Source organism: Pan paniscus, chromosome 4, assembly GCF_029289425.2.
Source record: "Pan paniscus chromosome 4, NHGRI_mPanPan1-v2.0_pri, whole genome shotgun sequence".
Taxonomy (NCBI): domain Eukaryota; kingdom Metazoa; phylum Chordata; class Mammalia; order Primates; family Hominidae; genus Pan; species Pan paniscus.
The window spans coordinates 51,794,498-51,866,586 of NC_073253.2; the positions used below are offsets into that span (position 1 = coordinate 51,794,498).

At 40.4% G+C, this 72,089-nt stretch overlaps 1 pseudogene; it reads right to left on the reverse strand.

The window, feature by feature from the left end:
- Positions 1 to 10,593: 10,593 nt before the first annotated feature.
- LOC134730474 (uncharacterized) lies at positions 10,594 to 35,372 on the reverse strand (annotated as a pseudogene).
- Between the last annotated feature and the right edge of the window lie 36,717 nt (positions 35,373 to 72,089).

Sequence of the window (72,089 nt, forward strand, 5' to 3'; positions counted from 1 at the left end):
TGGTGTGAATGATTCCTCTGAAGGTCCTGGCTGTTTCTGCTCTCAGTCATGCTTGGGGAAAAAGGTGGGTCTTGAATTTGGGGAAGAAAACTGCCATTTTTCACCATCTGGACCAGAGGATTTAGGATCTCATGACTATGGGATAAAGTGGTCAAGCGAGTCTGATCAATGGTAGTGGAAAGAAAAGTACAAGATGAATCGATCATGTTGTTACATGGAGTTATTTGAGAGCAAGGTAGGGACTCTAAAATTGGCTGTAGGGTTTGTGAACTCTAAGAGGGCCAACAGCAGAGGAAGAGTAACTCATTTTTAGCACTGAGTTCTCTAAATGCCAAACTTTCTCTTTATCTTTGGCTAACGCCACTGACTTAACTGTGTTTTTATGAAAATCAGGGAGCAATCAGAGTCCATGTTTGGATGAAATCTGCACAGCGTGAGCAGCCCACAGGAGTAAGTTCCAAGATGGGAGCATTAGGCATAGAGGTCTGGTATGCCAGGATTAGGAAGCCAGAGTGGGTAAAAGGGTCACGTTAGCAGATTGATTAGCAGAACATGTAGTAGACTGCTCCAGAGTCCCAGAAATCACTTGGGTTGGAGAAAACCTACAGAAAGTTTTGACTTCCTTTCCTTGTGGGGATTTGGGAGCCTAAAGGTGCTATGGCTAGGATATGCAAAGAAATATGACCTTATTTTGTGACTTAGCTGGTGAAGTGGGACATTTAAGCTACAAATATAATGAATATTAGAAGAGTACTTTACAGCCTGTGGTGACATACATTAGCCCTGACTTTTCTCCTCTCATAATAGAAATTACACTTACCAAAAGAGATAGAAAAGCACTTTGCAAGAAAAGTTAAATAATGTTATTCATCATTGTTAATGATAAACAGTAACCACAACAATAACAACGACAGCAAGCTTACCCCGACAATAACAAACACTGCAAACTTATTTGTTCTTGATATTTTCTGGACACCCACATCTCTTATTTTAATCTTTGTTTTGCTTTTAAAATTATCCAACTCATTTTAGTGTCAACTTTAGTTGCTGCATTCATCAACTTGGAAAGCCCGTTGCCTTGGACAGAAGTGTCATTCGATGTTTGATATATTCAGCTCTGCATCAGTAATCTATTTGCAAAATTGTCCAATTTGAAAGTGACACATTTGATTCAGTTGACTTTCCTTTCTCTAGCACAGTAGAATTTGAAGGAATTCAACAGGTGCTGGATACTAGTCACCAAGGAGAAAGGACAATAAAGCGATGTGTAAAGTACTCAAGAGAAAATTGTTGTGCACCATTAGTAGTTGAACTGAATGAAGAGCCCTGTGATGTTGAACTTCCCCAAACAAAAGGCAATGACATCGGGAGGGCAATAGAATCTTTTTAAGTTTTTGAAATCTTTTTAGTTGACTTAGGTTTTTAAATATTTTAATGTTATTTATTCCAATTATAAGTAGTGCCTAGTTATTGTAGAAAAATTTAAAGTATAGCTATATAAAATATAGAAAAACAAACAAACAAAATAAACAAATTACCCACAATTCTGTCACCAGAGAGAATGATTATTCATAGTTTGGTATAATTTCTTCCATTCATTTTGCAGTGTATACAAATTATCATTGTTATTATTTTAATTAAAAGGAATTAATTTGAACATACAATGGAAATCCTTATCTTAAGAAGCTAGGTTGAGCCTCCACTGTAAGTTTGTGATTTAACTTTTGCTGGACACTCATTGAATCTCTGCAGTGTAAAGCATTAGTAAACATAAAGGAGACCCATTCCTAGCCTTAAAGAGCTTATTGTGATCCAAGGAAGGTGTCAAGGAAAATAAATGTTCAACTTAAAGCAAGGAGTACTTATTGAGAAATTATGATGTGACCAGTCCTGTGTCAAATAACAGAGCTGTGGATGCAAAGGAGTACCTGGATTCTGTCTTCAAGGCCCTTACAGTGCCATGGAAGACAAGGGACATGACTTACACACAATACAGTAAGAAGGAAACCACAGTCACAGATAATTAATATTTTAGGAAGTCAGAGGAGGGAACAATTATGAGTTGAGGCCATAAGGAGCACTTGACTGAAGCGGTGGTTTTCAAGGTGGGTCCTTTAGGGTGGAAGGGATCTGGAAGGCAAGCAGTGAGTGAGATGACAGAGCACCTCAGCCAAAGGCCCCTGGACCCTAAAACTTAAAGTATATATATAAAAAAAAAGTTGCTGAGGACCAGGACCATGGAAGGTGAACAGGGGATAGCACAGGTGTGGGGAGATTAGGGTGGAACAGAAAGTTCATCCAGAGGAGTCCAAGGCCAGCACTTCTTCTGTATTGTGCATTCCTAGGTTACAAAGGATTAAGTTTCTCTTTTAAACCTGGATGCCAGCAGTTTTAATGAGTGAGCCTTTGTTTGTAACACGGTCTTATTTTCTAAAAGGAGTAAGAGTGATTTTCACCCATGGACTTATTGAAATCCACAATCTATGACAAGGATCACTGTAACCTAGTCACACAATTTAATTTTGAACTTGCAGTGGTTTTTTTGCCTTCAAAATGTTTTTTATTTATATATTTTAAAATTTATTTTTTAAATGGACAAATAAAACTATATATTTTTGGTGTATAGCAGGATGGTTACACATTGTAGAATGGCTACTTTGAGCTAATTAACATTTTTTGTGATGAGAACAGTTAATATCTACTCTCAGTGATTTTCAAGTATGCAATGTATTATTATAAACTATAGTCACCATGTCATACAATAGATCTCTTGAGTTTTTTCTTCTTGTCTAGCTGAAATTTTGTGTCTTTTGACCAAGATCTCACAACTCATCCCCCACACCAAACCCCTGGACCAGGTAAACACCATTCTACTCAGCTTTTATGAGTTTGACTTTTCAAAATGTGTGTATAAGTGAGATCTCTTTTCTTAAGTTATTCCAGTAAAGGGAACACCTAGTAGTAATGTTCAGAAACTTTCTTTTTTTTGGTGATCCATGAGAGTCAGTGTAAACATGTAATCAGAACACATTACTGGAAGTCTTAGAGAGCAGTGATTAAGAGAATAGATGTCAAATTCTGCCACTGTCCAGCTGTGTGACCTTGGGTAAGTTACTTGATGTCTTTGAGCTTCAGTTTTCTCATCTGCACCATAGTCAAAATGATTCCCATGGCACAGAGTTATTGTAAGGATTAAATGAGATACGTATGTAATATAATTTCTGGCATAAGAAATGTGCTTAGACAATCATAGCAGCTACTGTTATAGGCAGAGAATAAGTGAGGTGACTTCCTCATAGCTTGCTATTGGATTACTTAAGAGCCAGAACTGGCTGGAAAGTGTGGCAATTTGAATTTGCTGCAAACTCTACCAGAGCAGTGTTTAAAATCGTGGTTGGGCTGATATCAACAGAAGAATGATGCTAAGCTCTTAATGAGTAAGCATTAAGTACTTGAACATAAACACCCTGAATCCATAACCTATTAGACAGTCAAGGAAGCTCAGCCTCCCTCAGAGCATTTTTGTTATCTTTTAACTTGAGAAGATTTTATTTCTAAACTTTAGTCTTAAAATAAGAAGACAATTTGAGGTTACACTCTAATGAGATTTTACAGCATTTATTATGTTGCAGATGAAGGTAAGACAGAAGATGTATCTACTGGGTACTAGATGAGCTATTTGGAAATTTAGAAGCTCAACCAATGTTATTGCCCGGATGAAAGACTATTGCACCAATGCAGAGGTGGACTGCAGAATCTGGAATATTTTCTTGACTCCATGCCTTTGTACATGCTCTTCTCTGCCTGGATACAACCTATATCACTACCACTTTCTGCTAAAAAATCCGGCCAACCCCTGTTTATCCTTCAAGTGGGTTTCTCTGGTCCCTCAAACCTTGGTTTAGGAGCCTCTCCTATGTATCTTCACAACATTTTATTCTTTAGTTCATGCTACCCTTTCCTAATTTGTGGAGGCTAAACAGAAGGAATGTGGCGGAACAGTATAAACTGTTTATACATTTATACCATAAACATTGGAATAAAAGTGCTGTTAGCTAAAAAAAGATTCTCCTCTCCCAAAGTCCCAGGTGCCTCTCAGTTTTTAGTAAAATGTAACTTCTGCAGCTCAAAAATAGATAAGATCAAAATGTTCCAGGCAGTTTCATCAAGCCTGATGCCCACTTTTTCAGAAGTCGGCCTTTGAGTCCAACGGCAGTGCAGGTTCCAGATGGTCTGTATAATCAGACTAAGTCGGGCATGTCATATAACAAAACCTAAAAAGTGTATCTGAAAATGTGTTTTATGTACCTTACCTAGAAACTCTTTGGTCAGACGAAGGCTGATGATTTGGATTTCTCTTACTCTACTGATGATTAAATGACACTCACTTACTGCCTCCTGCAATGAGAGTAGCAGGTAGTTCCGTGGTGCTCTGGAATGAAATTGCTTGTTTGTGTATCTGCCTTCCCTATGGGTATGTGAGTTCCTTGAAAGCAAGGGCCACACCTTGCTGTCTCATAGCCTCTGAACCCAGTACAGCACCTATCACATGGTAGATGCTCACAAACATTTGTTGAATAAAAGAATGAAGAATTCATCAGTTAGGGTCTGGATGATACTTTAAACCTGAGCCCAAGTTAGGGGACATCGAGAGCTGGCTTCCTTATCTTTAAGGTTAGGGAAGGCTCAGCCTTTAGGACATTATCGTTGCTCAATCCCCTTCAGGGAGCAGGGGGTGTCTGCTTGTCCTGCCCAGAAGAGTGGGCCAAAAATCACCTTCTAATGTTGCAGAGAAACAAAAGAAAACTTTCTGTATCAGAACTACATTTTGGATTTGAGATCTTCTGAAACTCTATATAAAATGGCTTTTTTCCCCACACCCCCAGAGAAAAAGTGCTTAATTTTACTCAGATTCTCAAGGTTGTCTCTGATTCCTCAGAGAAGAAGGATCATTGCTCCAGAGCCTTTTTAAATATGGGCCAGCCTTTCTTAAGATGAGAGACCCTTTTGACACTGTCACCAGGTAAAAAGCACTGAAGATGCCCCACCATGGGAATGTTTCCTTTCCCTTTAGGCATCGGTGCCATTTCTGTGCCTGATGATGTTGCCTTTGCCAGAGAGGACTCTAGAGGGTATAAATCAACTTTTTCCCTCCATTTACAATACAGATCAATGGCTTGCTTATCTGTCCTACCCCACCTATGCCCTACTATCAACTTGCCTATCTAAAAGTAGAATGTAAAATCCTGCTTTTACACATAGAAGCTTTGTACTTTCACAGCCTGCCTAGTCTTTCTAAGGCTTGTTTTCTTCATATCTAAATATAATGTTCCTCACCTCTTGGTATAATGTTCTTGGCTTAGAATGTTGCTCATGCATTCATTTATTCACTCAGCACATATTTATGGAAGGCCTATTATGCACTGGGTACTGGGCTAATGGTGAATAGGACAGACGGATCTCTATTCTCACAGAACAAATATCCTAGGGGAAGGAGTCAATGAGCAAATAGAAAAACAGAATACAGTATCAGATGCTGATGAGTGGTACGTAGAGAATTCAATAGAAATGATGTCATTGAAAGTGACTGGGGACTAGATAAGACTGGGTCATCATGGAGTGCTCCTTTGCAGTAACATTTCAGATGTGAAGATCAGGGCAGAGGAGGTAGTTAGTGCCACAGCCAGGGTGGTGATGAATTCCATGTGTCTGAGGAATGCCAGTGTGGGTGGGCAGATATGGCTTTGAAAGTCATGGTAAGTAGGTTTGGAATGGGTTTTAAGTACAGTGAGAGGCCTTTAAAAGCATTTTAAGCAGGAGACGGATATGCTGTAAAATACTTTATAAAAGATCATTGCAGATTCGTGTTGTGTGGGCATGAATTGTAGAGTGAAGAATGAGGGCCAGGCATGAGGTGGCTCATGCCTGTAATCTTAGTACTTTGGAATGCTGAGGTGGGTGGATTGCTTGAGCCCAGGAGTTTTAGATCAGCCTGGGCAACATGGTAAGACCCCATTTCTACAAACAATACAAAAATTAGCCGGGTGTGGTGGCTTGTGCCTGTATTCCCAGCTACTCTGAAGGCTAAGGTGGGAGGATCACCTGGGCCTGGGGAAGTCAAGGCTGTAGTAAGCCGTGACTGAACCACTGCAGTTCAGCCTGGGCAACAGCATGAGACCCTGTCTCAAAAAAAAAAAAAAAAAAAAAAAAAAGAGCAAAGAATGAAAGCAAGGGAACTAATTAGGAAGTTACTCCAGTAGTCGGAGCTATAGACAGTGGTGGCTTGGACTGAGGTGTGCGGATGAAGAGAAGTGGCTGATTGCAGATATATATGCAAACTACTTGGTCCCAGGCCTGACACATGATAAATATTCAATAAACTCTAGCTGCTATCATCATCATCATTACTACTATTGGCTGATAAAATGAAACTGGACCAAGTAATAGACCAACATAGCAGTGGTTTTAAGAATATTACTGAGTTCAGAGCAAATTTGGTAGGATGAGCCAACTATTATCTGTACATAGATATTTAATTACTGTTACTTTTCAAGCACTGTTTTAAATGTTGAGTTTTCAACACTTTTCTCTTTGCATCTTGAGAAGAAATCTATCATTTACTTGTTTCAGGATACACTGTTTAGTCATTTTGTAGTGAAAGATCCTGATTATCTTAAATGACAGACACGAAACAGTGAATTCTAAGTTGTGTGGAAGATGTAATATATTGCACTGCTCTGGAATTTATTATGAGCAAGGAGTAGGAAAAAATTAGGGAGTTAACATCTAGGAAGAAAGCAAAACTGAAAAATGACACAGATAGATGAATATATTTATGGATACATGTCATATAGTTTGATGCCAGAAAAGCCAAATGAAGAAGTAATGTTCTGAAAACAACTCACAATTACTAAACCACTAAGCTCTGAGTCAGAGCAATATGAAGACTAGTGACAGTCATACATATATTGTTGCTATGGAGGTTTTTAAAGTTGAGAGAGAAAGAGAGACTGCACTATCCTTTTTCTTTTATTGCCCCCTTTTCAGAAGTCTTTGGCTCTATACTTGAACAAATGCGTATATCTTTTCAATCTACCTTTATGAAGCAAGCTTGTATTTACAAGCTAAAGCTAAATTATTCTAAGACATAGAAGTCTTAAGTGAAAGACAGACATCCTTGCAATCCCTTTAGTCATGGTGATCTCTTCAACTGTTAGAATTTACCGGAGAAAACTAGGCTTTTCAGCTAAGTGGTCCCATCACTGTAGAGTAATCCCTGTAATGAGTAAAAATATAGCAACACTTTCTAAGAAAACACTAGGTTCTAAATGATAATATTCTACTAGGCCAGAGCGAGTTTGTTTTCAAAATGTGGACACTAATATTTTGCCAGCAATGTGGCTTCTAGATATACTGATGCAGTTATTCAAGTTTACTGAGTGCTCACAGTGGGACAATAATTTTGGCAGTGAATTTTTGCTATTTTCAAAATTTTTCTCTTTGCTCTCTCCTTTCTTCTATTTTTGAAAATTCTGACAATAAAAATGAAAGGGTCTGCCTATGGTTAGCTTAAAGATACATCTTTTAATAAAACAAAATCATCTAAAATTCTAGTAAAAAATAGCATTTCCCAAAGTACATTCTGTGGATCACCGGTTCTTCAAGGCACTACTTGAAAGAAATTTCAGACATCCTGACTGTTGTATTCCCCTCTCATATCTGCTTGAGCCCTACTTAAAGCCCATTAATTCTACCACCATGTCTTCAAGATCATGGATGGCCACAATCTCATTAAGACACTATCAGAAAATTAGCAGAACAAGCCATGGTACCTACAGCTCCAAGCTGGTCCCCAGGCTATGGTTGATATTTATCATCTTGCTCCTCCACCCATTTTAGATTTCCTCTACCCTTGGCCATCACTTTTGCTGCTTTAGATTGCTTGTGTGATATAGTAACCGAGACACTTATCCCTGCAGGTCTCACTCCCTGCTTACCATGCCCTTGTGAGGCCATGATTGCTGCAATTTCTGGTTCACCATTATCATTAGCAATGGAAACACCAAGAGACACCTCAGTGAATTTCCTGAGTTCCAGGCATGCTCCTCCCTGCCCCTATTAGGGAGCAGCAACCCTAGTTCCTCCTGATGATCAAGGAAGATTTCCCCCACCAGCATGAGTCCTTCTTTTGGCTGCTGGTCCTCAAGCATGAAGCCCAGAGTGATCAGGTGGCAGTTTTGGTTTTCAGTTCACTGGAATCCTTATCAGGTTCCCCAGTGCGAGGGTAGCCCCACTGGCAGCCAGGACCTCTAGTCCAGTAGAACCTAAGTTGTAGGACTGGGAAGCACAAATATTAAGTGAATTAAGTGAATTACTGTGAGCAATGGTGAGAAGGGCCAATTTTACTTCCATCTCTTCATCCCTGAGCCTGTGTATATTAGGTTTCTCTAGAGGAGAACTAATAGGAGATATTAATAAACTCCCATATATATATATAAAAATATATAAATTTTACAACAAACTCCCATATATATATACATATGTGTATATATATGTATATATATGTGTGTGTATATATATATATGTATGTATATATATGAGTTTATAAAGGAGTATTGACTCACATGATCACAAGGTAAAGTCCCACAATAGGCCAGCTGAGGAGCAAGGAAGCCAGTCTGAGTCCCAAAACCTCAAAAGTAAGGAAGCTGATGGTGCAGCCTTGAGTCTGTGGTCAAAGGTTCAAGAGCCCCTGGCAAACCTCTGGTGTGGATCCACAAGTCCAAAAGCTGAAAAACCTGATGTCCGATGTTTGAGGGCAGGAAGCATCCAGCACGGGAGAAAGATGGAGGCCAGAAGACTTAACTAGTCTAGTCCTTCCATGTTCCTCTGCCTGCTTTTATTCTAGCCATGCTGGCAGCTGATTAGGTGGTGACCACCCAGATTGAGGGTGGGTCTGCCTCTCCCAGTCCACTGACTCAAATGTTAATCTCCTTTAGCAACACCCTCACAGACACACCCAGGAACAATACTTTGCATCCTTCAATCCAATCAAGTTGACACTCAATATTAACCATCACACTGTGTATTTTAGCGATGGTAGATGCAGCACCGTGTATCAGTGGTTGGTTCAGTGCATCCGAGAGAGCTCTCCAACCTAGAGGGTTTTGTCTCTGGACAGACATCTTATCCGAATGTTTTAATAGTCTGTTCAAACATTCTATCAGATCTGCTGCTTCTGGGTGAGGTGGTTTATGGTAGGATACACGGATGTTACAGTCACATACCCTTCTCACTGACACACATCCTTTGCTAGAAAATGTGTCCTTTCATCAAAGACAATGGTGTGAGGAGGTAAATCGGGAATTCTAAAAGCCCTTGATAGTGGGTAGGGAAGGCAAACACATATAGAGTAGGTTTTATTTCTGCTAAGAGCAAATCTCTTCTCCTTCCAGGGTGGAATGTCTCAAGACATTGAGGGTGGCACTAACTTCTGTAACTCACCCTAAGGTGTGGGATTGCTTCTAATTTACTATTTTCATTTGGAGGGCAATATCAGGGGCATCCTTCTGGCCTTTCCTGCCATAATTACTCTTATTCCACAAGTCATGAAGCCAATATAAGGTTCTGTAGCTGCTAAGATATCTATACTAATTATGTACTCAGGATCTGGGGAAGAGCCATGGGCTGGGTCCTTGGACTCGTGGGACGCAGTATAAAATTCACTTAGGTTAGGACTCCATTTACCACCTGACCTCTGAGAGTCCACACTTCGTTAATGTTCCCTGGTGCCACTGCCAGCTCAGACTCTATATTTATCATCCCTTTATTCATCATTCCTCAAAGTGAAATGTTTGGGTATGCCACTATATTAGTCTGGGTTCTCTAATAGAATATCTATGCATATATATGAATTTATTAAGTTTTAACTTACACGATCACAAGGTCCCACAGTAGGCTGTCTGCAAGCTTGAGGAGCAAGGAGAGCCAGTCTGAGTCTCAAAACTGAAGAACCTGGAGCCTGATGTTTGAGGGCAGGAAGCATCCAGCATGGGAGAAAGATGTAGGCTGGGAGGCTAGGCCAGTCTCACCTCTTCAAGTTTTTCTGCCTGCTTTATATTCGCTGGCAGCCGATTAGATTGTGCCCACCAGATTAAGGGTGGGTCTGCCTTCCCCAGTCCACTGACTCAAATGTTAATATCCTTTGGCAACACCCTCACAGACACAGCCAGGATCAGTATTTTGCATCCTTCAATCCAATCAAGTTGACAGTATTAACCATCACAAGTCCACCCCTTGTCAACTTGAACCCATGCATATCTCCTGAGATCACAATCTTCAAATAAAGACAATAATAAGGTCATAATTATGCCTAACATGATACAACTATCCTTCATACATCCAGAAATGCACCAATCCCCAACCTAAATACTGTTATATAAAGTTACCAATACTTAAATGCTGATGTGAAGTAAATAAATCTTACGCCACATGATAAAGGAAAATGAAATAAAATGAAGATATTTTCTTAGTGCAAAGGTATATATGCAAAAACATGTTTTTAACAAAAGAAGGAGGAAATACTCATGACAGTTACAGTCCTCGTTTCTGCAGCTGGTCACGTGGTCATAGCTGGTATTGATGACTACCTTCTTCTACTACCCATTCTGTATTCCCTTTGCCTTCAGCAAACACCTCAGCAGGTCGTGGTTTTTTTCCTGGTGGAGTGACCCAAACCTTCATTCCTGAGGGGTCTGGGCGATTTGTAGTCCTGCCTGGATTGGGCTGTTGTAGTTTCCCATTGACCTCAATCACAGGACATGGTAATATTAAGAGATGCCCCAGTGAGTCTCCTGTATTCCATGCATGCTCTTCCTTACATCTGTCATGAGTAGTAGACTGATTTCATCTTGATAGTTGGGTCAGTCACCCCAGCCAACACTGTAACACCCTTCTTAGCCTGTTGACTTAAAGGTAAGAGGAGCCCAAAGTGTTCAGGTGGCAATCTTAACTTCCAGTTTAATGGAATCATTGTTGTGTCTCCTGGGGGCAGTGTTCCTCCCTCTGGAACTAAGACCTCTAGGCCAGGAGAACGTAATGTCGTGGAAACAGGAAGCAAAATTTTGCTAGTGGATCACTAGGGTTGACGGTGAGTGATGCCACTTTTACTTCTACCCCTTGATTCCTGGACCCATGAATCCTGGCTATGGGAGAAACAGTACCATACATTGGACGCTGATTCAGAGCATACACAGCCTTCTGGAGAATTCTAGCCCAGCCCTGCAAAGTATTGTCACCTAATTGGCATTATAATCGTGACTCCAAAAGGCCATTCCACCATTCTGTCAATCCAGCTGCTTCAGGATGATGAGGAACAAGGTAACACCAGTGAATTCCATGAGCATGAGCCCACTGCCACACTTCTTTAGCCATAAAGTGAGTGCCTTGGTCAGAGGCAATGCTGTGTGGAATACCATGACGGTGGATAAGGCTTTCTGTGAGTCCATTGATGGTAGTTTCGGCAGAAGCATTGTGTGCTGGATAGGCAAACCCACATCCAGAGTAAGCGTCTATTCCAGTGAGGACAAACCTCTGCCTTTCCATGATGGAAGAGGTCCAACATAATCAACCCGCCACCAGGTAGCTGATCACCCCAAGGAATGCTGCCATATTGAGTGCTTAGTATTGGTCTCTGCTGCTGGCAAATTGGTGGCTGTAGCCAGGTCAGCCTTGGTAAGTGAAGTCCATGTTGCTGAGCCCAGGCATAACCTCCGCCCCTGCCACCATGGCCACTTTGTTCATGGGCCCATTGTACGATGACAGGGGTGGCTGGGGAAAAAGGCTGAGTGGCGTCCACAGTACGGGTCATCCTATCGACTTGATTATTAAAATCTTCCTCTGCTGAGGTCAACCATTGGTGAGCACTCACATGGGATACAAATATCTTCACAGTTTTTAGCCACTCAGAGAAGTCCAGCCACATACCTCTTCCCCAAATTTCTGTGTAACCAATTTTCCAATCATGCTTCTTCCAAGTCCCTGACCATCCAGCCAAACCATTGGCTACACCCCATGAATCAGTTTATAATCACACATCTGGCCATTTCTCCTTCCTTGCAAAGTGCACAGCCAGGTGCACTGCTTGAAATTCTGCCCACTGGGAAGATTTCCTTTCACCACTGTCCTTCAGGGATGTACTAGAAAGGGGCTGTAGTACTGCAGCCAACCACTTTCGGGTGGTGCTTGCATATCATGCAGAATCACCTGTGAACCAGGCCCTAGTCTTCTCTTCCTCTGTCAGCTGATCATAAGGAACTCCCCACAAGGCCATTGGTGCAGGCTGGGGGAGAGAAGGAAGGGTGGCAGAAGTGGAGACCTTGGGCATTTGAGCCCTTTCCTCATGTAACTTACTTGTGCCTTCAGGATCTGCTCAAGCCCGATCACGTATATACCACTTCCATTTGGTGATAGAATGCTGCTGTGCATGACCCACTTTATGGCTAGATGGGTCAGAAATCACCCAGTTCATGATAGGCAGTTCAGACTGCATGGTGACTTGATGACCCATAGTTAAATGTTCAGTTTCCACCAAAGCCCAGTAACAGGCCAAGAGCTGTCTCTCAAAAGAAGAGTAGTTATCTGCAGAAAATGGCAGGGCCTTGCTCCAAAATCCCAGAAGCCTCTGCTGTGATTCACCTATGGGGGACCCGCCAAAGGCTCCAAACAGCATCCCTATCTGCCACTGAAACCTCAAGCACCATTGGATCTGCTGGGTCATATGGCCCAAGTGGCAGGGCGGCTTGCACAGTAGCCTGGACCTGTTGCAGAGCCTTCTCCTGTTCTGGACCCCACTCAAAACAGGCAGCCTTTCAGGTCACTCAATAAATAGGCAGAGTAACATGGCCCAGTGAGGAATGTTGCCTCCAAAGTCTAAATAGGCCCACTAGGTGTTGTGCCTCTTTCTTGGTTGTAGGAGGGGTCAAATGCAGCAACATACTCTTCACCTTAGAAGGAATATCTTAACAGGCCCCACATCACTGGACCCCTAGAAATTTTACTGAGGTAGAAGGTCCCTGAATTTTAGTCAGATTTATTTCCCATCCTCTGCCACTCAAATATGTCACTAATAAGTCCAGTGTGTTTGCTACTTCTTGCTCACCAGATCCAATCAGCATAATGTCATCAATGTAATAGATCAGTGTGATATCTTACAGAAGCAAAAAGCAACCAAGGTCTCTCCGAATAAGATTATGACACAAAGCTGGAGAGCTGATATACCCCTGAGGTAGGACAGTAAAGGTGTATTGTTGGCCTTGCCAGCTGAAGGCAAATTGCTTCTGGTGGGCCTTATGGACAGGAATGGAGAAAAAGACATTTGCCAAGTCAATGCTGCATACCAGGTACCATGAGATATGTTAATTTGCTCAAGCAATGAAACTACATCTGGTACAGCAGCTGCAATTGGAGTCACCACTTGGTTAAGCTTACAGTAATCCACTGTCATCCTCCAAGATCCATTTTTCTTCTGCACAGGCCAGATGGGAGAGTTGAATGGGGATGTGGTGGGAATCACCACCTCTGAGTCTTTCAGGCCCTTGATGGGCACTAATCTCTGCAGTCCTTCCAGGGATGCGATATTGTTTTTCATTTACTATTTTTGTAGGTAGAGGCAGCCTTAATGGCTTTCATTTGACCTTTCCCACTATAGTAGCCCTCAACCAACCAGTCAGGGAGCCAATGTGGCAGTTCTGCCAGCTGCTAAGTATGTCTATGCCGATTATGCATTCTGGCACTGGGGAAATTACCACAGGATGAGACCAGAGACCTGCTGGACCCACTGTAAGTCAGACCTGAGCTAAAACTCCATCAATTACCTGACCTCCATAAGCCCCTACTTTAACTGAAGGACTACCATGACATTTTGGATTTCCTGGAATTAACATCAGCTCAGAGCCAGTGTCCAGTAGTCCCTGAAATGTCTGATCATTTCTTTCTCCAGTGCACAGTTACCTTGGTAAAAGGCTGGAGGTTTCCTTGGGGAAAGATGGGAGAAAGATTCACAGCACAAATTGTCAGTAATGTAGTAGGGTCCTTCCTCAAGGGGACCCGCTTCCCCTTTATTCAAGGGCTTCTGGGTCTGTAAACTGGCTCAAGTCTGGAAACTGATTGAGGGACTGTGGTTCTCTGGTTTTATAATTCAAATTATTCTTTTGTCCATTTGACCTATAAGTTTTCTGTTTGTATAAATTAAGTCGGAATGCAGTAGGCTGTCTATCAATTTCACTTCTAGGAACACTGTGATTAATTAGCCAATGCCACAGCTCTACACAGTGCCACAGCTCTACACGAGTCAGACTATTCTGATTGCTGCTTTGCCTCTGCTGTCCATTACAGTAGGTATGCCCACCTTGCCTTTGACTGTTGAGTGCTGCCACCTGGCCCCTGCCACCTCGCAACTCAATTATTCCCACTGTATTTAAGTTGTGTAGTTGAGTGACTGTGGTTTCCACTGTTAGATCTGACATACAGAGAAGAGCAATCACAGGGCTCTTCAAAGATGCAGGTGCTGCCCTCACAAATCTACTTCACAAGGCATTGGTCAAGGATATAGCTTCTGGACCCTCCCAGCTGGGATGAATAGGCCTAAAGTGACTAATCCACTCTACCACCCCAATCTCCCTAAGCCTTTGGATCTCTTCCTCTACATTAAACCAAGGGAGATCAGGCATTTCCAGCTTGCTCACAATGGGCCATCTTTTAATCCATGTTTCAGCTAACCAAGTAAATAAACTATTAGAACCTTTTTTAACTCCCCAAGCTGCAACATTAAAAGCAGAGTCCCTACTTAGCGGGCCCAAATAAATTCAGCCTGATCCAACTCTATATTCCTTCCACCATTATCCCATACCCTTAATATCTGTTCCCATGCCTGTTCTCCAGATTGCTGTTTATATAGAGAACTCAAACAGTTCTTTTCGAGTGTGGCAGATCCCCTCATGGGTCACACTCAACCTCACCTCTAGGGGCCCACCAGGACTTTAGTCTAGTTATAGGTCTAGAAGCAAATGAGGGTGTTGGTGGTGGCTCCTGAGGAGAATCAACATTATTTTGCCTGGCAACTACCTCAGGGGAGGTCATCATTGTTGCCTCAGGCAGCACAGGTTTATTTCCTGAAAGTTGGAAAGGCTGATGGCAGCATGGGTCGGGGAGGGGATGTTGCCACTACTGGGGATAGGGAAGCTGTTCCTTCTGGCAAAAAGGCTCATCAGAGTTGACATACTCAGTGTCCCCAGCTTCATCATGATCCTCCCACATGTCTCCATTCCAGTTGCAGGATCCCATTCTTTTCTAATCAGTGCCCTTAACAAGTAGACAGCTGGTGAGGCTGTGCATGCACCTTTTGTTGCAGGTCAGCCACTCACATAAGAGCTTGTATCTGTTTTTCCACAATTCCAGCTTTTTCTCTACAGGAGATAAGACTCTCACTCAAGGCAATCTTAGCAGATTTGAGGCTCAGTATCTGCTTCTGAAGCCAGGAGACAGAATCCCTGAGTTCATCATTTTCTTTCGTCACTTTGTCCACTGAACTTAGGAGCAACCAACCATCTTCATTATGTTCTTTGGTTCTCCACATATGGTCAAAGGTATTATGTATAGAGTCACTAAACTCCTTGCCTCTCACAAGCGGGAATCAGGAATGTCAAATGCATTTATTTTGCATAACTTCCTAGACAGTTTATGCCAACTATTAGAAGTAGAGTCCTGGGCCGGGCACAGTGGCTCACACCTGTAATCCCAGCACTTTGCGAGGCTGAGGCGGGCGGATAACGAGGTCAGGAGTTTGAGACCAGCCTGGCCAACATGGTGAAATCCTATCTCTATTAAAAATACAAAAATTAACTGGGCATGGTGGCAGGTGCCTGTTATCCCAGCTACCCGGGAGGCTGAGGCAGGAGAATTGTTTGAACCCAGGAGGCAGGGGTTACAGTGAGCCACGGTCACGCCATTACACTCCAGCCTGGGCGACAGGGCGAGACTCCATCTCAAAAACACACAAACAAACAAAAAAGTAGTAGAGTTCTTAGCATTTTTGGGTCTAATCATATTAAGCAGCCAACTCCAGAAACTCCAAAACCAATGAAAGAACTCCATCCTTAATATTCTGTTCTTCTAGAACCACTCCTGGTACCAGAATCTGTATTAGTCAGGGTTCTTTAGAGGGACAGAACTAACACCTTCCTCAATACTCTGAAAGGCAGTTTTGGCATTTCATTTTACTTACAGGTCATATCATCTCTAAGCTTTAAGGGCCAACTCAGTGGTATATTAAGATCAAAGGCATGACCGGGCATGATGGCTCACACCTGTAATCCCAGCACTTTGGGAGGCTGAGGTGGGTAGACTGCTTGAGCTCAGGAGTTGGAGACCAGCCTGGGCAACATGGCGAAACCCCACTTCTACAAAAATTTAAAAATTAGCTGGGCATGGTGATGCATGCCTGTAGTCCCAGCTACTTGGGAGACTGAGGTGGGAGGATGGCAGGAGCCCAGGGAGGTTGAGGCTGCAGGGAGCCAAGATCACACCACAGCACTCCAACCTGAGTGATAGAGCCAGACTGTTTAAAAAAAAAAAAAATCTCATTGCTCCCCACCTCTAAAAAAAAATAAAGGCATAGTAAGAGTGCTCCTGTGTCTATAACCTCTCTTTCAGTTTTATATTCAGACCCCTCTCCTTTTCTTCACTGCCCCTCCCTGAAAATCTTAAGTTCCCTTCTCACACGTGTTCCCCTGGCTCCAGGTGGTCTTGCAGTTCTCTTGATGAGCAAGCTGTTTCTTTCCACAGCTGAGACTATTTCTCTGCTGGGGCTGTGTGACCAGTTATTGGTCCAGAAGCAGTGAGGGGAGGCATGGGCTCATCTTAAGGAGGACAAACATAATTTTGCAAAGCATTCATCCCAGGCAAAGCTTTGCATATTCTCCAGGCAAGGTGCAATTGCTTTCCTCTAGCAAGGGGCAGAGACGCTTGATTTCAGGGGAATCTGGTGGGGAGGTGCCATGTTTTTCAGGTGCTCCAATGTCCCCATCCAAGGTCCCAGAGTCCCACTTCTCTCTCAGGACCCTGACATTAGCATGGAAGACCTGTCAATGCTGAACCCATATGATTAAAACCTGAACCTGATTTTAGCTTAATGAACCATCCAGTTGCAGCAGATGAACCCTTAAAGTGCTGCCATGGAGGCCTTCTGACTTTTTTCAGCAAGCCCTAAGTTAGTAATTGGCTTCTCAAATCTGTCATTATCTTTCTTTAAGGCTTCCAAGGCAGGTAACAAAACCCAGCCAACTCCACAATCCTTGTTATTACCACTGCCCCCACACCATTTAAATGTAGGGCTTCTGCATCACCAAATACTTTCCCTTCCACCTGGTTCTTATTCCAATACACAAAAGGTGAGACTTTTCATAATTGGCAGGTTACACTCTGCTACAGCTTATTTCTACCCCACTTACCACTAGCATTGGGTCCTGTGGCTATACACCTGTGAACGATCCAGTTCAAGAATTCCAGTCCTCAAACTCTGCCTCTCTGGGGCCAATTTCAGTAGCAATTTATTTCCTGTTCCCTCAGAAACAGAGCCTGAGAAAAGAACTTCAAGTTCAGGTAGTTTATTTGGGAGGTAATCCCAGAAGCAAATGTGAGCAAATAGAGTGAGGCAGAAAGGGAGGAAAAGCCAATATCAGGGTGCATTTATTGAGGTCAATGCTGTAACTAATGGGATTAGGTTCTACCAGGATCCCCAAGACACATACAGAATTCCCCCTAAAATTGCCAGTCCGCTTGCTTCTCTTTGACTGTTGGTTGCTCCTGGGGGCTTTACCTCCCTGCACATAGTGCATGCATGAAGACTAAGAAGTTCCTCTCAGAGTTGGAGAAAGGCCTGAGGCAGAAACTAAAAAGCCATGTGGCTTATTTTTGAAACGAGATTCTGTCATGAGCTCACATGAAACTGTCCACTACAACTGTGGCTGAAATTACAGATATGGGACACCAAAATCGTCTGCTACAAGAAGGTTGGAGCAGAATGTTGGGTGAAATCAGGGTGATGATTGCAGCACTGCAACCCTGTACAAGTCTTGCCTTGCCTGTGTTGACTGCCCCAGGGCTTCTTGTTCATTGAGACAATAGCTGGGTGTGGTGACATGCATCTGTAATCCCAGTGCCTTGGGAGGCCAAGGTGGGAAGATGACTTGAGCCCAGGAGTTCGAGGCTGCAGTGAGTTATACTCACACCACGGCACTCCAGCCTGGGTGACCTTGTCTCTAAAAAAAAAAGAAAAAGAAATTTAAAAAATATTGAGACAATAAATTCCTTATTCATTTAAGCCACTGTAGTGGGGTTTTCTATCTCTAAAAGTTGAAATTCTGATATATATTAGCATTATTTAAAATACTGTAGAGGATTATTTGAGAAATCCTCCTTTAGATGAAAAAATGAAAAATGATAGGGAAAAGATGGTTTTCTCTTTCTCTATAATCTAATGACTTTCTTCCATATTTTGCCCTTCCATTAAGGTTCTTGATTCTGACTGCCATCACTTTTAAGCATGAAATGTTTATAATTTACTCTGAGAGATTGTGTATTTATTATAAGGAATGGGAACCTTTGAATAGGAGATGAGTAAAGTTAGATTAGGGCTGGGCTACTTGAGGTCAATTAGAAATTTGAGGTAATTGAGAAACTTTATTATTTGCAGGCTGTGTGGTGAGAGATAAAGGTGGAAAGGAAGGGACAAGGAGGGATCTATAAGGGGCTTCCAACCCAGAAATGCTGTATGATGGTTTTCCCCATTAAGAAGGGTGGAGATTTAGCTGGGTGTGGTGGCACACACCTTGTAGTCCCAGTTACTCGGGAGGCTGAGGTGGGAGAATCACCTGAGCCTGGGGAGGTTGAGACTGCGGTGAGCTGAGGTTGTACCACTGCACTCCAGCTTGGGTGATAGAGTGAGAACACGTCTCAAAAAAAAAAAAAAGATAGTCTTAATTTAACAGGACTATCATTTTATGGATAAACAGGAAATTCAGGCATCAAACCCTTGAAGATGAGACTAAACATTACTTAGGTTTATAGAGATTTATTCAGGCCTGGTCTGAGAAATTGATGAATTGTTTTCAATTTCCAATTTTTTAGCTGTCTACGATTATCTGCAATTGCAATCGTGGACATTATTTCCATGTTAAGTTCAGGAGCACCATTTTTTTTGTTGTTGTTACCTGAAAATATACTCGTCTACATGCATGAGTCTACAGCAGGGTATTTGTACAGGGGCAGGTGTGTTTGGTTATTTTGTGTGTGTGTGTGTGTGTGAGAGAGAGAGAGAGAGAGAGAGTGAGAGAGAGAGAGAGAGAATATGAGCAAGTGTGGATACTTATTTATTGCTACCATAAGTTGTAAGATGCCAGGGAAAGAGATGGGTCAAGTTAAGGTTGAGATCGCTACTAGTCAATCAGCCTCCTTTTCCTAAAAGACCAAGTTTGAGGGTAAAAGAGGAAAAGGAGTTTGGGTCTCATGGTTGATATTCCTTTCTGGCTGATCTTTCTGGATATTTGGTGGCTTTCTGCATAATTTATCAACTTACTTGTTTTTTAATTATGATTGAATGCACATGATGTTAAACTTTTAAATTTTATGAAAAAATGTTTACATTACACATGGGTTTCTGTTCCTAACATTCAGGCTCAGACAAGTGCATTTATGTTATTTTGTATTTTTCAAGATGGCTGTTTTTACATAAAGTCATCCTAGGACATTGAAGATCTGATGAGTATACAATAAAGCATTTGTTTTGTTGCCTGGTGGAACTAATTAAATACACGGACAGACAAACAAGTGAAATCAGGATGCTCCTCTAATTCATCCAAGAAATCTCAAGAGAATGATATCTGTCTCTCTTGATATCTTAATTGCTGTAAATCACTCTGGCTCTTCAAGATCTAAATAATCCACAACAATACACACTTTTAAATGTATTGTTCCTAGGCTAGTAACTTCGAAATTTTTTTTTTCCTATTGGGGAAGGAATTCACAGTCCTATATCTAAACTTAGTATGAAGTGGATCCATTCTACAGGTATAAAAATAACATTGAGATAGCATTTGAGGTTCAGCCTGTGTAAGTCAAGATGCCTTGTGTATTGCCTCACATGTAGGCAGGTGTGTACATATTCATTTTCATATAGGAAGGGAAATGGGGGCTGATGTAAAGATATAAAAGACCATCTAGGTAGTTCCATCCTGCATTAATTTTAGGGGGTTGTGTGGGTGAAAATTGTTCTCTAAGTCAGGAAGCTCTAGGTTTCAGTGTGTAATAGTCTGTTTTCATGGTGCTATGAAGAAATACCCAAGACTGGGTAATTGATAAAGAAAAGAGGTTTAATTGACTCAGTTCTGCATGGCTGGGGAGGTCTGAGGAAACTTACAATCATGGTGGACACTACCTCTTCACAGGACAGCAGGAGAGAAAATGTGTGCTGAGCTAAGGGGGGAAGCCCCTTATAAAACCATCAGATCTCGTGAGAACTCACTCACTATCATGAGAACAGCATGCGTGAAACTGCCCCCCATGATTCAGTTGTCTCCACGTGGTCCCACCCTTGACAAGTGGAGATTATTACAATCCAAGGTGAGATTTGGGTGGGGATACAGAGCCAAACCGTATCACAGTGTGATCATATTGAGGTCTTCAGAGTAGGAGGCTATACTTATAGAGATGCTGTAGTGGAATTTCTGCGGGCTGACCTGCTTCATCTAACCTCTCTGTGCTTCACTTTCCTCATCTGTAAAATGGGGAAAATAATAGGAAACTTCCTCATGGGTGGTCATAAGGAATAAATGAATTAATACAGGTGAAGAATTTAGAATACCACCTGGCTCATAATGAGCACTCAGTAAGCGTTAGCTGCCACCGTGATTACCATCCTCACCATCCCCATCATCATCATCACCATCATCATCGTCATGTCATGGGTAGACTCCTGGATGTAAGACTAAATTAAGCTTTAATAAACATGACTCTATTAACTTGTACCCCAACAAACTGAAGGAATTCAGGTGACCAAAAGTAATTAAGATACCCAATAGCTGACTTTTATAATTGTTCGCTAATTTTTCTGTATAACTCTCCTGATAATCTTTATGAGATAAGGTATTATGGCATGAATTGTGCCCCCCTAAAAGATATACTGAAGTCCAATCACCTGTACCTCAGAATTTGATCTTATTTGGAAATAGGGTGGTTACTGATGTGGTTAGTGAAGCTAAGATCATGTTGGAGTAGGATGGGCTTTTTACAATTTTTTATATATTATATATATTTATTATACTTTAAGTTCTAGGGTACATGTGCACAGCGTGCAGGTTAGTTACATATGTATACATGTGCCATGTTGGTGTGCTGCACCCATTAACTCGTCATTTAGCATTAGGTATATCTAGTAATGCTATCCCTGCCCCCTCCCCCCACCCCATAACAGGCCCCAGTGAGTGATGTTCCCCTTCCTGTGTCCAAGTGTTCTCATTGTTCAATTCCCACCTATGAGTGAGAACATGCAGTGTTTGGTTTTTTCACCTTGCGATAGTTTGCTGAGAATGATGGTTTCCAGCTTCACCCATGTCCCTACAAAGGACATGAACTCATCATTTTTTATGGCTGCATAGTATTCCATGGTGTATATGTGCCACATTTTCTTAATCCAGTCTATCATTGTTGGACATTTGGGTTGGTTCCAAGTCTTTGCTATTGTGAATAGTGCCACAATAAACATACGTGTGCATGTGTCTTTATAGCAGCATGATTTGTAATCCTTTGGGTATATACCCAGTAATGGGATGGCTGGGTCAAATGGTATTTCTAGTTTTAGATCCTTGAGGAATCGCCATACTGTCTTCCACAATGGTTGAACTAGTTTACAGTCCCATCAACAGTGTAAAAGTGTTCCTATTTCTCCACATCCTCTCCAGCACCTGTTTCCTGACTTTTTAATGATCACCACTCTAACTGGTAAGAGGGTATCTCCTTGTGGTTTTGATTTGCATTTCTCTGATGGCCAGTGATGGTGAGCATTTTCTCATGTGTCTGTTGGCTGCATAAATGTCTTCTTTTGAAAAGTGCCTGTTCATATCCTTCACCCACTTGTTGATGGGGTTGTTTGTTTTTTTCTTGTAAATTTGTTTGAGTTTTTTGTAGAAGGATGGGCTTTTAATCCCATGTGACTGGTGTATTTTTTGGTAGAAGGAAATTTGGACACAAGAATACACAGAGGGAAGCAGATGTGGAGAAACACGAGAGAAGTCAGCCATGCGATAATGGGGGCAGATATTGGAGTGATACATCTCCATGCCAAGCAATGCCATTGGCTGCTGGCAATATCATCAACTAAAGGAGCAAGGAAGGATTCTCTCCTACAGGTTTCAGAGGCAGCACGGCCCTGTGCATATCTGGATTTCAGACTTCTAACTTCCAGAACTGTGAACCAATAAATTTCTGTTGTTGTAAGACACCCTGTTTGTGGTACTTTGTCACAGCAATCCTAGAACTAATCCAAAACGGAGTGGAAACATACCATTGAGGGGATGACAGAGCACTCAGGCTTAACCAATCAGGCTGCTGATTGATGATAGTATGATGTTCAAATGCTAAAAGCTTCCACTTTACATTTTTTTGATGGTTTTAAACCAATCTGATTTTTTTTTTCCTCTCATTTTAATCTATCTCCATGATCTGTTATTCTGGGAAAGCTTTCCTAACCTTTGTATAAGTGGTGAGCTTATGGACATACATTCTTTCCTATCAGACATTTGAACAAATCTCCTAAAATTTCCTCCTTTCCTCCCTTCCTTCCTTCTTTCCCTCTCTCCTTCCCTTCTCTGTTTCTCCCTCCCTTTCTTTCTTTCTTCCTTCCTTCCTGTCCTCCCTCCCTCCTTTCTTCCCTTCTCTCTCCTTCCCTCCCTTTCTTCCTTCCAGCAGGGCAGAGGGCCAAAGCAATAGGCAACCTTGTGTAGATTGCTCAAAGTCGTGATCACTCCTCTTCTGTGGCTTTTTATTTTATTTTATTTTGAAGCAGAGTCTCGCTCTGCCACCCAGGCTGGAGTGCAATGGTGCCATCTCGGCTCACTGCAACCTCCACCTGCTAGGTTCAAGCAATTCTCCTGTCTCAGCCTCCAGAGTAGCTAGGATTACAGGCGCCTGCCACCATGCCTAGCTAATTTTTGTATTTTTAGTAGAGACAGTGTTTCACCATGTTGGCCGGTCTGCTCTCGATCTCCTGGCCTCAAGTGATCCATGCCTCAGCCTCCCAAAGTGCTGGGATTACAGGCATGAGCCACTGCACCTGGCCTTCTATGGCTCTTTAGAAAGGTAGGGATACTCCCGGTCTTTTGTGTTGATTTCCCCACCAAGATTTTTCCCTCTTCTTCACCCAACATCAATACCATTTGATTATTTTCAGAGCAAAATCAGCCTCTTTTTGTGCTGCAGGCATCAACTAGATCCTTCCCCCACATGCCCCATATATTGATACCACTTAAATATTCCTATTTTCCAAAATCAGCTATTGGGCATCTGTCATGTTTCGGAACCAGTCTAATCTTTCCAGTGATACTCTCAGATTCAGGGTGGGCCAGCCAAGATTTGTTTTCAATACTCTTTCTGGTGACTTGGAAAATTCTTCTAGAATTACCAGTAAGTCCTACTTTCATTTTGCACGAATTACCATACAGTCAAATTTAAAATTTCATAGATGCCTAACCTGTAATAGAAGAAAAATGCAAAGTTTATAAAAGTATCTTTAACTCATTAACTAATTTTCTCTTGACTCATGTTTACTGCTCCTCAAGTTCCATAGGATGATAAGGTTTCATTTAAGTCAGCAGGGCGATTTTTTGGGGGTAGTTTTCATGACTGTTCCTAAAAACACATTCTTCAGAAAATTTGTAGTAAGCATTACATTCTTTTCATCAGTAAAAATGTGTGGTCACTTGTTCTGATTCCATTGTGCTGTTTTGCAATATCTATGAAACACAAATGTAGCTTTAAAAATACATAGTATGTTTTCTCAGAGGTCTCAAACAAGGGAATGAACAAGGGCACCTGTCTGCGTATCAAGAAGGATCCTGCTTTATATATTTTTAAAAGAGCTGTTAGAGTAGCTTTAGTTCTCTCTGCTCCCTGATTAAATCTTGATTAAAATCAGTGCTGCAGTTGTAGAATGGGAAGCAGTCTTCTCCTTCCTTTCCCTGCTGTAGGTAACATCACTTGATTGCTTGAGACAGTTAAAGGTGCTTTGGTAGTAAAAGGACAGCAAGATTAATGGGCAGTCATTTCCATAGTAACAGCAAAGCACTCTGGGAAACAGAGCCACTCGGGAGCTGGAGCTGCACATGCCAGGATTTCTGCTCCCATGGCAACAGGAGAGTGTGGGGTGGGGACTAACATGCTAGGAAACTTAGCAAAGGTCCGTTTAGTGAAGACAATGTATAATCAGAGTTGTCAATCTATTTTAAAATTCGAAGTTAAATCAAATTTGAGACCACGAGCTGATGCAAAACATTTAAAATATACTGTACATCCACTGAAAATTTCTGAAGCATAAGCACAAAATAGTTTAAGAACTATCCAATTGTGACAACTTGTTAGTTAAAAAAATCCAATTACCAAGATTTTTGTCCCAGAGTAGTTGCAGAAAATTACACAATTAGAGCAATTTTTCTCAGCTGCTCCACTACAGAAAACGAAAGTAATTATACAAAAATAGTGTAAAATACTTTTCACAACTGCAAGTTGGAGTTTTGCTTTCTTTAGAAGAAATTCTGTTTTTCACTTAGATAACCATCTCAACAAAAAGTTGAAGAGAGCTAGCAGTGAAAAAGAGAAAGCAATAGTTAAAAGAGAATCAAGAACAAAGCAAAAGGTGAGTGAAATGCTAAGAGAAGCAGAAAAGAATTCAGAAAGATCTAAGAACCCAGCATTCCAATTACAATGAGTAAAAGAAGTGTGACACAAAATCGTATTCCTTCTGCTTTTATTAATGTTGGAGTTAAAGTTTTTGAAGGTCTCTGTTGTCCTGCATGAAATTATAACATATTCAGGGAGCTCAGTGTCCACTAAGGAATAGACATTCTTTTCTATCTGGGCCTTTTGAGTCAACTCTACACAGCCAGTGAAACAGAAGTTTGGGGGGAAATTATCTGCGGATTTGGGTATTGGTTAGTTACTAATCAAGTCCATTAAGGTAAATCTGTATGTTTGTATCTAGTCTTTACTAAGTAGGGCACTTACTATCACAAATATAATATTTACTGAGTTTTCAATATGAATTTGGAAAACAGATATTAGTGATTTAACCTAGTTCCTGGCCTGGGGTGTCTATTCTCTATGCATTGTGTCCAGTAGGATCTGGATGCCAAAATATCATTTAGTCACATGGAGGATTTGGCCACAGTATCTCAGAGAAGCGTGATACTTCTTCAGTAAGCATCATCTCAACATCTATATCCTACATCTTGAAAAGAAGGTTTATTATAAGAAACATCTATGGGATTGCCTGCTGAGCACCAGCACCTGTAATTAGGGAGCTGTCCTCCTTCCCTACTATCTACATGTTGGCATTATTGTGCTGTGACCCTAATTCCCTGTCTGTAGTCAATTGATCTAAAACTGGGCACCTAAGTTGTGCTTTGCTAGTCAAAGTCATTAGTTGTAGAACTCTGGAGTTATTAGTGACCATATTTTTTTGTTATGTAGATAAAACTTCAAGAGAAAATAATAAAGATATCAGAGAAAATCAGAGACAGGAGGTAGATACTTGATTTAGATGATGTTCAGCCCCTGGTCTAGTTGTTTCTAAAGCCCAACAAAATCTGTATTTCCTGTGGCTTGATTATATATCCTCCTAGTAAATTCCTCCCTCTCTGTTTTTTGGCTCAAGCTAGCTCAAGCTGGATTTCTACCTCTCACAACTGAGTCCTAACTAATGTAACATCCTCTCCCCAAATTCCCTAAAAAACATGATAAAAGGAAGAAAATGGAACAATCACTTGGACAGAAAACACATTGTGGGAAATAAAAGCAGGAGTGAAAAGTAATTGCAAAGTTTTTCTTTCCTTGCAATTCAATGATTTGTGAGGAAGGAAAGGGGGCTTAGAAGCTACTACAACCAGGAAATGATCAAAAGAAACAAGACTAGTAAAAATGCAGTAAAAATCAGAAGTTGGTATATTCCTAAATACCTGTAGAGGGTGGCAAAAATCTGTGCTGAAATTCTAATTTACGCTATTTGCTCTATGTTGCCTATTGTAGGATGTGCTAGGTAGGCTCTTCCAGATTGCAAGGAACATATTACTGGGAAATTCAGTGCACTGAGGGTAAGGAGAGAATCTTAAATATCTCCAGAGAAGAGGAAAACAAATAGGTCATGTACAAAGTATCAGGAATCAGAATTTCTTCTGATGTCTCAGAAGCAACCCTGTTGGGATAATGCCTTCAAAATGATTTCCAATCTAGAATTCTATATCCAGCCCAACTACGAATCACATAAAAATATAGAATAAATACATTTCATATATGTAAGATCTAAAAAAATGTAATTTCCACACGTATTTTCTAAGAAAACTATTGAGGAACATGGGCCACTAAGAGAGGGGAGTAAACCAAGAAAGAAGAATACATGGGGAAAGAGAATAAGAAGGCAAAGGGATCTAGGGACTATGGGGAATCCCAGGAGGACAGCTGTGCCCTGGTTCAGAAGGACGCTGGTTTACATGAAGCAGGTACACACATCCTTTCACTGAGCATTATGTCTGTAAGAATCACCATTGATTCTGTTGGGTACAGAATCCTTTTATATTGCTGTATAGTATTCTATTGTATGGATATATCACATTTATCTGTCCATTCTACTGTTGATGAGTCCTCAGTTTGCTTCTAGTTTTTGATTCTAAAGAATACTGATGTGCTGAACAGTTCTGTGACTGTGTTGTGGTACAACTATATAATTAATCTGATGATAAGGTATCTACAAAGTATCTACAGTAAATATAATATTTAATGGTGAAGTATTGAAAGCTTTTCCTGTGAGATCAGGAATGAGATAACGATGCATAATATCATCACTTCTTTTCAATATTTTACTAGAGAGTCTAGTCAATAAAAATACCTAAAAGTAGGTGTAAAATGCATAAGGATGAGAGAGGAAATAATGAAATTGTCATTATTTGTAGATTACACAATTTGCATATAGGAAACAAAAGAGTACAGATAAACTATGGCAATTAATAAGAGAATTTACTAAAGTCAATATATAGAGGTCAGTTGTATTTATGCTGACAACAGATAATTAACTATTTTAATTAGGAATTATTTAATTTATAATAAAATAAAAATATCAAATCATTAGAAATTAGTCAAATAAAAGATATGTTAGACTGCTACAAAAAACTACAAAATATACTGAGATAAATAAGCCTAAATAAATTCAGGGTTATACTATGTTTGTGGGTTTGACAATTCAATATTGTTAGCATGTCAGTTTTTACTATATTAATTTATAGATCCAGTACAATCCCTATCAAAATTTCAGAAGGTTTGGTTGAGGAACTTGAAAAACTGATTCTAAAGTTTATAGGAAACTCAGAGTCAAGAATAGCAAAGACATACTTGACAAAGAACAAAGTTGAAGGATATATATACTACCAGATTTCAAGACGTGTTAATAAACGACAGTAATTAAGACAGTGTGGTATGATACAAGAATGGACAAATAGACCAAAAGAAGAGCACACAGAGTGCAGAATAGACCCATACATATACAGTCAGTTGATTAGGACAAAGGTGCCACTGCAATTCTGTGGGAGAAAAGAATGTGTTTATAATAAAGGATGTTGAGAAAATTAGATGTTTATATGGGAAAAAAAGAAAATTGACCCACTACCACACATTGTGCACAAAATTAATTCCAAGTCAATCATAGACTTGAAAGTGAAAGCTAAAAAATTAAGCTTTTAAAGGAAAACATAGGAGAAAATCTTCATGGTCTTAGTGGATAGTAAAATATTTCTTAGGACAATATGCAGTAACCATGAAAGAAAAAATTTGACAAATTGCTCTTCATTAAAATCAAGAAACTCTGTTCATCAAAAGGCATCACTAAGGACATAAAAATGCAAGCCACAGAATAGAAGATAATTGCAATACATATATACTGCAAAGGACTCATTTCTAGAATATCAAAAGAACTCCTAAAATAAAAGAGGAAAAGATATGTGATCTAATAGGAAAATGGAAAAAGATTGAACATTGAAAAAGATTGAACAGGTATTAAGGAGATACCTTAATGCTGAATGAGCATAAGAAAAAGGTGTTTTACATCATTACACACTAAAAAAGTGTGTAACATAATCACAAATTAAAACTATGAGACCACAACATGTTCACCAGAAGTACTAAAACAAAGCAAAACAAGCGAACAAAAAAATCAGTGACCATCCCAATTATTGATGAGGCTATAGAGCAACTAAAAATTTATTACTGTTGCTGTGGGAATGTAAACTGGTATAAATACTTGGAAACCTGTTATTAGTATCTAATATTTAATGTATGCATATCTGATAGCCCAGAAATTTCACACATAGGAATAAACTCAACAAAAGTGTGTATATATGCTAACCAAAGTATTTTGAATTAAATTAAATTAATTGAGGATTTGGTTTTTAATTCATTAAATGGATAATCCATAGATCTAACCAATGATCTTTATTGGAGTGTTGACCATACTCACTTAGCCAAATATTCCTCTCAGGAATAGACTTGTTTTTCAGCTACAAAGTATAAATTCTACTTGGGTGTTATTTTTGGCTTCCAGTGTGAGAAGGGCGGAAATATGTACCTGGGTTGTTTTGTGCCTAATGGTTATTTTACTAGACGTCTAATAGCTGGAACCTAACTCAGAATCAGCATCAAAAAAAAAAAAAAAAAAAAGAAAAAGAAAAAGAAAAAAAAAGGGCCGGGCGCGGCGGCTCATGCCTGTAATCCCAGCAGTTTGGGAGGCCGAGACAGGCGGATCACGAGGTCAGGAGATGGAGACCATGTTGGCTAACACGGTGAAGCCCCGTCTCTACTAAAAATACAAAAAAATTAGCCGGGCATAGTGGGGGGCACCTGTAGTCCCAGCTACTTGGGAGGCGGAGGCAGGAGAATGGTGTCAACCCGGGAGGCGGAGCTTGCAGTGAGCGGAGATTGCGCCACTGCACTCCAGCCTGGGCGACAGAGCGAGACTCTGTCTCAAAAAAAAAAAAAAAAAAAAAAAAAAGGTAAGGCATAGATTGATCAGAGGAAATGACCTTGGATGTAGATTAAAGGAAGTTTACCTTAAAAAAATTGCCCCCTCACTACTTTTTTTTTCTTTTTTGAGGCTGGGTTTCACTCTGGCACCAGGACTGAAATGCACCATCTGGTGCAATTATAGCTCACTGTAACCTCAAATTCTTGGACTTAAGTGATCCTCCTGCCTCGGCCTCCCGAGTAGGTGGGACTAAAGTCATGTGCCACAATCCTGGGCTAATTTATTATTATTATTTTTTGTAGAAACAGGATTTTGCTATGTTGCCGAGACTGGTTTCAAACTCCTGGGCTCAAGTGATCCTCCTGCCTTGGCCTCCCAAAGTGTTGGGATTCCAGGTGTGCCACTACAGCCAGCCAAAAATGTGCTTTTGAGAGAATTATGGTGATGATATTAAATGGCCACGTAACTTCAGGTCAAATGCTGCAAGAAATCACCAAGAGTTTGAGGATTCTGGCCAAATGGCCAAATAAAACTCTGTTTTGAATAATTTGATAATAAGAACAGCCAACTAAAAAATACAAGGATGAAAGGTTTTAAAATAATAGGATATAGAAAGGTTCTATTATTGACTAAGGAAGATTTCTTGGAGATTGAAAACCCTTTCCTGTCTCCTTGAAAAAGGGTTGGCAGAAGCAGTATAGATGGGTTGGAGGAATTCGTGTCATTTTGCCTAGAAGGCTTACTCCTCTTAATTTCCCTTAATTTTTTTGAGACAGTGTCTCCTTCTGTCACCCAAGTGTGAATGCAGTGGCATGATCTTGGCTCACTGCAACCTCCACATCCTGGGTTCAAGCGATTCTCATGCCTCAGCCTCCTAAGTAGCTGCGATTACAGGCGAGTGCCACCACACCTGGCTAATTTTGTATTTTTAGTAGAGACAGAGTTTTGCCATGTTGTCCAGGCTGGTCTCGAACTCCTGACTTCAAGTGATCCACCCGCCTCGGCCTCCCAAAGTGCTGGGATTACAGGTATGAGCCACTGCACCCGGCCTATCTTTAATGTATATTTGCATGGCTATTTTTTGCTTCCTTGAGGGTATATTCATGTTCTGTAATTTTATGTTTACCTTGCTTTTTTTATTCTAATAATATTCTGCCTTAATTTGAGTATTTACCAAGGATGTGAAGGGGGTAGAGTTTACCCATTGCATTTACTGCCTAGTTCCTTTCTCCTTCCAACCTTTACTTTGGATATTTTCTTCTTAAAGGAAAAGATTTGATAAATTTACTCACTGAAGGGTGAAACTTGCTTCTGGTAATGCTTTATGTATGCATCTCATAAATTGCATTCAGTTACTACTAATAAAAGAGACGTAACTAAGAGGACTTCACAGTATATGAGGGTTTATTTTTCTCATGTAATGAGAGGTTTGGGAACTAATAGCTGATGGCTGTGGTACAGTGGCTCAAGGTCTCTAATGACCTTGACCTTTCCCTTGTGGCCAAAAGGGAAAGGTCCCTGCTCCTACCATTATATCTATATTTCATGCATGAGAAAGCAGGAAGGTTGGAAAGGGAGGAGGTCAGCTAAGTCGGCCCACCCTAAAGAGTTTTTCTAGAAGCCCTTCTTAAGAATTCTTTCTACATGGGTCAGAACTGTGTCATGTGACATCCATGGCTGTAAAGAAGGCTGGTTTCCTAGTTTTGTTATGTGGGCACCTTGCCATCCAGAATAAAACTGGGAGTTTGTTATGTGAAGATGGAAAAGAATGGATATTGGGTAGGCTATCAGTTGTCTCTGCCATACATATTCTCTTGTTTGCATTCTACTAGGGGATCAAGCTTAAGGCCAAATGAATGATTCTTTTGCAGTCGAATTTTAGGCATTTGTAAAGGGGAAGGAAGCGTTGTGAGTGGTGCTTTTACTGGGGTCTCTAAATTCTCATAATGTGGGCAAAAGCTTATTATATTTTCTCTTAGGTCAGTCCTCTATAAAGGTATGAATAAGAATGAACATGTGACCTGAAATGGTTTATCTTTTGAGTAGATACATATGCTGCTTCACCTCTGGGGTTGAGAGATGCATGGAGGAGGTGGGGGAAAGAGGGCTGCGGGAGGGGAAGGGGTGACTCTTTGTGGTTCTGGTTTCTGCTTTATAGACCATGTGAGTCAAACATGGGGGTGGCGCAGGTGGGCCACTCTTAGCAAAGATGGAATAAAATGTATAAGGGAGAAAAATATCAGTAGAGAAGGAATCATTAAATTGGATCTAAATAGATACCAGTGAATTTCCTATAAACTGTTACGAAAGGCTAAGGTTGTGCCACTGGGCTGGTTCCAAGGAATACAAGAACTGGGACAGGAAGTGCTGTCCTCCCAGGTTCTTCTGGGACTCCCCAGGGAGGCTCTCATATCTCCACAGATGACCTCTGGCTGTTGCATGATGCAGTCTAGGTGGGCTGCAACTCCATAACTTCAGGAGTCACTCTTCCACAGAGTGCTTCTCTGGGCTAAATACACCTCTGCCCGTCACTTTGGATAGTGCCAGTCTACCATGTAGATATCAATGGAACTGGAAATCTCTGTGTCTGTGAAAGTGGATCATACTTACTGTGCCTCAAGGCTGGAGATTCTTATTATTCTATTTGCAAATTGAGATGAAAAAATGCTTCCTATGTGCTATGCTCAGCTGTAGGAAGCTCCAGATCAAGGTATCTTAAGCTCCCCCTTCCCAAACTACAGAAATTAATATATTCTTTAAAGTTGCACACATAGCCCCTCTCTGCTAATGTGAATCTAAGCCTCCAGGCAGGCTATTTCTAGAAGTGTTCCAATATCAGCCACTGTACGTTTTGGAAGAACAGCACTCACCATCCGCAATCAGGATCGATTGCTGGCTCTAACTTCTCTTCTTCCGTCATGATATATTCTCTCAGGAAGTTGTTTTTACCTGATCTGCATTGGATAAACCCACACATGTCTATATGTAAGTCTGATCTGTGATGGTGGTCTGGGGTGGAGTCTTTTTTTTCGGTAGAGGCTCATTAGAGACCCTATAGATCAGATGTAAATGGGTATAACTCTTATACTTAAAACTGAAAAAACACCCCAAAGCTAAGAGTAGATAATTTTGCTTTAGAACTGTCTTAACTTGTTCAGGCTGCTAAAGCAAAACCCCTTAGAATGGGAAATTGTTAAACAACATAAATTTATTTCTTATAGTTCTAGAGGAAGTTCAAGATCAAGGTAACCAGCAGATTTGGTGTCTGGTGAGGGCTCACTTTCTGCCAGATGGCACCTTCTTGCTGTGTCCTCATGTGGTAGAAGGAGGAAATAAGCTCCCTTAGACATCTTTTATAAGGACACTAATTCTATCTATGACGGCTCTGCCCTCATGACCTAATCACCTCCCAAAGACATCCACTTTGGGCTTAAGATTTCAACAATATATTTTAGGTGGGGGGACACAAATATTCAGATTGTAACAAGAACATGCCACGTTTTCACTAAGATGTAACCTTTGAATAACTGAGTTCTGACCACAAAACATGCACCATTAGCAGGACTAAGGCCCTGGAAAGAAATAATCCACCTTGGTTACTCCATTTGGGTGTGTGTGTTGGTAGTGGTGGAAAAATCCACTTAGTCTCACCTGTTACCCACCAATGATTCTGAATAGTTTGAAGAAGAAAAAATAGAAAAGGAATAACAATCATTTGAGGAATAGGAGAGGCAGATCTGGAACCAAAATATTACCTCTATCAGATGGTAGGATGCGACTTTATGGCTATGAGACAAGACTGATAGGTAGACTTACCCACCCAAGTCACCATACTGCTGGGCTGGGGCAGGCCAGGAGGAGGAATGGTGTTGCTGAGCTAAGCATGCCAGTTTTCCTCCCAAATACAGCAACCTGATAAATCACCCCAACTCACTAGGGGTGGTGTGAGTAAAGGGCCATGAACAGCCAGGCACATGTTCAGGGAAAACCCTTCCTTGTGGCACCCAGGAGTGGGCAGTGGCCTTTCCTTCTCTCACTCACCCGCTGGTTTAAAGCTGATGGGATGGCGATAATACCCTCCCACACACAGTTGTGTATTCACATGCTTGCTTTTCCTACCTTATTTGCAGTGTCCTAGATTCAGTTCCCCCTTCAGGGCCTGAGCAGTTCATTCTCATGCTCCCTTCGTAATCACGAAGTGCTCGGTTTTCCTAAGTGTGACTTTGATGCTGGTAGACACCATCTTTCCCTCAAAATATTTTCTCCCTCCTTGACTCTGAGGACAAAACCTCCTATTCCAAATGGAGCTCCGTAGTGGAGGATGTAGTAAAGTGGATTAGCAAGAACCTGCAGGGGCCCTAAGTAACTGCACTCCACTTCAAAGACCTTTTGCCCACCAAGCCCTCCTTTCACTCATGGCCTTGCATCTAAAGATTAGGCTCCCCTAGAATATTCTGAAGTGGCTACTGAAGAATCTTGTGAAGTCAAGACACAAAGAGCCATTTTGTTCTCAGAAATGCCTCCATTTATACTACTGAGAGTCTCGCACTTGTATATTATATCTCCTGCTCTCTATCCTGCTGACTTCAATCTGGCGGGACTGCCACATGTCTTTGTACTCTGTAACGCACATGTGCATATGGTGCATGCTAAATATAAATGCTGTTTGGCAGGATCCTTTTTTCTCTTCCTTTGTTTCTGAAAAATATAGTGAAGAAAATGTGTAATGTATGCCCGCTCCAAAATGAGAGAGACTTTCAGGAAGTGGAATTATCTTGACAGCAAGCCACACATTTTGCATATTATTTCGACGTGTGGCAATAGTGGTAGCAGTGACTGTCCGCTGCTTTGTCTGGTCAGATTAGGGTTGCTGAGCTCATTTGTACCCCCTCTTCAATGGAGGTCAGGTAAATTCCTGCAATGCTGAACCATCTGCCTGAGTTGATGGGCGCTGGTTTTCAGATCCTGTTGGTCCCTCCTCCACCCAGGTAGTAGTCAGGTTAGGTCAGTTTATGCTGCAATAACTAACAGCTCAAAGCTCTTAGTGGCATAACACAATATGTGTGTCTTTCCTATTCATGGGATGTGTCCATTGTCAGTGGGCAGAGGCTCTGCTCCTCATAGTCACCCAGGCCCAGGCTGATAAAGTATTGTCTGGCTGTGAGACTTTCCCTTGGAAATGACACACATCACTTCTGCTGTCTCTTTATTGAACCAAGTAGGTCCATGCTATGCCTAACATCAGAGCAAACAGTTAAGTATGCCACACCATGTACCTGAAAGGCAGATAGCTAGAAGGCTTTTGCTATTGACACTAGTGATTACCACATCTCCTGCCAGAAATCTGATGAGTGGGCAATTGCTCATGCTATTGTTAAGGCACCCAGGTACATTTTAGGTGCACCAATGGTGCTGTAGAGGGAAGAGAGCAAGACATATAAGGTTAAAGCTCTTCTGTAAAGGCATCTCATAGAGTAGCACCGTCTTGAAACAATGCTTAGATTTTTAAAGCATTGTCACAGCTTAAAGAAACTTGGATTAGGGATAGTAAGATGGAAAACACAAAAACACATAGATGTGTGCTCCACTTTAAGTCTCTGGAGCTGGGCCACGGTCACACACACAGTGTAATGTCCAGAATGGAACAAATGTGAATGCCAGTAGAATGCTGCTCCAGCCTTTCAGGAGCTGCCCTGCTTCCTGCTCTCTCTGCTAGGCTTCCCAGCAGCCCAGTGGGCTCTGCTCCTACCAGGCGAGCCTGTTCTGACTTCTTTTGCTGGTGGCGGGACTTCAGCAAAGCTGTGATTGCAGAGTGCGGTTTGTTAGATCTTGAGGACTGGAAAAAGTCCCAGAGCCACTTAGCAGGTGAAAAATCATGACTGTGTCTATGCCAACTTCGAGGGCCTAACATCTCTGGACTGATTGCACTGAGCACAGGAAAAACCCAAAGGAGGGTTTCAGATTCAGAGGGCAGTTGAGAGGGCTTTGCCTGGTAACACTGATCACAGCTGGCAGGGGCCGCTTGAGGAGAGGCAGCCGGCATGATGCTTCTCATCACCTGCCCCAGACAGATGACCCCTCCATCAGTGAGGGAGAGCTAAAGAGAAAGCAGTGGGACTCTCTGGAGCAACCGAGGAGAGGGAAGAAGACTGATGTGACCATCCACGACTGCTCGGCACAATGGGAAGCTCAGCAACTTTTAGCAGGCGTCTGCTAATGAATGTGGAACCAAGGGACTGGCAGCTCCATTTCCTCTGATATTAACATTTTTTTACTTTATTTTAATGAGGAAAATGAGATTCTTCTCAGTTTCCTATCACTGGACCCGGTTTGGGAGGGGATGACATTTAACAACAGTGCTTTGAAAAATATTAAGCATTATACAAATACGAGGAATTGTTGCTGTTATTATTCTGATGAAGCACACATGCAGCTCTGGATCAGCCTTAATATTGAGGGGATATTTAAGGGATTAGGAGGAACTCTGTGACTATTGGGGAGTGACTCGGGATGGCCTTCGCAGAAAGGGCCAACTAATCTGGCCATATTAAATCCATTTTTAGAAGCAAAATACCCAAACTCTGAGTCAATAAACCACAAATGCAGTCATAGATCATAAAACTTGATTACTTCACATCAGATGTAACACTCTCGTAAATTATAAAATATGTCAGGCGATTAACTCTAATTTGAGGCTGTAACTTGATTAGCTTCTGGGTGAAAGGAGGAAATGGCTTTGGGTAGGAGCAGTGGTACCAAATTTCTTAATATGTAACTGCAGCCTGAGTGAAGTGGGGGCAGGGAAGATGACTGTAGTTATACGGTGGACTTGGGGATGAATCCAGATAATTCAGGAGAAAATGATGTGGATACACTGAAGTAAGATCCCAAAGGCTTTGAGAAACTATGGTTAAGCCTTACTAATTTGGATGAATTGGGGATTAAAGTCAGAGTGCACTAGTGAAAATCTGAATTATAGACTGTTTTAAAGATATCCACTTGTGTATTTTTTCAAATATACAGAAATGCAAAACAAATGGATGGGAAAGTGGGGCCAAATACAGGTCCATCCCAGCTTGCTTAATTCTCTAATTATTGTTTGCATGCAAATGATTAGCATCATTTAGAGTAATTGCTAAAGCAGTTCATTTAAAAAAATAGGTCTACTATTTAGCTTTTACTAAAAAAAAAATTCATGTAGCAAGCCATTTTTTTATTGTTCAGAAGAAAATTTCGCCATATTGAGGAGGGGATACCCCAAATTTCTGATGTGCCTGTACAGCTAGAAGACATCTGGAAGCCAAAATGTCTGTCCCCACATTCCTTCTGGCCTCGCTGTTCCATGTGCTGCAGGCAGAGGCTGCACAGCTTGTTGACGAATTCAAAACCATCCACAATTCTGGACAATAAAGCCAGATATTAGTTTGCTTTAAAATACCTTATAATTCATCTAAATCTTTTTTATACATTGTTTTCTCACCTTCTAAGTCAGCCAGGGCAGTTTCTAGGCCACATGGTAGATTAGACAGGGCCCTCGCGGGAATCCTTCAGCCCCTCCTTTCAGCAGTTTAGTTGCCTTGCTGGGCCTTTCATTCCCCTTCGTCTTCTCTACTTTCTCTCAAGCAAGTGCACAGTGAGACTTCCACCAATCAGGAGAAAGGCTTATGAGCATTTTATTCATCTCCCTCTTGTCCTGCAGAGGATCTGGGACATAGTAATGCCTTAGTACATGGCTACAAGAGTGAATCAAGGGCCAGGTGTGGTGGCTCATGCCTGTAATCCCAGCACTTTGGGAGCCCGAGGCGGGCGGGTCACCTGAGATCAGGCATTCGAGACCAGCCTGGCCAACATTGGCGAAAACCTGTCTCTACTAAAAATACAAAAATTAGCTGGGCATGGTGGTGGATGCCTATAATCCCAGCTACTTGGGAGGCTGAGGCAGAAGAATCTCTTGAACCTGGGAGGCGGAGGCTGCAGTGAGCCAAGAGGGAGTCACTGAGCTCCAGCCTGGGCAACAGAGCAAGACTCCATCTCAAAAAAAAAAAAAAAAGAGTGAATCAAGTTTAGCTCTCAGGGTGATAAATTCCTACGAAGCAGTAAACACTGATAGTAGATAGTAGATTAAAGTGTTGGACATTTTAATAGGGAATAATCCTTAAACCCATGGGAATGAATTCTGGTTTGGAATTTAAACACTGGAATAGGCAGGTGAATAACTTCACTTTGGATAGGTGATTGTCCACTCTACTCACCTGGGTGCAAGCTTTCTCTGCAAATGTTAGCAACTGCTACTACTACCAGTTATTAAGCTCTTACTATATGTCAAATATGTAATGAACCAACACTTTATTTTATGTAATCACCACAGTAACTGCTTGAGGTCATTATTATCTTTGTTTTATAAATAGAGAAATTGATGCTGAGGAAAGTAAAGTACTTGTTCAAGGCCACACGAGTAAGTGGAGGTTTTAAAGAATCAAGTTCTGATTCCAAATCAGTGCTCTTTCCATGTCACAATTCTGTCAATACTTTCTATGACTGGAACTTAATAAATAGTGTTCTAATGAGCATACCTTTAGCAGGTTCCATTTGCGATCCCACAGGGAATCCCAACTATTCCAATTCTATAATAATCATTATCATCAACTTCCATCTACTCAGCACTTATTACAAAGAAGGCATGAAATTCTTCTAAAACAGGTGTTCATATAAACTTCATAACCCACTGAGGACCCGGAAATCTGGATTCCATGTTAATTTCTTCCTTCTCTGTGAATGCTATGCATTAAGTGTATATTATTTTTCATATGGATACATTTGAAAACTAGAAACAAATATCTTTTCAGATGTTGTTCAGGTGATGTAGTTGCTGTAGACATATACCATGGTCCCTGCTATAAAAGTGTCTATGTTAATGTGGAGACACGGCATTTATGTCTATAAGTAAACAACAATGTAAAGGCATTTATAACGTGCCCAAATCAGGGGTGTAAACAATAAACACCACCAGAGTTCCGAAAAGGAAGAGCTTAATGGACCAGAGCAGTTGGAGAGGGTTTCACAGTGGAAATGCCACCTGAGTTGGGTCTGTAAAATGGGCCTCTGTAGGGCCCAAGGGAAAAATTCCCCTTTGCCCTCTGAAAGTTTGCTGAAAAATCAAGTCACAAAAGGCAGATTAATAGGAGAAAAGGTATACATATTTATCAACATGCATGAAGGGAAAATCAGAGTGATTACTCCACCATGCAATAGGGGTACAGATGGTTATATACTCTTTTTCTTAGGGAAAAGGGAAATAAGGAAATGTGAATGATTTTAAGGAGATTGTAAATTATCTTTAGGAGAATTCAATGGGCTTGAAGAACATACAGTGGCCTGGAACAAAGTCTCTTGGGCCTGCAAAGCAGACAATGGTTTGTGACAAAAGTCTATCCAGGTGTGTTGACAGACTTTGGTCTTTCTTCTGCAACACAAATTCGGTTAATGAACTCTCAGGGAAAGGACCAGAGGTGATTATTTTCTTCTTTGGCAGTTCTGCACTTTAGGCAGATAAGGGAATTTCAGAAATAACTTCATTCTGGGATCTGGGAGAGACAGAGGATTGAGATACAGGATTTGAGAGGAGGTCAGAGAGACCTTGAAGGTTCGTCTTCAGTTTAGCATGTCAGTTTAGCATGTCAAAATGCCGTATTGTTGGGTTATTGATTTCTGAGCCCCAACGCCTTGAATGAATGTGGAAGAAGGAGAGAGTTATGATAAGAATGCAGGTATGAGAGAGGACAATGAGTAGTCCTCTTCCCAATGTCCACATTCACTGAACTGTTTCTTATACTTCCTACTTAATTTTGGCTCTGGACCTGGCAACAAAGGGCTCTGTATAATGATCCTTTGTGCCTCAAGTTGCTTTTGATGTTAAACATGTAAACCTTTGTGTGTTTGACTTACAAAAAGGAGAATGGCATTTTCTCAGCCTGTGAAACTCATAATTATAGGAGATTGGATGATTAATGCTATGGTTAACTTGATAAGAGGACTGGATAGAATTCTCATAATAAGAAGTTAGCAATAATAAATTAATATAAAGAAAATTAAATATTAATCCTTAAGTTGAAACTGTTATCAGAGTGTAGCACTATACTTTAAGATCAAATTTTTAGCTTTCTATCTGGAATATTCACTAAAATGTTGGCACTTTCTTTTTAAAAGAATTGCCTCTATTCTCCACTTTGCTATGTCTGCAGAGACCTAGCCTGGAATGAATGTATCATAGTGGGTCCACCAGGTTTTTCTGTCTGTTTTAAAGGAAGTACCTTCTATTTTATAGGATAATGTAAGATATCGTGTGTTTTCCTAATGGTAATAGGCAAGTTTTTCTGGAAGTTTTTCGAGGACCTATTACTTGAGTCCAGCATTTCTGACCGTTGCTCTGTGAAACATTAATCTCATAACATATTTCACACTAAATGGATTCCTTGCTTAATTAAGTTTGAGAAATGTTCCTCATTGGAAATTTACAATGCCCAGTAGCATATGCACAGGCCCTGGTGAGACTTGTTGCAGAGAAACCTTTGTAAACTTTGCTTAACTCAGTGCTTCCTAAAGTTATTTGATCACAAGCAATCTTTATGGCCTCCTCGTCTTTGTTCCCCCTAGCAGACACCTATTACATTCAAGGGTCAGTCAAAAAGATGACCCTTTTTTAGTAGAAACCACACTAGCTATTTTAGGGGAGAAAATGTAATATAAGAAAGTGGTTAACAGGTGTTACAGTATTGAAAAAACATGAAAGAGGACACTGATGTATTCAGAGATAATGATCGCAAGAAGGGAGATGTTTGCGGTTATCAGAACCTAGAACTTTGAGGAGAGGCCCTGCAGAGTTGAGACTTCACCTCTGAGGAGGGGGCTGCTGCTTTAGTTCAGGGCCTCAGAGGTGAAGCTGTCTGGCAGCTGTCTACATCTCAAGGGCTCAGAGAAGGGGGCACTAGGTAGCTGGGGTGCAGATCTCTGAAGCAGTGGCTCTGCCCTGTTGCTGCTGGCACCACTGAGTGGGGTGTGATGAGGCTGATTCTGGAAGTATGGGAAGAAGCAAAAAACTGAAAACAACTGCAGCTGGAGCGAACCTCTGCTGCCCGGGGTGCAGGGTGACAGACAGAGCAATGCTGGCAGGAACAGCCAGTGGGCAAGCAGGGATGAGCAAGTGCCTTCTCGGTCCTCCTGCCTTCCGATTCCTCCCTAATGTTAGCAGCGGAATGTACCTGAGTCACGTGGCACTAAAGTATGTTAGCGCTTAGGGGGAATATCTGAGCAACGTGGCATCAAAGTATGTTACTGATGGTGAATCCATACGGGTTTGCAGCAACCTCAGTTCTTGTCTCAGAAGAAAGAATTTGACCAAGGAGCATAAGGCAAAATGAAAGATGGAGAAAAGTTTTACAGCAGGAGTGAAAGTTTATTAAAAAGCTTTAGAGCAGGAAGGAAAGGAAATAAAGTACACTTGGAAGAGTGCCAAGTGGGTGACTTGAGAGATCAAGTGCACTATTTGACCTTTGACTTGGGGTTTTATATGTTGGCATATTTCTGGGGTCTTGCATCCCTTCTCCCCTGGTTGCTCTCATGGGGTGGGCTGTCTGCATGCACAGTGGCCTTCTAGCACCTGGGAGGGGAGCATGCGCAGTGTGTTTACTGGAGTTGTATGGATGCTTACTTGAGGCGTTCTTTCCTTACCAGCTGCATGTACCTAGAAGGTGATGTACCAGTTAAACTTTGCCATTTTGCCTCTTAGTGTGCATGCCTGAGCCCACTTGCCCAACTCCTGAGATCTTACTAGGAAGCTGCTAATCACCAGTTTCAGGTTTTTTCTATATTGGGAGACTGCTTTTCCCTGGTGCTGGGAAATAGTGTAACAACCGCCTGATCATCACCTGATGGCCACCTGACATCTCTGGTGGGGGTTGCTCATGCCTGGCTAGATACCTGCTGTAACACTAGTACTGCTATTGGCAGGATCAAACATGGAGCTCTGATGAAGGAGAAATGTAGCTTGCAGTCTCCACCTCAGTACAGAAATGTGGATGTGGAGCTCAAATAATAATAATAGTAATAATAATAACAGTAGTGGTAACAACAACAACACTAATACATATATATTATATGCAATAATATAATAGCTGGATTTTTGTCACAGCTACTCCTTTAGCTGCTTAACATCCGTATATACCCTTTAGAACAACAATAACAACTCTATGCTTTTGCCTAACAAGATGCAAATATTCTTCCACTAATAAAGATGTTTCCATTTTATCTTTCAGAAGGGGTGCCACAAAGTCCTTTGAATCATCTCTGGGGAATGTTAATTATTCCTCAAATTCAGTCATGGACCCATCTGAATATTTTGTAACAAAAGACTAAATTACAAAGGTATTCACCACCAAAAATATTTATATGAAATAATAAAGAGAAAAAAGTAGAAAGGGAAAATAAATTTGTTTAGAAACACTTGAGAGTTTGTTAGGAAATGTAATATTTCTACTACAGCTGTTTAACTTTCCTTAAGGTTAACTTAGACATCAATGTAACCATCCAACGGGTTCACCTTGCCTGCTGCCTAGACAGAGCCTATTTATTAGGACAGGGGAATTTTAAAAGAGAAAGGGTAATTCACGCAGAGCCAGCTGTGCAGGAGACCAGAGTTCTATCATTACTAAAATCAGTCTCCCCAAGAGTTTGGGGATTGAAGTTTTTAAGGATAATTTGGTGGGTAGAGGGGGGCCAGTGAATCAGGAGTCCTAATTGGTCAGGTTGGAGATGAAATTAAGGAGTCGAAGCTGTCCTCTTGGGCTGAGTCAGTTCCTGGTTGGGGGCCACAAGAGCAGATGAGCCAGTTTACTGATCTGGGTGCCAGCTGATCCATCGAGTGTAGGGTCTGCAAAATATCTCAAACACTGATCTTAGGTTTTGCAATAGTGATGTTATCGCCAGGAGCAATTTGGGGAGGGTCAGAATCTTGTAGCTTCTAGCTGTATGACTCCTAAACCATAACTTCTAATCTTCTAGCCAATTTGTCAGTCCAACAAAGGCAGTCTAGTCCCCAGGCAGGAAGGGGTTTTGTTTTGGGAAAGGGCTGTTATCATCTTTGTTTCAAAGCTAAACTATAAACTAAATTCCTCCCAAAGTTAGTTCAGCCCTACACCCAGGAATGAACAAAGACAGCTTGGAGGTTAGAAGCAAGATGGAGTTGGTTAGGTCAGATCTCTTTCACTGTCTCAGTTATAATTTTGCAATGGTGTTTTCATCAAACTTCTAGATCTTATTTGAGCCCAGTTATTCATAAGATGGAGTAAATGGACAGTTGCTAATTCACCAGTGAATTTAAGCTGTGTAAATAATCAGTATACAAAGTTTGTTTAGGCCACAGATTTTTGCCCCATTATTGATTAAATACCTATTACTGATCAAATTTAAATCTAAAATGGAAATTACCTATTATTGGTCAAATAATATTTAATTGATTTATTTTATGTTATTGACTAAATGCAATTAAAATCTAGTATTTGCCTGAATACCTCATAATTGCAAGCTTTCTCATTGATGGTGGGTCCTGAGTTCCAAGGCAGAGATTTCTACTAGGAACTTTATTGATATGGAAAATTCTAGCAACAGAGTTTGCAGAATGGAGACTGCTGCTCTCTTGCTAAAGGACTGTTCTGAATAATGTGTTGTACAAATCTGGGTGTCATAAGGTAAAGTTTTAGACATTGGCAGCAGCAGCAGCTTTTAAAAAAGTATGACCTTCTCAAGCACACCCTAGGTTCCCACAGCATTCTAACTTTCCATGGGGTAATAACAGATGCCCCAATGTGTTTAGCTAGAGGTCCTGCAACCAAGGCAGTAAGAAACAAAGGTGTAATGAGATCATAAGAACTTGGTTTCAGCTATAGCTAGTAGCACTGTACCCCCTGTAGAGAGTAATCTGCATCTTAATGCACCTCACCTGAGACTGTGGCTGTGCCTTTTAAAATGGATCTCAGTGATTGTTATCATTATTGTGCTGCCTTCCTCTGCATACACACACACACACACACACACACACACACACACACACGATAAGTAGTACACTGCTCTCTGCATTGGCAGTTTTTAGTGTCATATCCCCATCTTTGGGACCAGGATAATATATCTGGAGATGTAGTAAAGTTTTAGTGACAGTCAGGTTATCCCATTTATTATATGAATTTTCTGTTGCGGCTCTAGGTTATGTAAACCAAAAATAAAATCCTAAGCTCTGCCTTCCCCTCCCCCAACAACTGACTGAACGGACCCCCTCTGGGCCAAGGGGACCCAAGAGAAACCAGGAAAACTGAATCACCCATCATGACAGGAAGGGAGGTCAGACACCCCTCCTTATCCCCCCTCCCTTTTGGAGTTTAGGCACAACTGACCAACATTAACATTAAAATAGAGATCTTAAGACTGACAAAACACACATTGTGGCAATAAGATATCAAATTCCAACATGACTCTGGTATATCATCATATGACAGATAGCAGACCTTGAAGGAAATCAAAATATTTTACCCCCAAATGTATTTCTTTGACATATTCTGAAATGACCCCACAGTTGTCTTTTATGGGGGAAATTTACATCTGCAGAGAATCCCCATTGATACAGCCAGGACTTTTTGGGATCTAGGAGAGATAAACCAAGAGTCTGACACCTTTTAAGGTTTAAAAGAAACATTTACCATTTATTCTCTCTCAGGGTTGCTACCTGGAGGCTTCATCTACATAATAAGAACCTTGGCTTCCACAGCACACCTTAACTCAAGCATTTTTTTTTTCTACTGACTTCAAGTCTTTGGACAAAGCTTAACTCTCTCAACCAGTTGCCAATCAAAAAATCTTTCAATCCACCTATGACTTATAAGCGTCCGCTTTGAGATGTCCTGCCTTCCTGGGTTGAAGCAATGTATTCCTTACATGTACTGGTTTATGTCTTTGCCTGTAACTTCACTCTCCCTAAAATGTATAAAACCAAAATGTAACCGGACCACCTCAGGCACACTTTCTCAGGGCCTCTTCAGACTGTTCCCTGGGCCATGGTCACTTATATTGTCTTAGAATAAACCTTTTTAAATATTTTATGGAGTTTGATTTTTTTTTTTTGTCAACAGTTCTAAAGCAACAATGGTTTTTAGGCCTTTTGGATAGAAGTGTAAGTGTGCTGTATAAAACAAAAAAAAATTAGGGTAGTGAAGCCTCCAAAACAAGCACTTATCCAAAAGCTTGTCTGAGTATTGTGAACCCACATAACATACAAAATGAGATTTTAGGAAGGGGAACAAGAGGACATAGGTCCTTAAACAGAGATCATGGAGAGGTTGGATCTTGATGTAGTTCTTTGTCCTCCTGCACCCCTGTTGGTTATGAATTTTTGGATCTGGATTTGTAATTGCCTTCCCCTGGCTTGGGAAGTCCTAATCTGAGTTTAGAGGCCTCATATCCTGAGGGAGCCCTCTCCCTCTACTGTAACCTCAGATCAGCTGATCATCCCATTGAGACCCGACTGGAGTGACCACTGCTTGGGGTAGCCCGTTTCCATCTAGGTTAGTGTGTCCAGAACCTGAAGTAACCTGTCTCATAACTCCCTGCTCAAGTCTTCCAGAGTTGAGCGGATACTTGTTTAATAAAGGGCCTTTATATTGTATATTGTAGCCTCTAGTCCCAGGATTCTATCACTTTAAACTCTAGTCTCAGGATTGTAGGTGTCAGTTCTAACAATCCATGTGCAAAATCTAGAATGGAATTGTAAAGGACAGTAAAAAAAATCCCAGGACCCCTAGACTCCTTATGCAAAAGGGGAGGTTGATCCTGGAGGCTGAGTTATGCAATATCCTCTTCCAAATGAATAGCTGTTACTAGCATTATTCATTAGCCAGATCCCCACAGAAAGGTAAAAGGCCTCAGTCATCTACAAAGGACTGCCCCCACAAATCATTCATAAGTATATTTGTTGTTGGCCCCACCGCCCCGCCCCTAAACAAGGATATGCCAATTGTAACTTTAGGTTTAAATCTAAGTCTAGCTCCTAAAACTAAAGTCCATTTGTTTCCACACTGATAGTGTGCATTACAAGCTTATTTCCCCAGGTGCAGAACAAAAACAAGATGAGATCAGTCATTCCTTCCCCTACCCAGAGATGTTGGCATAATTGATTCTTCCTTTACTCCCTTTTTTCTCTTCAAACATTCACCTTATTTTATGTAAATTCTGGGCAATAACTAGTCTCACAAGAATGTAACTGTTTGCCTTACTGGCTACCTATCCCTCTTCCTACATGTCTTCCCCTCTTTAAGGAAATGTATAAATACTAAACCTCCTGAAAACCTTTTCAGAAAAACAGCCACAGATGTGTCTGTGGCTAGTGTCTTTCCTGGACTCGGCCTAAAGCTAGCTTAATAAACCTTGATTGATTGAGACTTTGCTTCAGTCACTCATTATGGTTATCAGAATTAAAATTGAGTTAGGGTTAGAGTGTTTAGCATCATGTCTGCCACATAGCAGGTGTTGATTTGAGTATCTGGAGTTGGGCAGAAGTTCTGTATTATGAGTTCAACTTTTCCACCACAGATTGTCCATCATGAGTTCTTATTGACAATTGACTGAGCCTCTTAGGCACCAGGGCAAAGTGTTTTTGATCCTCTCTCAACTCTTTTGTGTGTGTGTGTGTGCATGGAGATTTCACATTAGTTGAACAAATTGGAGAGAGAATGAGTAAGTTGAAACTGTGCCCTCTCATTTTGAGAATTATTTTGGAATTCATTCTCGAATCATAAGTCCCTTTAAAATTTCCAACAGTTTGAAAAGTTTCCAACAGTTTGAAAAGTTTCCAACAGTATGAAAAAAACTTATTGAAAGAAATGACGTACCTGACTCTTCATCCACCCATCTGGGGATCTCTGTTTTCCTCTGCTTTTCTCTTTTTTCATGGCTGTTGAATTAACAAGGTATCAAGCACCCACTATGTGCCTGGCCCTGTGCTGGGCTGAAATACAGTGATGAATGGGACAAATAAACACAACAGACAGTAAACCGCCATGCATGGTGGTAAGTTATAAAGCTGGACTGACAGGGTGAGGTGACAGGGTGATTGTCGGGGATGGGCACAACTTCCCATATGGCGATAGAAAAGACTCTTTCATGGAGGTGCAATCTGAGGTGAGTTCTGGAGCATGAGAAGGAGCCAGCCCTGTGAAAACCAGGGAGATGAATGCTTTCACCAGAGGGGAACAAATGCAGAGGTTTGAGGTAGAAAGTGTGTTCCTCATAGCTGCCAGGCTCCACACTCCTATAAAATCTCTTCTACAAGCCCATGTGAGAGAATGGTTGAGAGAAGGCCAGGAACTATCCTTTGGTCACCCGCAAATGCCTGCAGCTGTAATTGGCGGTTCTTACTGATAGATGTGCTTTAAGTGCTGTATATACAGGCTGGGGACTGGGTGATTTTCTTGAAATTTCCCCCCATAGTCAAATTTTTCAAGAACTAAAAATAACAAATTGGCAATCTACCCATGTGTGTTCCTTTGTAGCATCCAAGGACACTACCATAGCATGATGGATAATATTATGAGCTGTCTCAGTTCCTTGATGGGTTGTGTTATAAAAGTGAAGTAAGTTTCATCTTGGTGAAATGCCTAGTGGAGGGAGCAGTATTTCCAGTCCAACTATCGAATTACATTTTTTCTGTTTTTCAGTTCTGTTTATTTCCTTCATGCCCAGCTAAGTACAAACAACATACCCTCTTAGTAAGAATGAAGACCTCTGTTGGTTTGTTGCTGCCACATAAGAGGGAGGGTTGGAGAGGAAGGGGTATTGACATCCATTTTCCCAGTCTTGGCACACAGGCTAGTATGGGAAGTAGATATTTATGGGATGCTATGTGGCTAATGGAAAGAGATGGAGAGCTTTTCGTGCAACACACAACTTCCCCTTGGCCCCCACCCCTACCCCATGAGCTTTCAAAGACATAGACGAAAAGGCCAGGCCAATGCATAATCTTTATTACCATAAGATGTTCAACCAAAAACTGATATGGTCCCCTGGAGAGCCAGACTGGGCCATATGGTAGCCTTTTACTTGCTTCTCATTGCATTTTATTTCTATTCAGCCTGTAATGAGACTGTACTTTTTCTAGTCTATTTGCTAAGTCTGGAGGCAGGCTTTCGTGACTTAACAACACTAGAGTTAGGCTGAGTAGTCTTCTTGGCGTTTTCTTCCCCAGGCCCAAACCCAAACCTCTATAGTTTTTACTCTCTTGGTGAGAAAGTTCCAAGCAATAGAGAAAGAGAAGGAGCATTTCCATTTAAAGGCCCAGCGTAGAGCTAGTCACATTTGCTCAGCCCGTGCTCCTTCCAGGTGGACAGCTCCTAAGACAGTGGAGTTGGCCCATCTCACCATTTCAGCAGACACAGATTTATTGTGCTACAAATGCAGTTTGAGTTTCAGTGTCCTTCAGTTGTTTGAGCCCCTTCTAAATAAATATTCACTTTCATAGCCAATTTTGAATTTGCAATTTTATATTCTTTTTCTTAAGGTATTCCCCAAACTGTGTAAGATTTAGGTCCCACAAAGCAGGGGCCTGCTCCTGCATACCAGTGTGGCTGCCACATGAAGTCACTGAAGCTCAGCCCCTTGAAGACATGTAGGCACCCGGAGAAAGAGTAAGCTGTGGGTATAACAACAGAATATCTGTAATGCCAGGATTAGGAGTCTGGCAATTTTACTATAGAATCCTTTAAAAAGTATAACATAGAGAAGGATGAATAGTTGCAAAAGTGGTATAGAGAACTTCTGTGTATCTTTCATCCAGATTCCCCAGTTGTTAACATTCTACACATTTGTCTTATCATTCATTCTCTTTCTCTCTTTTTCTTTACACACATACACACATGCATGTACTTCTATTTTTTTCCCCCTTAACCACTTGAGATTGGGTAGCAGACAAATGATCCATTACCCCTAAACACTTCAGTATGTATTTATTAAACAAAAGACATCCTCTGATGAAGCCACAGTATACCCATCAAAATCAGGAGATCAACACTGATTTTATACCACCATATAATTCAGAGATCCCATTAAAATTCTACCCATTTTTACAACAATATTCTTTACAGGTTGAGAATCCAAACTAGAATCTTGTGTTGCATCTAGTCATCATTTCTTTTAATTTATTTCAACTTGAGACAGTTCTTCAGTCTTCCCTTGCCCTTCAAGGCCTTGATATTTTTGAATTATCCAAGCCCGTTACTTTGTAGAATGTCCCTAAATTTGGGTTTGTCTGATGTTTCCTCAGGATTAGATTAGCATAATGAATTTTTTCCAGAAATACCACAGAAGTGACAGGATACACATGATGATGATTTGTTCTATTGCTGGTGATGTTAACTTTCTTTCACTTGGTTAAAGATACTATCTGCTAGATTTTCTGTTGTAAAATTAACAAGTGTTTTGTGGGGTGCTCTGAGACTAAGTAAACAGCCTGTTCCTCTTCAAATTTTCACACACTTCTTTAAGCATTCATTGATGAATTTTGCCTAAACCAATTATTACTATACTAGTTACCAAATAACAATTTTCTAATTCCATCATTTCTTCTACATTTACTAGTTGACAATCTACTAAAAGGCAGACTTTTTTCTTTACCCCATTTGCTAATGTATATATGTATTTATACTTGTATGGATCCATAGATTGTTATTTTATTCAATGTGGTATAGTCCACTACTATCATTATTTATTTTAATGCCCAATTTGTTCCAGATTTGGCCAGTGATAGCACCTTTAGTTTGACTACTATATCCTTTTAATATGTCCCTATCATGCTTTGAAAACTTCATTATATTCTAGCACAAGGTGTCTGAGGCTTATCTTGTACTTTGCTTGTCCCAGTCCTGGAATTAGCCATTTTTTCCAAGACCCCTGGTTCCTTTTAGTGGATAATAGTATTTAAAAACCAAGACCAGAGGGCTAGTTGCACTCATTGTTATGAAGTGTTGCTTCTAGGCCTTCTCAACAGACAGGGAGCTAGAAATAAATGCATGTATATACGCGCACACACACACACACACACACATCTGTAGTTATTTCTACAGTTTTCTATCTCTCTATATAGCTACTTCTAATTTCAATCCCTCATCACATGGTTTGTTCTGGCTTTTCCCTTTTCCATATTTGAAGATAGTGAGAATCCTGTCTCCCACTATCCTTAGTATGTTCATTTGCTTAGTCCCTTGTATGTGATCAATCTCCTGATTACATGTGCCATCTCCTCACCCCTGTGCTGCCAACTCACGCTTGTCTACACCAGTTGAGAATTATCATTCTCACCATATACATATAAAAAGTTCCCCTGCTGTGGCCCCAGGGGTACTTAGGCCAAGAGCTACCCCTCTCCTGGGCCTGGGTTTTCACAGATCTACAGTTCCCCACTGTTCCAGCATGTGACTCACACCAGCCTCCCAGGTGGACAGTTCTCCGCCCCTCTGGTTGCACACAGGACTGAAGTTCCCTTCAGCTCCAGTGGTGCATCCAACAAGAAGTGGGATCTCACCTGCCTAAATTCCCCATGGTCTCAGTGGCTCCCAACTGGCCGAGCCAAACTCAGCCCCAGCAGTGTGCTAATTCTGCTAACTCTGCCCAGGCACTGGACAGAGGTTTAAAAACTGAAACTGATCAGTAAGTTAAGGGAATCTGCCCAAGATGTTGTTAAGGAATCCTTTGTTTATCGGGGAAAGGAAATTCAACAGATTATGGTTGAAGGTAATTATGACAGAGAAATACAATCATTTATATTTAAATCTTTGTTTGGTCACTTGCCTTCTCGCTCTCAGATCTATTGCCTGCTCTACGTTATAGGCAAGTATATATCCTGGGCTGCCTTGCCAGCTGGCTTCCAGCTAGGCTTGTCCAATGGGAGGCAGTCAGAAGAGACTGGTAGTTTCCCCGTTCTCTTCTATCTGCAGCAGTGTCTCCATCAGTGGCTATTTCCCCTTTATGATTAGCTTCTGTGTAATAGACTTGTCATGGTTCTAGATTCTTCTGGGTTCCAATCATACCACCTTCTCCTTTTGTTTCCAGCTCCAAGAGTGATAGTGGCTTCCTATACTATGTCTAATTTCTCTATTCCTTCCTTTTTCATTTTCAGTTTCTCTATCACCTGTATAACCAATTTTCTGAATTAAATTCCCTCTGCGTTAAGCACCTAGACTGTTTAATGTTTTCCTAACCTGACCCAGAAAAATGGCCCAACAAGCTGACTCGCCTTACTTGTTATATGAGCCTGGAGCTGTTGCAGCCAACTCTCTCCCATTTGAGGAAACCTGTCTGAGAATGAAACAACACAAAGTTAAATGGAGCCAAAAGATAAAGAACTAGATCTTGGTAACTTCGAATGAGCGGTTGATCAGCCATTACCTAAGGCTAGGATGACCCTTGAACTTTTCAGTTACTTGAATCAATAAAACCACTTTTAAAAAAAGTCCTGGCCAGGCGCGGTGGCTCACGCCTGTAATCCCAGCACTTTGGGAGGCCGATGCAGGCGGATCACGAGGCCAGGAGATCGAGACCATCCTAGCTAACATGGTGAAATCCCGTCTCTACTAAAAATACAAAAAACTAGCCAGGTGTGGTGGCAGGCACCTGTAGTCCCAGCTACTCGGGAGGCTGAGGCAGGAGAATGGTGTGAACCTGGGAGGCAGAGCTTGCAGTGAGCCGAGATCATACCACTGCACTCCAGCCTGGGCAGCAGAGCGAGACTCCATCTCATATTTAAAAAAAAAAGGTCCTAATTGTTACATCTGTACATCTGTGTTTCAGTATCATGACTGTTGAACTACGTACAAATTATAGATCATTAACTCCTTGATCCATGAAGGTGACTTAAGTTCTATTTGAAAGTCACATTTCCCAACAGGGCTTATCTCCTTGGTGTGATTTACTTATGTGTATTCTTAAAAGAGGAGATTTTCTTACAGCTTCTGCCTTTTATTGGTCTTTCTGTCTTCTAATGTGTGACTCCTCTTTTCTAAGCTGCCACATTCTGACAGGGTCTCATATATCCACTATATCAGTGGAAGGGACAAAATAAAAAATTTATGTCATCTACATGACAGACCTGAAAAACTAGCCTCTCATTTAAATATTGCAAAGAATTGAGTTATATGCTACATAAGTGACAGGAGAATGGGGCTCTTAATCTATGTGAAAGGAAATTGGATTCAAGTTGTTTTATCTCTTGCAGATGTTCAACATTATTTTTGTCAGCTAGTAGTTAAGTTGAAGAGAGACATCTTTCTCAGAATAGAAACATGAAATAATAATGTCCTCCAGCATCATCTCATCATGTTAAGCTATGAGATGGATGATATCCTGATGTGAAAAGATGCAAATGATACTGAGTTTTGAAGTATTTGTTGGGAGTGGGAGAGAGGCTAAAGTTTTGTTCTATAATATACTGCTTCTGCATGAAAAAAATGAAGAATCCATAGACACTTTGTTTAAAAAATGGGATTCTAAGCCACAGTTTCCTAAGAGGTTTATTTTGGACAAGAATTCAGTAAGATTTGGGTTTAACATGTCCCTGTGGAAAGTTGGCACTAGCATGGGTTAGGACCCAATGCCCTTGGAGGCTCAGCTCAGGGTCCTTGCTTAGGGTTGCTCTATCTTATGCATGACCTGAGGGATGTAGGCATCCTAGGTTAGTTGATCATGGATATACTGAGGCCTCTGGCTTTCCTCATCCCCTTCAGCAGGTGTGCTGGCTTCTGTCACCTGCCATGGGTCTGTTTGTTGCCCTCTGTGGCTCTTGGATGTCTTACCTGAATCATTATATACCTTCTGTCTGCAAACTAACCCCTCCTCTGAGTTAATCCAGACAAGTAGGGAATGTATCTTACCAGCATCAGACCACTGAGCTCTGTGGTTAGATGTGCTGCTTGAGACCTGGTAGGTGGTGGCTGGAGGGACATTACAGAGCACCTTGAGCTCAGGAATGGTGGCTTCCTGTTAAAGAGTGGGTTACTGTCTCAGTTCCCGTCTCCGGTACTGTACTATATAAACTGAGACTGGAATCCCGTTCAACTTGGCTGGGGTTTTGATGTCCTAGGGGAGAGAGGTAGATTCTGCTCCCTCTACCAGCCTCCACAGATGTTTTCAGAGCACCAGGCATAGATGTGGATCGATTTCCTCAGGCCCCAGGTGGCCTTGCCCAGCCTGCCCTTGTTGCCCTGCTTTTCCAGCCTTCCTGTGTGTTGTGTGTCAGCATGCCATACATCCACTCCATGACAGTTCTCATGAGTGCCTCAGGACTTGTGGTCATCCCTGGACCACACACAAGCTTTAGTCTATAACCTATGAATGAGTTAGTCCACTTCCACTCTAATTCCCACTCTTCATTAGCACATGCGAAAATGTTAGAGGATCTTTACATAAGTAAAATTATTATTATAATCATAAAAATGCCATTTATAATATATATTCCAAATAAAGCTATAGTAACACTTAAAAATGTGTTAATGAAAAGCAGGAGTTACTTTGTTTAAATCTTATTGTACAGGGGCATTTATAAAGCTTCCCCAAAAATACAACAGGACTAGCTCATGTATTATCTAGAACCTGTGTGTGCACACACACCCTTCTCCTATGTTTATACATATGTTTACTATTCTGAGCACTTATATGCTGAGCACTTTATATAAATTATCTTCTGTCTTAGATCAGGTTTCCCAGAAAGCTAAGCAGAACCTGAGGCAATAAATAAAGCCCTGATGATTTATTTGGAAAGTACAAAGCCAAGGCAGCAAAAGTATAAAAAAATAAAAAACAAACGTAAAGTGAGGGAGAGAAGATGAGAAGCAATGCAGAGTTCTGCACTGATGAGTGCTTTGTAATCGCCATAGAGAACTGGGGCAGGACACACCACAGGGGTGATGCAAGATTGTGTGGGCTTTTCCAGGAAGAGTCTACAGACTTATGTCTCAGAGTAGTTGATTAGAGTGTGGAAGGTCGGGACATTGCTGTATCCTTCCCATCTCCTTTTTCCTATGGGTCAAAGTTTGTCTGACTGAAGGTTAATTCTCTTGCACTTTTGCAGCTGCTGGAACATGAGATCCCAGGCCCTGTAGTGGTGTGTTTCATTCAAATCTGAAAATGGCAGCACAATTGAGCAATTCCTGGCATGTGGCTACTTGGCCCAGTTGTGCAGCTGTAGCCCAGGGGGAGGCTTTCCAAGGGCAAGTAACTGCTGGGTCCCCATTGAAGCAGTGTGGCTTGGGAGGCTACCAGGCAGAGGGTATCTAAGGAGGTGCATAACATCTGTGGTGGTTGTATCTACTTGGGATGCACAACAACCCTGAGAGGTGAGTCTTATGTTTCCCACTTTATAGCTGAGGAAACAGGCTGTTTGCCCAAGATCTCATAGCAGTGAGCAGCTAAGCCAGAGTTTGAACTCAAATCGGTTTGCTTTCAAACTGATTTGAGTTTTCTGTCCAGCATGCTACATAGATTCTCCTGTAGGCTTTAATTCAAACAAACAAACAAACAAATAACAAAAAAAAGTCAGTGAAAGTAACACATAGTTCTTGCAGAAAATATAAAAAACAAAATAATCATCCACAATCTGTAGACCCAGAAATAATCATTACAATTTTTCTAGCATATAATCTTTCAGTTTTTCTGTAATACTTTTTCATAGTTAAGATAATGCAAATACTATAGCTTATTATGCTCTTGTCATTGATTACTATTTCAAGAGTATTATCCTATGTCATATAAACTTTTATGCCTCTATACCCGGATATAGTTTTATATACTTTGGAAGCAGCAGGTCTGTGATCCATTTGTTTCCTTTGCTGGGGTGGCAGTATGTTCCGAGGTAAGAAAGAAGGCAAGTAAACTGGTTTAATCTTGTAAAGACACTGATGACAGACCTCCTGGCCAACTACATGTTTTTTGCTAGCAGGAAAGTCCTTATCCATGGAATGCTTTTAACAGAATGTGCTTTGGTGTATAGGATTTCTTAGGTAGACAAGCCTAGAATCTACAAATTTATGGGGCATGGCTCTCAGGAAAATGTGATGTAAATTATGTAAATATCTGAGTATAAAATAGAGATGTTTCAGATGTTCCTGAACTAAGCAGCCCCTTCTGGGTAAGTAAGGTGGCTGATACCATTCTTAGAGGCCTCATCAATTGTCTTGGGCCAGAGTACCTCAGATGCAGGAAGAAGAGACCCAGGGAGTGCCACCAGGGCTTCTAGACCTCTCCCTGCTGTAACCTATGTCTCCTTATTATACGCATCCTTGAAATTACTAGTAAAGCTTGGTACTGAGTAAGATCTCTGATGTGTGTGAGTCTTATTTGACAATCTGATCTTTGTTGTGTTGTGTGCTACCTCAATTCATTGTCATTTCCTCATTGATTATGTTTTAATTATATATAAATATTTCATAACTTTAAATACATCTGTGATACACAACTCTGACCAAATCATTGTCTATGCTTTATGTCATTTCTTTTGAATTATTCCAAGACAAGGACTTGCTATACTTTTTCAGGGCTACAAGAGGGAAACCTCTGTAAGAATCTTTTGCCCTACCTCCTGTTCTTGCTACTGCAAGGAGAAACAGAGGGATCAAAAGAAAAACAGGAAAAAAAGGAGAAAGAAATGTGAGCAATAGGAAAAAATCCCTTTACCATCATCATCACCAGACTTTTTTGCCAGCCTAGGTTCATTCTTCATTCTCAGTTCATTTTTCCCTTTTGCACTCGGCTATTCCTAGCTCTTGCCCTCGAAACCCCATTCTTGCTTCAGACTCCAGCCTCCTGGAAGCCCAACCAAGCTTTCTCTGCTTCTTCCTACAATGAGAAACTTCTGCCTAGCTGCTGGGGACACCTCCCCTCCAGCAGATTGATGTTTCAGCAGGAAGATACATTCCCGGCATTCTGAATTGGGACTGGTGGTTTTGTAGCACACCCAGGGTTCTTAATCCAAGGCTCATGGAGATAATTCAGGGAGGTGGGTCAATGAACTTGGAGGGGAAAAATGACATGTCTATATTCACTAGTCTCTAACCAAAATTTATCAGATCTTTCAGTTATAAATGTAAGCAAAGAAAAAAAACCCCACGGTAGTATTAGCAGTACCTGTAATCTTGTCAACGATAGAAATCAATTCTTTTCATATACATTATTATTGTTGCAAATATCTTGAAAAATTATTTACATTCCATGCTTCTTAGAAATCATGTTATTAGGGAGGGATAGCATTAGGAGATATACCTAATGTAAATGACGAGTTAATAGGTGCAGCACACCAACATGGTACATGTATACATATGTAACAAACCTGCAGGTTGTGCCCATGTACCCTAGAACTTAAAGTGTAATAATAATAAAAAATAAATTATGTTATTAAACCTGTTGCTAGGTTTATGTAACATGTTAATGTGTAAACATGTTATTTAACATGTTGCTAAAGAAAACACATTGCTGAATCACAAATAAAAAATATTTTGATAACTGTATTTTTAAAAATTAGTTTACTCTGTTGTCCTATGTTTTTATTTTGTTGATTTAAACACATCATTATGAGAAGGGGTTCATAGCTTCATCAGACTGCCAAATGTGTCCATGGCAAAGAAAGGGTCAAGAAGTCTTAGAAGTGGAATACAGTCTAGCACTTCACTAGTGTGCATTATGTGATATGTTAAATAGCCATTGAAAAACTGGCCTGACTCTTGCCTTTCAATGATTAACATAATCATGTCACTAGATGCATAAATAGTGCTTAGGCAAGCACTGACATAGGCTGCTGTACAGGTGTAAACAACAGGCTACTTGGTTTCAGGGACACAGAATTAATCACAGCTTGGTGCATCTGAGAAGATTCCTAGAAGGAGTAACATTTGAGGTGGGCCCAGCTCAGCTTAAAGCAGCTGAGGAGGTGAACTGGGCTGCCCACACCTCTGCATGAGAAGATCACAGTCACTCTGCCAAGCTCTACTCCTCTGAAAAATACCTGATTGAAGCAAGTTGCAATAGCCATGGGCTTTCCTTTCCTGAAAATTCAGGAAGGGCTCCTCTGCTAATGTGTTTTTCCTATCCTTTAATAAGGATAGTAGCTTGTTCTTTCATGTATTCATATTTTCCTGTAGGCAAGGAATAGCATCTGATGTAGTAGAACATAAGCCTAGGGATCCTAGTTGGTCTGGGTTCTTACCTTTCCTTGGGTTATTGATAAACTGAATTATTGGACATGATGATCTTCATCATCTTATCATTGTCCTAGCGACTTTGACTTTTAGGAATTTTTGAATCTTGGATAAGAAATGGCATTCAATAAGTGAAATGTTTCATTTCCATTGAGGAAGTTATAATGTCCCTCCATCCTCCTAATTCCAATGTATTGATGAAATGGAAAACTGGCCATGAGAAGCATGGCATATAATTCTTCCTCCTCTGCCTGACCCCAACCTTTCTAAGTGTGCTTCTAGGAAGTATAAACTGGCATGGAAAATTCCACCCATTCGATTTCTTATAAGTTGAAGAAAAGTCAGAGGTACAAATTGGGGAGGGAGATCTGGGGAGTGCTTTGAACTGCATTAGCCAATATTAAGCAATAGGATGCCTCTGATGTCATCTGCAGAGGGGCCTAGTTTGGTTGGCTTTCTTCTAAGCCTGCTACATGTATACGGCTTCTACTCCTCCAATCTTTGATGCAGTGACTGAGCTGTGCTGTGGGCAGACAGAGAGCATCGTCTATATGTACGAATTCCTCAGTGTAATGCTTTCATTTCACTCTTTTTTATTCCTAAAAAAAGGCTAAAACTTTGTATGAGAATGCAGTTTTATGTGTTGCTGAGATATGTTAGGGATGGGGATGGCACACTAAAACTGATAGTCACTAAAGTCATTATTTTCCCTGCCTTCATTCCTCTTCTACATTCTGTACCTTGCCTCTTAGGTCACTCATTTCCAGATACAGTTGTCAGTATTCTTCTCTTTAAAAAGCTTCAATGGACGCTCTAAACTTTAGGTTGAGGGAAATCCCCAGAGGTGAAGTAAAGAGAGCAATGTCCAATAGAAGTTTCTGTCGGTGTAAAACTTAGGGGAGCAGTGCCCAAGGCACAGGATAGGAAGATTTAGCATGTCACCCACACCACATTTTCTTCAGCAAAATCACGCATGAACCAGCAAGCCATGCAAAGAATGGAGCCCTATGGAGAGACTCTGCCAAATAATAATTATTATTGTTATGATAATTATAATTATACCAAGGAGAAGAAAAAAGAATGGAATGGGAAGGAGATAAACAAATTTTAAAAGGCTGGTTGTAAAGCATGCCACAAGAGGAATTGCCTATAGAATTAAAGAAAAGGTACAGATAAGTTTTTCTATAGAGTCTCAAAGAAATTGTCCATAACAAAAATTATAGCCAGAGAAAAATATTTCAATGAAGAAATAGAAAGATTCAGAGAAAAATGGAAAGGCAAGAGAAAAAGATGGGCAATGAACTAAGACAAATAGAAGGAAAAACAATACAGAAAGAATAAATTTGACTGATAATACAGTTATGTATATAGCAGCAGGTTTGACAACACCCAAAATGAAATGGAAAAAAAACAAAGACATACAAAGATTATAGACAAAGTACTGGATATGGAAGAAACACAAAGGAAATCCAATATGAATGAGTTGACATTTCTGAGAAAGAGAATGAAACAGATGGAACAGAAATGATTTCAATTATATAAAAGATGACATTTCTTGCAATAAAAAGTTGAATCAGCACAATGAAGGGTAACAGCATGAGCCAGTAAAGATCGATAGAACACAATGAACACCAAGTCATATCCTGAAAAGTTACTGAATACAAGATAAAGATTTATGTGGTATGAAGAAAAGAAATTATACCACAAATAAGGGGAAAGTCTGGCTGACGTCAGGCTTCTTCACAGCAGTGTTCAATGCCAAAAGATGGTGAAGAAATGCCAGCAATGTTCTGAAGAAAACAAAGTGTGATGAATTAATTTATTAACCATGCAAGTTCAAACGTGAAGGCAACAGATATCTCAGCAATGCAAGTACTTAGGCAATGGAGTACATAGAAGTCCTCAGAAAAAAGAAATCCAGTGGATCAAGAGATGATACAAAATAAATATAACCAGATTATTGACTAGTTTGAGCTTGCAATTTCCAAGGACAAAATCTTTCCTCACATTCTTCAAAACTGTCTTCAACTGTCCCAGTCAAATCTTTCTTTCTTGTTCTTTTAAGAATATCTTGGTCTGATCCTACCACTTTTCCAATAACTTCAATTATCCAAAATCCAGTGGAGTTTCCTCAATCTCATATATTCAATTTAACTCTCATTTTCTTTCTTCTTACTCTAAGGTTTGGCACTCATGGCAAAGGTCCTTTTTCCTTCTTTCCTTTTCCTTCTTGTGTCTTCCTTCCCTTGTACATTCTTTTTTTCTGAGTCTCTTTCTCCTCTAGTGTGTTGTGGTGAGAAGGAAAGATGGAGGAAATGGGGTGAACATCACTTAGGCAGTGGCTTTGGATGTCTTTTAGGTTGCTATTGCCTTTGATTCACTCTGTGTGACTGAGGTCCACATGCTGGCATTCTGGAGAGGTGCATGTGTGAATTTTTGGGGAAGGTCCTTTAAGGACCTCCTCCTGCACAGACAAATGATGCTCTGGCAAGACCTCTTCTGATTTCAGCTGAGCTACTACCTCTGGTGGTCTACTCCACAGCCTCTTGCTTCTGGAATTCTTTTGCCTGGCAGGCTGTCCCTTTAGACAGGGTACTACTGAGATGGCACAAACTGACTACTTCATGGGCTGACTCCTAGAAAACTCATGAATCTTGCTACTTAAATCTCTGGAGTACAAGTTGCTGCAGCACCACCTGAGCTTTCTGCCTTGCTTTCTTTTTCCAGATCTCTTTTTCTCAACCTCAGTTAGACTCAGAGCAGAAGATCAGCAAGTGCACAGTAGAAGTAGATGCTCAAAAGGGAATAAGAGGCTTGTTTCAGATTTTTTCAGGCATCACAAATATCTATCTATGATTCTTGCATCATCCCCTACTTTGGCTTCCTGCTTATGTGTGTATCTGGGGCTGAGTGTTGAGGAGAAAGAGCACAATACAATCCTCCTAGCTGATCCCACAATCTTCCTTGAGTTCTTTATCTTTGGCATATGTAGACTGGAGCAAGAGACTGGGGCAGGGCTGGAACTGCCATCTCTCTTGTCAGTGCTAGAGGGAGTATCTGGGTTCCTTGGTACAGTAATTCTCTTTAGAATGTGGGAGTATTTCATATTGTTGTACAATTTGGAGGCTTTTCTAACTCTGAGATAGCAGGACACATCCCATTGAACATTGGCTTCATGAACACAGCAATAAATAGAGAAGTGTGGTAAAGGACATGCAGTGATATAGTTTGGATCTGTGACCCCACTCAAATCTCATATTGAAATGTAATCCCTAATGTTGGTGGTGGGGACTAGTGGGAGGTGATTGGATCATGGGGATGGATTTCTCATGAATGGCTTAACGTCATCCCTCATAGTGCTGTCCTTGTGATAGTGAGTGAGTGCTCATGAGATCTGGTCTTTTAAAAATGTGTAGCACCTCCCCCTTTGCTCTCTTGTGGCTTCTTTCACCATGTGATTTCACGGCTCCCCCTTTGCCTTCTGCTACAATTGGAAGCTTCCTGAGGCTTCCCCAGAAGCAGATGTTGCTATGCTTCCTGTACAGCTGGCAGAACCAAAAGCCAATTAAACCTCTTTTTAAAAAATAAATTATCCAGTCTTAGGTATTTCTTTATAGCAATGCGAGAGCATACTAATACACGGGGTGAACCTGAATTTATTTTATTAGGTTACTAATTGTTGGAGTTAGAGTTACAGAATAAAATGTAAGGGTTTAAAATCTTGAAAATATAAAAATAATGGGTAACCAGTTTTGGGAGTTGGAGGTAAGGAATGTGGAAGGGATCAAAAGCATCAGTTTTTTTCATTTTTCGTGGCATGGAGTCAAGAGATAATTGTTCAGAATTAAATTGTATGATTGAGAATTATGGTTTCAATCTATCAGTGTTTTCTCTCCTTAATTCTACTTTTAAAAATCTCAGAGTAGTGGTTCTTAATCAGAGACAATTTTGCTCCACCTTCCCCAGGGGACATTTGGCCTTGCTGGAGACATTTTAGTTGTTACACTGAGGGAAGATGGTGTTTCTACTAGTGTCTAGTGGGTAGAGGCCAGAGATGCAGCTAAAAATCCTATGAAGGGATTAACAGCCCCACCAAAGTGGCATGATAATCATGTTACATGAAAACATCTGAACATTCAGTAGCTACAGAAACATGAAGCAGAGCCTCCTGAAAATATAACTGCCATTGGCCCCTCTCAGAGGAAGTTGCCTGTTTGTGAGAGAACTTATCCTTAGCACTGAAAGTGAAAACTCAGCTGCGATTAGCATCAGAAAGCCCAACAGAGTTTAAAATAATGGGTTATAAGATGTTATTTGCAAACCTCTTGGTAGCCTCAAATCTAAAAACCTACAACAGATAACAAATAAATAAAAAATGAGAAATTAAAACATACCATTGGAGAAAACCACCTTGACAAAGGAAGACAGAAAAGAAGAAGAAAGGAAGAGACCAAAAAACAATTAGGAAATAAATAACAAAATGGCAGCAGTAAGTTCTTACTTATAAGCAGTAACATTGAATATAAATAGACCAAATTCCCCAATCAAAAGACACAGAGTGCCTGAATAGATTAAAAAATAAGACCCATTGATCTGTCATCTACAAAAAACACACTTCACCTATAAAGACACACATAGACTAAAAGAAAAAGATACTTTATGCAAATGGAAACAGAAAAAAGCAGGAGTAGCTATACTTATATCAGACAAAATAGGTTTTAAGACAAAAAGTATAAAAAGAGACAAAGAAGGTCGTTATATAATGATGAAGGGGTCAATTCAGCAAGATAATATAACAATTATAAATATATATGCACCCAATACTGGAACACCCAGATATATAAGGCAAATATTATTAGAGCTAAAGACAGAGATAGACTCCAATACAATAATAGCTGGAGACTTCTACACCCCACTTTCAGCAATGGACAGATCAGCCAGGCAGAAAATCAACAAAGGAACATTGAACGTAATCTGCACTATAGACCAAATGGATCTAATAGATATTTACAGAACATTTTATCCAACAGCTACAGAATGTACGTCTTCTCAGGACATGGATTATTCTCAAGAATATATCGTATGTTAGGCCACAAAACAAGTCTTAAAAAATTCAAAAGAACTGTAATTATATCAAGTATCTTCTCTGACTACAATGGAATGAAACCAGAAATTAATTATAAGAGAAATTTTGGAAACTGTACAAACACATGGAAATTAAACAATATGCTCCAGAATGAATAGCAGGTCAATGAAGAAATTAAGAAGAAAATTTAAAAGTCTCAAAAAAAAATGAAACCCCAAATACAATATACCAAAACCTATGAGACACAGCAAAAGCAATACTAAGAGGAAAGTTTGTGGCAATAAGCACCTACAAGAAAAACCAAACCAAACCAAAAAAACAAAAAAACAAAAAACCTAAAAATACTTCAAATAAACAGCCCAATGATGCTTCTTAAAGAATTAGGAAAGCAAGAGCAAACCGAAACTGAAATTAGCAGAAGAAAAGAAATAATAAATATCAGATGAAAACTAAATAAAATTGAAACAAAAAATAATACAAAACATCAATGAAACAAAAAGTTGGTTATTTGGAAACATAAAGTCGACAACTTTTAGCCAGACTACCTAAAAAAAAAAGAAAGAAGCCTCAGATAAATAAAATCAGAGCTAAAAAAGGAGACATTACAGCTGATACCACAGAAATTCAAAGGACCATTGGCAACTACTATGAGCAACTGTATGTCGGTAAATTGGAAAATCTTGAAGAAATGGATAAATTTCTGGAAACATACAATTACCAAGATTGAACCATGAAGAAATCCAATATCTGAATGGATCAATATCTGAATAGATATAAAAGCTGTAATAAAAAGTCTCCCAGCAAAGTAAAGCCTGTGACCTAATGGCTTCACTGCTGAATTTTGCCAGACATTTAAAGAAGAGCTAATAGTAATTCTACCCAAATTATCCCAAAACATAGAGGGGTAGGGAACACCTTCAAATTCATTCTATGAGGCCAGTACTACTCTGATACCAAAACCAGACAAAGAAACATTAAAAAAAAAAAAAGCTATAGGCCAACTTCTCTAATGAATATTGATGCAAAAATCCTCAACAAAATACTAGCAAACTGAACTTGACAACACATTAAAAAGATCATTAGTCATGACTAAGTGGGATTTATCCAAGGGGTGCAAGGATGGTTCAATATATGCAAATCAATCAATTTGACACATCATATCAATAAATGAAAGACAAAAATGATATGATCATTTCAATTGATGCTGACAAAGCATTTGGTAAAATTCAACATCCCTTCATGATAAAAACACTAAAAATCTGGGTATAGAGGGAACATACCTCAACACAAGAAAAGCCATGTGCAACAGACCCCCAGCTAGTATCATACTGAATGGGGAAAAACTAAAAGCCTTTCCTCCAAGATCTGGAACACAACAAAGATGCTTACTGTCACCACTGTTATTCAACACAGTACTGTAAGTCCCAGCTAGAGCAATCAGATGAGAAAAAGAAAGGGTATCTGAATTGGAAAGGAAGAAGTCAAATTATCCTTGTTTACAGATGATATGACATTATATTAGGAAAAATCTAAAGACTCCACCAAAAAACTATTAGAGCTAATAAACAAATTCAGTAAAGTTGCAGGATGTGAAATCAGTATTCAAAAAGCAGCAGCATTTCTGTATGCCAACATTGAACAATCTGGAAAAAAATAAAGAAACGAATCCCATTTACAATAGGTACAAATAAAATATGATAACTAGGAATAAACTTAACCAAAGAAGTGAAAGATCTCTGCAATGAAAATATTGATGCAAGAAATTGAAGAGGACACAAAAAATGCAATGATATTCCATGTTCATGGATGGGAAGAACCAATATTATTAAAATGCCCATACTACTTGTAGCAATCTACAGATTTAAGGCAATCCCTATCAAAATACCAATAACATTCTTCACAGAAATAGAAAAAAAATCCTAAAATTTACATCAAACCACAAAAGACCCAGAATAGTGAAACCTATGCTGAGCTAAAAGCATAAGGCTAGAGGAATCATATTACCTGACTTCCAATTGTGCTACAGAGCTATAGTAACCAAAACAGCATGGTACTGGCATAGAAACAGATACATAAACCAATAGAACAGAATAGAGAACCCAAAAATAAATCCATACATCTACAGTGAACTCATTTTTGACAAAGGTGCCAAGAACATACATTGTAGAAAGGATAGTCTCTTAAATAAGTAGTACTGGGAAAACTGGATATCCATATGCAGAAGAATGAAATTATGTGGCCCTATCTCTAATCATATACAAAATCAAATAAAAAATGGATTAAAGACTTAAATCTAAGACTTGAAGACTATGAAACAACATAAAGAAAAAATTGGGAAACTCTCTAGCACATTGGTTTGGGCAAAGATTTTTTGAGTAATACCCCAAAAGCACAGGCAACCAAAACAAAAATGGACAAATAAGATTACATAAAGTTTAAAACCTTCTGCACAGCAAAGGAAACAATTAACAAAGTGAACTGACAACCACATAATAGGAAAAAAATTTGCAAACTCTCCATCTGACAAAGGATTAATAACCAGAGTATATAAGGAGCTCAGACAACTCAGTAGGAAAAAATCTAATAATCTGATTAACACATTTGCAAAAGATCTGAATAGACACTTCTTAGAAGAAGACATACAAATGGCAAACAGACATATAAAAGGTACACAACATCACTGATCCTCAGAGAAATGCAAACCAAAACTGCAGTGAGATATTATCTCAACTCACTAACAATGGCTTTTTTCCCCCACAGAAGATAGGCAATAACAAATGCTGGCAAGGATGTGGAGTAAAGGGAATGCTCGTACACTGTTGGTAGGAATGTAAATTAGTACAGCTTCTATGGAGAACAGTATGGAAGTTCCTCAAGAAACTAAACATAGAATGGCCATATGATCCAGCAACTCCACTACTGGGTATTTATCCAAAGGAAAGGAAATCAGTATATCAAAGAGATATCTGCTGTCCCATGTTTATTGCCACACTGTTTACATAGCTAAGATTTGGAAGTAACCTAAGTGTCCATCAACAGATGAATCGATAAAGAAAATGTGGTACATATACACAATGGAGTACTATTCAGCCATACAAAGGAATGAGATCCTGTCATTTGCAACAACATGGATGGAACTATTAAGTGAAATAATGTTAAGTGAATTAAGCCTGGCACAGAATGACAAACTTTGCATGTTCTCATTCATTTGTGGGATGCAAAATTTAAACAATCGAACTCATAGAGATAGAGAGTAGAAATATGGCTACCAGAGGCTGGTAAGGGTAGTAGGGAGCAAGGGGAGCAGAGATGATTAATGAGTATAAAATACAGTTAGATAGAATGAATAAGATCAAGTATGTGATGCCACAACAGGGTGACTACAGTCAACAATAATTATTGTACATTTTAAAATAACTAAAAAGGTATAATTGGAATGTTTGCAACACAAAGAAATGATAAATTCTTGAGGTGATGGATACTCCATTTACCCTGATGTAATTATTACATATTGTCTGCCTGTATCAAAATATCATATGTAACCCATAAATATATACACGTTATGTACCCATAAGAATTAAAAATTAAAAAAAATTTAAAAGCTCAATAGAACCTTCCATACTTCACTGTGGAAGCTCCCCTCCCTTTTTGTTAAGCTGGTATATAAGCTTTTACTTCTGGCTATGCAGTGAATTACTGTTTATTGAGTGCTCCTGGGTGCATCTATAAATAAACCTAGTTTTCTCTTGTGAGTCTATCTCTTGTCACTGAATATGCAGACTCCTGAATAGTTGAACCTAAGTAGGTAGAGGAAAAGTTTTCCTCCCAATGCCTACAATGCACAGGAAAGCCCCTTCCACAACAAATAGGCAAGTCTTAAATATTAAAATAATTTGTTGATCTGTCAAGGCAAGATGGCTGACTAGATATAGCTATGCGGAACATCTGCCACTGAGGGACTGGGACATTGGGAAGATTAGTACCCTCTGAACAGGTCTCAGAAGGAAGGCATTGATAGTGGACAAAGGGAAGACACAGATGCTGGGCTGAAGAAGGGGAAGATGGCAACCCTACATGGGGCTATTGTGCACCAGGATTCATTCCTGGCCCCCAACGACTCCTAGGTAAGGAGTGAATTGAGCAGGCATGGAGCAGCCCACTCTCACCATGGACCTCTGGAATCCTGGCAGCAAGAGACCCCATAACCCCCATGGACTCTTGAGCTGGCAGAGAGAGCTGCTTAGAGAGGTAGTAGGGGCAGGACTCCAGCCTGTGTGGAGCCCATCAGGAATGTCTGTAGGGGTGCATGGCCAGTGATGCCCATCCCCCAAGGCTCACTTTGCTCCCCTAGAAGACTCTAGCCTTAGGGGAACTGTTGGACTTGAACAGAGCAGGTTGATCTTGCCTGTGAGATGGGGCCAGTCTGACATGAGTGCTCTTCTGTCTGCTGGCCTCTCCTGGGACTCCGGCTTGGCCTGCTTGCAGTGCAGTCTCAGACACCCAACTGGGGTACCTCCCAGGGCCCCCCTCATAGGTCCTGCACTGGTGGAAAATGCCTGACCATCAGAGAGCTCCAGCAGAGTGGCCCTCACTGACACACATCAGCCCACCCACACCCACCCCTCATTGTAGCCTCCCTCGTGCCAATTTGCTGGCACTTACTGCCCATGGCCACACCCCATTGCTTTGCCAGTGTTCACATGCACAGATGGACCTCATGCCCCCTCCCCACTGGTACATGGGTAAATGTGCACTTTATCATGCCATTACTGCCAGTGTGAGTACACCCACCTCCCCCTACTCATTGTCACACTTCTGTTCCCCCATTGCCAGTGTGAACACACGCATGGACACCAGCAGCCCCACAGCCCCCTCCTCCTGTGCTGCCACCACCACTGGTGTGAACATGTGCAGGGACACCAGTGGGCTCACTCCCTGCCTTGTTCCCCCACCAATACAGTGAACATGTGCATAGAGGTTGCCAGCCCTGGGTCCCCCAGTGACCTGCCTCAGCTGACAAGCATGTACCCCGCTGTGCTGTTTCTGCTGCTGGCATGAGCTGATGAGCATGGCTCCTGCTGCTACTGCCCAATGAAGCATTTTGGTTGGTACTACCCTTTGGAGTGTTGTGGCCAGTGGTTCAGGAACACCTCAGCCCCTCCAGTGCAGCAGGTTCCCAACCTCGAGGGGCCAGAGAACAAAGCCAGGGGCCTGATACCAGCCCTTGAGTGTTAGAACATACAGCTCAGGAGTGCTGAGCTGAGCCTTCACCTTCTAAAAACCTGCCAGAAATGAAGCAGTCGACAGAAGCTATCTTATATCACAATCAAGACCCCAAGGACATCAAAGAAGATAAAAGATTTAAAAAGATCTAAAGAAGAGCAACTTCAATGACTGAAGGAACATCAGCCCACACAGATGAGAAAGAATCAGCACAAGAACTCTGGCAACTCCAAAAGTTCTCTTCCTACCTCCAAATGACCACACTAGTTCCTAAGCAATAACTGTTAACTGGGCTGAAATGGCTAAAACGACAGAAATAGATTTCACAACATGGATAGGAAAGAAGATCATCCACATTTAGGAGAAAGTTGAAATCCAATCCAAGGATTCTTAGGAACACAATAAAATGATACAGGAGATGAAAGAAGAAATGGCTATTTTAGGAAAGAACCAAACTGAGCTGATAAAACCTTAAAACTCACTTCAAGAATTTCAGAATACAATTGCACGTATTAACAGCAGAGTCAACAAAGCTGAGGAAAGAATCTCAAAGCCTAAAGACCAGCTGCCTGAAATAACTCAGTCAGACAAACATAAAGAGAAAACAATAAAGAAGAATGAACAAAACCTCTGAGAAATATGGGATTATGTAAAGAGACCAAATCTATGACTCGCTGGCATCCCTGAAAGACAGGGAAAGAAAGCATGAACCTTAGAAAACATATTTGAGGATACTGTTTATGAAAATTTCTCCACCCTTGCTAGAGAGGCTAACATTCAAATTCAGGAAATATAGAGAACCTCTGTGAGACACCGTATAAGACAACCATCCCCAAGACACATAGTCACCAGAGTCTACAAGATCAAAATGAAAGAAAAAGTGTTAAAGGCAACTAGAGAGAAGGGCAGGTCACCTACAAGGGAACCTCATCAGGTTCACAGTGGACCTTTCAGCAGAAACACTACAAGCCAGAAGAGATTGAAGGCCTATATTCAGCATTTGTCAGGAAAATAATTTCTAACCAACAATATCATATCCAGCCAAACTAAGCATCATAAACAAAGAAATAAGATCCTTTTCAGACAAGCAAATGCTAAGGGATTTTGTTACCAGCAGACCTACCTTACAAGAAGTCTTGAAGGGAGTGCTAAACATGGAAAGGAAAGACCATTAGTAGCCACTACAGAAACACACTTAAGTACTAATCAGTGACATTATAAAACAACCACCTAAACAAGTCTGCATAATAACCAGCTAACAACAGGATGACAAGAACTAATTTGCACATTTCAATACTAACTTTGAATGTAAATGGGTAAATGCCCCAATTAAAAGGCACAGAGCAACAAGTTGGATGAAGAAGAAAGACCCAATGGTATGCTGTCTTGAAAGACTCATTTCACATGCGATGACACCCATAGGTTCAAAATAAAGGGATGGAGAAAAATCTTCCAAGCAAATGGAAAACAGATAAAAGCAGGGGTTGTTATTCTAATTTCAGACAAAACAGACTTTAAACCAACAAAGATTAAGAAAGACAAAGAAGGGCATAACATAATGGTAAAGGGCTTGATTCAACAAGAAGATTTAACTATCCTAAATATATGAATCCTAAATTGTACCCATAATGCAAATTCTTAGAGACCTACAAAGAGACAGATAACCACACAATAATAATGGGAGACCTCAACATCCCAATGACAGTATTAGACAGACCAATGAGACAGAAAAGTAACAAAGATACTCAGGACCTGAACTTGACATTTGACCAAATAAACCTAATAGACATCTACAGAACACTCCACCCCAAAACAGTAGAATATACACTGTTTTGTTGTTGTTGTTGTTGTTGTTGTTTTCTTTCTATTTTTCTTTTTTTCTTTTTCTTTTTTTTTTTTTTTGAGGCAGAGTCTCACTCTGTCGCCCAGGCTGGAGTGCAGTGGCATGATTTTGGTCACTGCAACCTCTGCCTCCCAGGTTCAAGTGATTCTCATGCCCTAGCCACCCAAGTAGCTGGGATTACAGGCTTGTGCCATCACACCCAGCTAATTCTTGTATTTTTTAGTGGAGACAGAGTTTTGCCATGTTTGCCAGGCTGGTCTTAAACTCCTGACCTCAAGTGGTCTGCCTGCTTCAGCCTCCCAAAGTGCTGGGATTTCAGGTGTGAGCCACTGCACTCCACCCAGAATATATATTCTTCTTACCTGCACATGGCATATACTCTATAACTGACCACACAATTGGATCTAAAACAATATTCAGCAAATTCAAAAAACAAAACAAAACAAAATTATATCAACCATGCTCTTGTAACACAGCACAACAAAAATAAAAATCAATACTAAGAAAATTGCTCAAAACCATATAATTACATGGAAATTAAACAACCTGCTTCTGAATGACTGAAATTCAGAGAACATTCAAGAAATTCTTTAAAATTAGTGAGAACAAAGATACAACATACCAGCATCTCTGAGACATGATTAAGGCAGTGTTAAGAGGGAAGTTTATAGCATGAAAAGCACATACCAAAAAGCTAAAAAGTCTTCAAATTAGCAACCTAACATCACAACTAGAGGAACTAGAGAACCAACAGCAATCCAACCCCAAAGCTAGCAGAAGACAAGAAATAATCAAAATCAAAGCTGAATGAGATCCAAAAACCATACCAAAAAAATCAACAAATCCAGGAGCTGATTTTTTGAAAAAATAAGCTAGATAGATCACAAGTTTGACTAATAAAGAAAAAAGAGAATATCCAAATGAACACAATCAGAAATGACAAAGAAGATGCTTCCACTCACCCCACAGAAATACAAAAAACCTCAGAGACTATTCTGAACACCTCTATGCACACAAGCTACAGAACCTAGAAGAAATGAATGAATCTCTAGACACATAACAACCTCTGAAGACTGAACCAGGAAGAAATTTTGGAATGTGTTAACAGACCAATAACGAGTTTCAAAATTGAGTCAGTAATACAAAGCATGCCAACCAAAAAGAGTCTGAGACCAGATGGAGTCACAGCTGAATTTTACCAGATGTGTAAAGAAGAGCTGGTACCATTCCTACTAAAACTATTTCGAACAATTGAGGAGGAGGGACTCCTCTATGACTTATTCTATAAGGCCAACATCATCCTGATACCAAAACCTGTCAGAGATGCAACAAAAAAGGAAAGCTTTAGGCCGGTATCCTTGATGAACATAAATGCAAACATCCTCAAGAAAATACCAGCAAACTAAATCTAGCAGCACATCAAAAAGCTAATCTACCATGATCAAGTAGGTTTTATTCCTGGGACGTGAGGTTGGTTCAACATATGCAAATCAATCAATGCGATTCACCACATAAAGAGAACTGAAAACAAAAACCACATGATTGTCTCAGTAGATGTAGAAAAGGCTTTTGATAACATTCAACATCCCTTCATGTTAAAAACTCCTAACAAACTAGGCATTGAAGAAACATACTTCAAAATAGTAAGAGCTATCTATGACAAACGCACAGCCAGCATCATACCGAATGGGGAAAAGCTAAAAGGATTCCCCTGAAAACTGGAACAAGACTCACCACTACTATTCAACATAGTACTGGAAGTCCTTGCCAGAGCAATCAGGCAAGAGAAAGAAATAGAGGGCATCCAAATCAGAAGAGAGGAAGTCAAACTATCCCTGCTTGCAGATGATATAATTCTATACCTGGAAAACCCCATAATGTCTGCCTAAAAGCTCCTTTACCTGATAAACAACTTCAGCCAAGTTTCAGGACACAAAATCCATGTTCAATAATGAGTAGCATTCCTATACACCAACAACATCCAAGCTGAGTGCAAGATCAAGAATGCAATTCTATTCACAATTGCCACAAATAGACTAAAATACCTGGAAATACAGCTGACCAGGGAGGTGATGGATTTCTACAAGAATTACAAAACACTGCTCAAAGAAATCAGAGATGACACAAGCAAATGGAAAAACAGTCCATGCTCATGAATAGGTAGGGTCAATATTGTTAAAATGGCCATACTTCCCAAAGCAATTTATACATTTAATGCTATTCTAATTAAACTACCACTGAGATTCTTCACAGAACTTGAAAAAAGTATTTTAAAATTTATATGGAACCAAAAAAGAGACTGGACAGTCAAGGCAATCCTAAGCAAAAAGAACAAAGCTGGAGGCATTACATTACCCAACTTCAAACTATACTCTGAGGTTACAGTAACCAGAACAGCATGTTACTGGTACAAAAACAGACACATAGACCAATGGAACAGAATAGAGAGCCCAGAAATAATGCCTCACACCTACAGCCATCTGATGTTCAACAAAGTCAACAAAAACATGCAATGGGGAAGAGACTCCCTACTCAATAATTGGTGCTGGGGTAAGTGCTTAGCCATATGCAGAAGATTGAAATTGGACATCTTCCTTACATGATAAAAAAAAAATCAACTCAAGATGGATTAAAGACTTAAATGTAAAACCAAAAGTGATAAAATCCCTGGAAGATAACCTAGGCAATACTATTCTGGACATAGGATCATGCAAAGATTTCATGACAAAGACACCAAAACCAATTGCAACAAAACCAAAAATTGACAAATGGGATCTAATGAAACTATAGAGCTTCTGCACAGCAAAAGAAACTATCAATAGAGGGAACAGACAGGATACAGAATGAGAGAATATATTTGCAAACTATGCATCCAATAATGGTCTGATATCCACAATCTATAAGGAACTGAAACAAATTTATAAGAAAAAAAACAACCCCATCAAAAAGTTGGCAAAGGGCATAAACAGACATGTTTTAGAAGAACAACAGCCAAGAAGCATATGAAAAAAGTGCTCAATATCACTAATTATTAGAGCAATGGAAATTAAAACTACCAGACACCATCTCACACTAGTCAGAATGACAATTATTAGAAAGTCTAAAAATAACAGATGCTGGCAAGGCTGTGGAGAAAAGGTAACACTTACATACTGCTAGTGGGAATGAATATTAGTTCAGCTACTGTGGAAAGAAGTTTGGTGATCTCTGAAAGAACTTGAAACAAAATTTCCATTCCACTCTGCAATCCCATTATTGGGTATATGCCCAAAGGAATATACATTCTAACGTAAAGATTCATGCACATACATGTTTATTGCAGCACTACTATCAATAGCA